The following is a 72,089-nucleotide window of genomic DNA, read 5'->3' as shown; positions in this document are numbered from 1 at the left end:
ACCGATCCCGGATGGAATTGAAGCGTCTCTTGATGTGCTTGGTTCTCTTGTGAAATCTGGATTCCTTTGCCAAGGCAATTGCACCAGTATTGTCACAAAAGATTTTCATTGGACCCGATGCACTAGGTATGACACCTAGATCGGATATGAACTCCTTCATCCAGACTCCTTCATTTGCTGCTTCCGAAGCAGCTATGTATTCCGCTTCACACGTAGATCCCGCCACGACGCTTTGTTTAGAATTGCACCAACTGACAGCTCCACCGTTTAATGTAAACACGTATCCGGTTTGCGATTTAGAATCGTCCGGATCAGTGTCAAAGCTTGCATCAACGTAACCATTTACGATGAGCTCTTTGTCACCTCCATAAACGAGAAACATATCCTTAGTCCTTTTCAGGTATTTCAGGATGCTCTTGACCGTTGTCCAGTGATCCACTCCTGGATTACTTTGGTACCTCCCTGCTAGACTTATAGCAAGGCACACATCAGGTCTGGTACACAGCATTGCATACATGATAGAGCCTATGGCTGAAGCATAGGGAGCATCTTTCATTTTCTCTCTATCTTCTGCAGTGGTCGGGCATTGAGTCTTGCTCAACTTCACACCTTGTAACACAGGCAAGAACCCTTTCTTTGCTTGATCCATTTTGAACTTCTTCAAAACTTTGTCAAGGTATGTGCTTTGTGAAAGTCCAATTAAGTGTCTTGATCTATCTCTATAGATCTTAATGCCCAATATGTAAGCAGCTTCACCGAGGTCTTTCATTGAAAAACTCTTATTCAAGTATCCCTTTATGCTATCCAGAAATTCTATATCATTTCCAATCAGTAATATGTCATCCACATATAATATCAGAAATGCTACAGAGCTCCCACTCACTTTCTTGTAAATACAGGCTTCTCCAAAAGTTTGTACAAAACCAAATGCTTTGATTACACTATCAAAGCGTTTATTCCAACTCTGAGAGGCTTGCACCAGTCCATAAATGGATCGCTGGAGCTTGCACACTTTGTTAGCTCCCTTTGGATCGGCAAAACCTTCCGGTTGTATCATATACAACTCTTCTTCCAGAAATCCATTCAGGAATGCAGTTTTGACATCCATCTGCCAAATTTCATAATCATAAAATGCGGCAATTGCTAACATGATTCGGACAGACTTAAGCATCGCTACGGGTGAGGAGGTCTCATCGTAGTCAATCCCTTGAACTTGTCGAAAACCTTTCACAACAAGTCGAGCTTTGTAGACAGTAACATTACCGTCAGCGTCAGTCTTCTTCTTGAAGATCCATTTATTCTCAATTGCTTGCCGATCAACGGGCAAGTCAACCAAATTCCACACTTTGTTCTCATACATGGATCCCATCTCAGATTTCATGGCTTCTAGCCATTTTGCGGAATCTGGGCTCACCATCGCTTCTTCATAGTTCGTAGGTTCATCATGATCTAGTAGCATGACTTCCAGAACAGGATTACCGTACCACTCTGGTGCGGATCTTACTCTGATTGATCTACGAGGTTCGGTAGTAACTTGATCTGAAGTTTCATGATCATTATCATTAGCTTCCTCACTAATTGGTGTAGGTGTCACAGAAACCGGTTTCTGTGATGTACTACTCTCCAATAAGGGAGCAGGTACAGTTACCTCAGCAAGTTCTACTTTCCTCCCACTCACTTCTTTCGAGAGAAACTCCTTCTCTAAAAAGGATCCATTCTTAGCAACGAATGTCTTGCCTTCGGATCTATGATAGAAGGTGTACCCAACAGTCTCCTTTAGGTATCCTATGAAGACACGTTTCTCTGATTTGGGTTCGAGCTTATCAGGTTGAAGCTTTTTCGCATAAGCATCGCAGCCCCAAACTTTCAGAAACGACAACTTTGGTTTCTTGCCAAACCACAGTTCATAAGGCGTAGTCTCAACGGATTTTGATGGTGCCCTATTTAACGTGAATGCGGCCGTCTCTAAAGCATAACCCCAGAACGATAGCGGTAAATCTACATCATAGATCGCTCCATATCTAGTAAAGTACGATTACGACGTTCAGACACACCATTACGCTGTGGTGTTCCGGGTGGCGTGAGTTGCGAAACTATTCCGCATTGTTTCAAATGTAGACCAAACTCGTAACTCAAATATTCTCCTCCACGATCAGATCGTAGAAACTTTATTTTCTTGTTACGATGATTTTCAACTTCACTCGGAAATTCTTTGAACTTTTCAAATGTTTCAGACTTATGCTTCATTAAGTAGATATACCCATATCTCCTTAAATCATCTGTGAAGGTGAGAAAATAATGATATCCGCCACGAGCCTCAACATTCATCGGACCTCATACATCTGTATGTATGATTTCCAACAAATCTGTTGCTCTCTCCATAGTACCAGAGAACAACGTTTTAGTCATCTTGCCCATGAGGCACGGTTCGCAAGTACCAAGTGATTCATAATCAAGTGGTTCCAAAAGTCCATCAGTATGGAGTTTCTTCATGCGCTTTACACCGATATGACCTAAACGGCAGTGCCACAAATAAGTTGCACTATCATTATCAACTCTGCATCTTTTGGTTTCAACATTATGAATATGTGTATCACTACTATCGAGATTCATCAAAAATAGACCACTCTTCAAGGGTGCATGACCATAAAAGATATTACTCATATAAATAGAACAACCATTATTCTCTGATTTAAATGAATAACCATCTAGCATCAAACAAGATCCAGATATAATGTTCATGCTTAACGCTGGCACCAAATAACAATTATTTAGGTCTAATACTAATCCCGAAGGTAGATGTAGAGGTAGCGTGCCGACCGCGATCACATCGACTTTGGAACCATTTCCCACGCGCATCGTCACCTCATCCTTCGCCAGTGTTCGCTTAATCTGTAGTCCCTGTTTCGAGTTGCAAATATTAGCAACAAAACCAGTATCAAATACCCAGGTGCTACTGCGAGATCTAGTAAGGTACACATCAATAACATGTATATCACATATACCTTTGTTCACCTTGCCATCCTTCTTATCCGCCAAGTACTTGGGGCAGTTTCGCTTGCAGTGACCAGTCTACTTGCAGTAGAAGCACTCAGTTTCAGGCTTAGGTCCAGATTTGGGTTTCTTCTCCTGAGCAGCAACTTGCTTGCTGTTCTTCTTGAAGTTCCCCTTCTTCTTCCCTTTGCCCTTTTTCTTGAAACTAGTGGTCTTGTTGACCATCAACACTTCATGCTCCTTTTTGATTTCTACCTCTGCAGCTTTCAGCATTGCGAAGAGCTCGGGAATAGTCTTATTCATCCCTTGCATATTATAGTTCATCACGAAGCTCTTGTAGCTTGGTGGCAGTGATTGGAGAATTCTGTCAATGACGCTGTCATCTGGAAGATTAACTCCCATTTGAATCAAGTGATTATTATACCCAGATTTTGAGAATATGCTCACTGACAGAACTGTTCTCCTCCATCTTGCAGCTATAGAACTTATTGGTGACTTCATATCTCTCAATCCAAGCATTTGCTTGAAATATTAACTTCAACTCCTGGAACATCTCATATGCTCTATGACGTTCAAAACGTCGTTGAAGTCCCGGTTCTAAGCCGTAAAGCATGGCACACTGAACTATCGAGTAGTCATCAGCTTTGCTCTGCACGACGTTCAGAACATCTGGTGTTGCTCCAGCAGCAGGCCTGGCACCCAGCGGTGCTTCAAGGACGTAATTCTTCTGTGCAGCAATGAGGATAATCCTCAAGTTACGGACCCAGTACGTGTAATTGCTACCATCATCTTTCAACTTTGCTTTCTCAAGGAACGCATTAAAATTCAACGAAACAACAGCACGGGCCATCTATCTACAATCAAACATAAACAAGCAAGATACTATCAGGTACTAAGTTGATGATAAACTTAAGTTTAATTAATCATATTACTTAAGAACTCCCACTTAGAAAGACATCCCTCTAATCCTCTAAGTGATCACGTGATCCAAATCAACTAAACCATAACCGATCATCACGTGAAATGCAGTAGTTTTCAATGGTGAACATCACTATGTTGATCATATCTACTATATGATTCACGCTCGACCTTTCGGTCTCAGTGTTCCGAGGCCATATCTGCATATGCTAGGCTCGTCAAGTTTAATCTGAGTATTCTGCGTGTGCAAAACTGGCTTGCACCCGTTGTAGATGGACGTAGAGCTTATCACACCCGATCATCACGTGGTGTCTGGGCACGATGAACTTTGGCAACGGTGCATACTCAGGGAGAACACATTTATCTTGAAATTTAGTGAGAGATCATCTTATAATGCTACCGTCAATCAAAACAAGATAAGATGCATAAAAGATAAACATCACATGCAATCAATATAAGTGATATGATATGGCCATCATCATCTTGTGCTTGTGATCTCCATCTCTGAAGCACCGTTATCATCACCATCGTCACCGGCGCGACACCTTGATCTCCATCGTAGCATCGTTGTCGTCTCGCCAATCTTATGCTTCTACGACTATCGCTACCGCTTAGTGATAAAGTAAAGCATTATAGGGCGATTGCATTGCGTACAATAAAGCGACAACCATATGGCTCCTACCAGTTGCCGATAACTTGGTTACAAAACATGATCATCTCATACAATAAAATTCAGCATCATGTCTTGACCATATCATATCACAACATGCCCTGCAAAAACAAGTTAGACGTCCTCTACTTTGTTGTTGCAAGTTTTACGTGGCTGCTACGGGCTTTAGCAAGAACCGTTCTTACCTACGCATCAAAACCACAACGATAGTTTGTCAAGTTGGTGCTGTTTTAACCTTCACAAGGACCGGGCGTAGCCACACTCGGTTCAACTAAAGTTGGAGAAACTGACACCCGCCAGCCACCTGTGTGCAAAGCACGTCGGTAGAACCAGTCTCGCGTAAGCGTATGCGTAATGTCGGTCCGGGCCGCTTCATCCAACAATACCACCGAACCAAAGTATGACATGCTGGTAAGCAGTATGACTTATATCGCCCACAACTCACTTGTGTTCTACTCGTGCATATGACATCAACGCATAAAACCAGGCTCGGATGCCACTGTTGGGTTATGTAGTAATTTCAAAAAAATTCCTACGCACACGCAAGATCATGGTGATGCATAGCAACGAGAGGGGAGAGTGTTGTCCACGTACCCTCGTAGACTGAAAGCGGAAGCGTTAGCACAACACGGTTGATGTAGTCGTACGTCTTCACGGCCCGACCGATCAAGCACCGAAACTACGACACCTCCGAGTTCTAGCACATGTTCAGCTCGATGACGATCCCCGGACTCCGATCCAGCAGAATGTCGGGGAAGAGTTCCGTCAGCACGACGGCGTGGTGACGATCTTGATGTTCTACCATCGCAGGGCTTCGCCTAAGCACCGCTACAATATTATCGTGGATTATGGTGGAGGGGGGCACCACACACGGCTAAGAGATCAATGATCAATTGTTGTGTCTATGGGGTGCCCCTGCCCCCATATATAAAGGAGCAAGGGGGAGGAGGTGCGGCCAGGCAAGGGGCACGCCAGGAGGAGTCCTACTCCTACCGGGAGTAGGACTCCCCTCTTTTCCATGTTGGACTAGGACTTGGGGGGAAGGAGAGAGAGAGGGGAAAGGAAAGGGGGGCGCCGCCCCCTCCTTGTCCAATTCGGACTTGGGGGGGGCGCAGCTGCCCCTTGGCCTCCTCTCCTCTTCCTCCACTAGGCCCATTAAGGCCCATTAGGTTACCGGGGGGTTCCGGTAACCTCCCGGTACTCCGGTAAAATGTCAATTTCATCCGGAACACTTCCAATGTCCAAACATAGGCTTCCAATATATCAATATTTATGTCTCGACCATTTGGAGACTCCTCGTCATGTCCGTGATCACATTCGGGACTCCGAACAACCTTCGGTACATCAAAACATATAAACTCATAATGAAACTGTCATCGTAAGTTAAGCGTGCGGACCCTACGGGTTCGAGAACTATGTAGACATGACCGAGACACGTCTCCGGTCAATAACCAATAGCGGAACCTGGATGCTCATATTGGCTCCTACATATTCTACGAAGATCTTTATCGGTCAGACCGCATAACAACATACGTTGTTCCCTTTGTCATTGGTATGTTACTTGCCCGAGATTCGATCGTCGGTATCTTAATACCTAGTTCAATCTCGTTACCGGAAGTCTCTTTACTCGTTCTGTAATACATCATCCCGCAACTAAATCATTAGTTGCAATGCTTACAAGGCTTAAGTGATGTGCATTACCGAGAGGGCACAGAGATACCTCTCCGACAATCGGAGTGACAAATCCTAATCTCGAAATACGCCAACCCAACAAGTACCTTCGAAGACACCTGTAGAGCACCTTTACAATCACCCAGTTATGTTGTGAAGTTTGGTAGCACACAAAGTGTTCCTCCGGTAAACGGGATTTGCATAATCTCATAGTCATAGGAACATGTATAAGTCATGAAGAAAGCAATAGCAACATAATAAACGATCAAGTGCTAAGCTAACGGAATGGGTCAAGTCAATCACATCATTCTCCTAATGATGTGATCCCGTTAATCAAATGACGTTAATCAAATGACAACTCATGTCTATGGATAGGAAACATAACCATCTTTGATCAACGAGCTAGTCAAGTAGAGGCATACTAGTGACACTCTGTTTGTCTATGTATTCACACAAGTATTATGTTTCCGGTTAATACAATTCTAGCATGAATAATAAACATTTATCATGATATAAAGAAATAAATAATAACTTTATTATTGCCTCTAGGGCATATTTCCTTTAGCAACTTGTAGGTTCAATCCGGTGACTTCATCCTTGTTGATGCTAGGTGTTGTACCTTCAGCTTGAGCTTGAGCACCAATGCCGGCATTTGCAGCTTTAGCATCATTCTCTTTTCCGCGACATTTGTCCATGATAGGTGCTTCAAAGGAAAATTTGGATCATTGATAGCTGTGATGGCGTCTCCAACATCACGAAGGAGAGCGGCCATCCAGTTGCACTGCAATCCCTTTAAACACTGTCCAAACTTGCCTACTACATCATCCACCTCCGCTGCAAAAATACCCTTGTGCTTGTCGTACAACATTTGAACTGAGTTGGTACCTACAAGAAGGCAAGTGTCCAACATTTTTAGTGACAAGTATATCCAGATTTTGAAATGTATGGATGTAAAAAAACACAAATGTGGGGGTAGCACATTAGAGGTATGGATGAAGCGAGAAACAGGTAGGTGTGCTACTGTGTCACTATGTATCAAATAAACAGTGTGATTGTAGCAATTTACTGTCATGGATGAAGCATAAAACACAAATGATCTATACCTCTAGGTAGCAAATTATTGATATGGATGTAGCAAAATTATTATATGTTTGAAGCAAAAACAGAATGTAGTTGTAGCACAATAGACATATGGATGCAGCAAAAAAGCCTAGTAGGTATGAACTTAAACCACATATGAAGCAAAAACAGAACATGTTTGTAGCACATCAGAATGAGGGATGCATAAAAAAATACACTTGCAACTGGGTATAGTAAATAATGCGAAGCCAAAGGCACACAGGAAATGAATACAAATAAAAAGATAGTGTAGATGGGGAAAAAGTACCCTTAGATCTTGCATGCTAGGGAATGATTGATGCAGCCAATCGTTGAGCGATGATGATAGGTGTGGTTCAGCTTCAACATTTTGTTGAGCCTCGTTTGATTGAGAGTCCTTTGCTTGAATTTCAGCACCTTGAATTTGGCTTCCTTGGCCACTAGGTGCTTCAGCACTAACTCCCTGACCACTGGATGCTTCAGCACCAACTTCCTGTCCCACGAGTTGTGCTGCATAGGGGGTGTTGCACGAACTCCGGATCTAGGAAAATAAAACATGAGTGGAAGAAATAGGAAGGCTGCCATAACCTAAATGGAAAAGCAAAGATTGCTACATGCAAATTCAGTGAGCAAAAAATAGGGGGTGTTAATACTCCATTGGCAAAGGAAAATACATAGGCGGGATGTAGCAAAATTACTTGGGTGTGTTTCCCGTAGAAAGGTTGGACAAGAGTGAGCTTGTTTTTGTCAACTTTATCCAACCAATTAAAATCCTTTTGACAAACAAAACGTATCCTCGGCACGAAATAATCAATGGCATGATCATTTGGGAGGCCGGCCGGGATATCAATATGATCCATGTATATGATCTGCATAGAAGGGAAAAGGACATTAGCCAACAAAAACATAAATGCAAGCTATAGAAATGTATAAAAGGTTTCATGCAGTAAAGAAAAAAGATGGAGCTATTTCATAATGTTGCGTTGCATACCGCTAACATGGGAAGGCATGAAGCAATCTGAAACTCTGCTGCTTTTTCTGTATTTGCTTGCATCCTCTTCTTGTCTTGAAAGACTCCAACCTCCTTCATCGCTCGTGCCAACAAGTGCTCATCCCAAGAGAATTCATGCACCAAAGACATATCTTCCAAGGAAGCTAGATACTCGAGATTCACCATATTGCCAGTGTTGGGCACAAAACTGTTGCCAACGCAAGGAGTGACCAAGTCCTATTTATCATAACCACGTCCTCATCGCTGCAACTAGTGAGCAACTTGACAACATGGGCGATTGGAGCTCTGTTCCCCTCCTTGTAGATGCTACAAAGATCATGTTCATCACTCTTCTTAAGCAGCTTCACGGGTCTATCACCGGATGGCACGTTGAAAATCCTTTTCACCATGAGCTTGCTGAATGTGATGGATTTATTCTTGTGTTTGAACTCAGAGAGTATGTGATTCGTGTTCATCACAACAAACTCAATGAGCTCATGGGGCACCTTGAAAGGCCGGATGTCCAACAAGTCTCCAAACAGTCCCTCCCTTATGATTCTCTGTTTTTCCGGTGTTACTTGCTTCCCAATCTCAGCCAGCCTTTTTGAGTTAAACCTTTACTTAAAACCACATAGATTGCCTTTCTTCTTATTCTTCTTCTTAGCCTTCTTACTCCCCTCATTCTCACCATCAGTGCCTGCAACATCTACAAAAAGAAAAAAAAACAAGTCAATAAAACCCTAAAACTGCATCATCAGTAGCTAGGAAAAAACATACATGAACACCTAAAAAATCTGTAAAACCTATGAAACATACAAGCACGCATAAAAAAATGTATAGAATAAAACATTGCACTATGAAATTAGCATTTATTACAGTACGTCTGCTATAGAATAAAACCTAGGAGATTTTGCAGCACCAAGAGACCTATTTACAATTTTACATGGCAAACAAGGATGCCTCTATGCGGTGTGTGATTCCTTCAGGATCTCAAACAAGTTAATTTTCAGCGTCATTCCATTTAGCGCTGGAGCTTGAGATACACAAGTAAGAGTTCACAGGTTTCGTGTAACTTCTGCTGCTGCGAACACGCGTTCGGCGCAAGGCCGGTCATAACTCCGTCACTCCGTGTAAACTACTGGTAAATCTGCTGTATAAAATTCATGTTCAAAGATGAATTCATTTCTGTTCGTTCTAGTTTCAGCAATCAAATCTGAATGATCCTCGATTCAGAAGCAGGGGTATTGGGCTGTGGAATTCAAACTTGGTTCATCATACGCAACAAAAATGGTTTGGAATAAATATTGATCTAGTACATTTGCTGGTAAACTCTAGTACTCCTACATGCTTGCAGATGATGATCTTAGACAAAGTGCACGTACATTTGCAAAAGTGCAAAATTGGTCTCAGCCGTATATACAACACAAAAACACAAACATAGCAGTGTGCATCCATCTTCACATGCAGTGACCTGAAGTTTACTTTGTTCTACTTTATCATCTAAAACAAATGTTCCTCAAAGTTTCCCCTCGGAAGCATTCAGTGACCATTTAAACACAACAATACCATTTCCCTGTATCCCATAGTTCGTGGATGAACAAAATCCCAAATCCTAATCCCAATCCCAATCCCATCCCAAATCCCTAGCCAATAGAAGATTCAAATCCACTACCCCGCCCCCTCCCTCTGCCCGCGGGAACACCACCCCGCCCCCTCCCTCGACCCGCGGGAACACCACCCCGTCCCCGTCCGCGCCGGCGCCGGCGCCGGCCCGTGGGAACACAAACGGCTCGCCCGTACCATAACCCGCCCTTACCCTAAAGCCAATGGGGGAGGGGGAGACAACAACGAAAGGGAGAGCACGAGGGGAGAGTTACCATCCGGGGGGCCATAGATCGCCGGAGAATCGAGATCCGCCCTGGGCCGCCGCCGCCGCTCCTGATCTCCAGGCGCCAACAAGCCCGTCGCCCGCCAGTCGCCCTGCCTCCTCGCACCAAAATGACACCCCGTGCGGTTGCAGTATAAACTGGGGAAGGGATAACCTGTGCGCATTTAAAAAAACATGGGTTTGGTAACACGTGGCGCAGACAGCGTCCTTGGATCAAAAGAGATCCAACGCACGGAGCCCCGACCGGCGCCCCGGTCACAAACACTTCCCTTTTTTAACATCAGTACAGACACAAGCGCTCATATACACGCGCATACACTCATCCCTATGAACGGACACACGCATACCGTACCCCTATGAGCACCTCCGAAAGACTGAGCCGGCATATCATCTTGAAATTTATGAAGTCACTATAGGCACCTCATCATCGATGAGAACGTCTCCTCCCATTGAATGCGCATCGCCGGAAATCCTAAAATAAATCCAAGAATAAATGCGAGCAATAGGATTTGAACCCTGCTGGGCTGGGATATCACAGTCCCTCTAATCATTAGTATTGTTCAAATGTCTGCAAACAGAAACAATATCTTGGACAAAAGTGGCAGGTCATGTTATGGTGATTGATCATGCATTGGTTATAACCATCAATTAAGCAAGCACTTTTTTGCCAAAAAAGATAGTGTTTCGCATTGTTCTAAATATCAGCCAGTTAATCGGTATCTTGGTCAGTTAATCGCTATTAGGCGGGTCACCGGATAGCTGATTAATTGATTTAGCGGCTGATTAATTGGAAAAATCACCTATTTATCCCTATTGTAATGCAAGAAACTTTCTACAATAGTATTTTTTGGACAAAATTAATGTTAGTTCTGCATTCCTTATGATCTCTTTTGGGATAGCTTGTACTTTATGCCCACACCTTGCTTTCTTCTGTTCAACTATGTTATATGTTGCACTTTGCACCATGTATGGTTCAACAAATGAGAAGTTTTAGTGAAGTATGCCCAACAGGACCACCCTGGCTACAACCAACGCAGTGAAGCGCGCGAAACACTTTTAGTTGTTGATGACCAACCAAGTAAATAATTTGCATTTGAGAGAGCCTAATTTTTCCAGGCCAACAAAGGCATATCCGTGTCAACAAGGCCAAGAAACTGTGTGTTATATGCCGCAGCCAGGATATTGAATCAGTCTCCTCGTGATTGAGTTGAACCTGCGACAATTATGCCTAAAGGTTGATGAACTCTGTTATGTGGTTGACCGTGAGGTTGCTAGTAATGTCTATTATGAAAATCCATAGTAGTTTTTTTTCTCTAGAATACAAACAAGCATGCATATCATATATTCATAAAAGAAGTAGCCAAGATGGTCGACACAACGCCTTTCGGCAAAGTGCTACACCAAAAGGTTAACACCACATCCACCAAGGCAACAACGACACACAACTCGCCTTGCTCAAACTCAAGCCAAACAATGGCGAAGAAGACAGACACAGAGTACGCAGGCCGCGTCCCAACCAAACGGAACACCTTAGAGCTCGACAAAAACGCCAAAGCAAACTAGATCAACGCACTCTCCACTCATGGCGGGGAGATCGGCAAGTGGAAATCCATGTTGTTGTGTAAGGCCTTCTGGACAGTTTTTTTTTTCTTGTAGGGTCCAGTCTTAGGTTCACCGTGACCAGAGCTACTTGATCTTCAGTCCTCGCCCCACGATCCAAGCTGTGGCCGTCGGCTCTCTGACTCGTGCACAGTCCCACACATTACCCGGCTCTCTGCATTCTGACACACTCCGCAGTACAACACCGTATCGATTTGCCCGGATTTGGTCTCGCCGGATCAGGATTCCGATATCATCGCCCGATGGCCGTAGGCCGCAGCATTGTCGACAATGTCGACCGCAGTGGAGCGCCGGAGTGCCCCGCCGGTCCCTCCCCGGATGCCGCCGCTTTGGCATCCCGTTCTCTTTCCCTTTTGGTCATGTCATGTCATCTGACAAGTCGTCGAGTGAAGTTAGCCAACCGTGCGCGCGCAAGTGCGCTCCTGCTTCGCTTTAGTTTGTGCCTCTACAGTTCACCGTACTGCATGGATAGAAAGCCGTTTTCAGAAGATACAGCAGAGGGAGCCGGAAAGCAAATTCACCAAGGAAACTAGTGCACTGAAAGTACATGCGTGTGAGTTATGGAGATTACGATCACTCGAACACTTGGAGATAAACCGCAGATTCTTCCAAGGAGAAGAGACAACGAGACCACTTACAACACTCTGAAACCGTCTCAACGTGACTGTGATTTCTGTGTGCGCCCAGTATTCAGCTCAAATTTGAACTGAATACCCGAGAGCACGCAGAATTTGTACCCAATCCAACCCAGGGCATTAAGGTTCTTGCTTGTCAACGGCGGCGTCGCTCAAGTCGCTGTGATCTTGTGACCGTATGCAGGGCGCGGGCTCGTCGCGACGGCGAGGTTGCGGCCGCTGCTCTGCTTTCGCCATTGCCAGGAATCGGCCGGCGTGCTGGGCAGCGGCGGCACGGCGGGGCGGCGGCACAGCCCGAACGGCCACCCCTCGCAGTCCCGGAAGCCCTCCCACGTCGCCGGCGGGCCCATGTCCGTCAACGACGCCACGGTCGCCGCCCGGCTCGTGCTGCGCGTGAAGAAGCTCTTCACCGAGAAGAAGGCCTCGCTCTCGGCGTCGCCGTCGTCGCTGCCCGCCTCCGCCTCTCCCTTCTGCCCCCCTTCCACCACGACGAACTTCTCAGGGCTGGACACCTTCTCCAGAACGAGCGGGGTGAAAGACCACACGAAGGCGCTGGACAGAGTCGGCGAGCCCGCGCCGCACCGCGACTCCTTCCTCAGCTGCCGCCTCCTCATCTCGTTGAGTATCACCTGCAGCATCAACGCAAGGCATCTTACTCTGCCGTTACTTATGACCTCAAGTGAATCGAGCAAGAACATGACTGTAGCATGCTCTGCCGCCACCTGTTTCGTGTCGAGCATGTCGTCGTCGTCGTCGCTGTCGTCGTCGGAGCTCCACCGGGCGCCGGGGGTCCTGAGGCAGGGGACATGGCAGTGGGCGTAGGTCTCCCGGATGAGGCAGGAGAGGGACTTGCAGTGGTTAGCGGCCGGGAGCCTGGGGTGGTACTCGTGCGCCAAGCAAGGCATCGCTCCGGCTAACCGCGAGGGATCGGTCGATCTGGTCGAGTTGCCTGTGCAACGCTCATGCGATCGGCGATGGATGCTTGTATCAGTGTATGTATGTGTGTGATCTCTGCTGAGGATGGAGCGAGCTGTGCGTATAAATGGGGGGAGGATCTTGTCGCCGTGGCAGGCGAATGGGTTTTCAGCTGAGGGACGTGGACGCGCATGACAAGCGCCCCGCAACGTAAAAGGAGAGGAGGCTCTCGATTGCGCCGGAGCCCGTAGCTAGCGAGTTTAGGATCCTTTGGGTTCAAGGCTAAGTAAGAAATACTCGAGCTCGACAGTGTACTTGCAATTGACCGGGTTTTTAAATTTTATTTCAGTCATGCTAAACATGGACTTTAGTGTATCCGTGTACGATAATGAAGGACTGAAAGCGCCAAACAGAGCATCGACAACAGCTTGTTGTTTGATCCACAAGGTTTCTTGACCCGGGGTACCAACCAAACCGGTATGCATGTATGCTACGCTTTTGGGGTGGAACGTCGCCGTTGAGATAAACCGGCCGTCTTGACTGACCACACGCGCGTATGTATGTGAGTATGTGGGTTTTCAGTTGCCGCGGCGGCGTCAGATCATGCGTCGACCGGTGGAAGCGGCCAGCACTACTCCGCCTCCATCCTGCCCTCACCGGTGCAGGTGCAGTGCCGTCTTGAAGCAAACGCCAAGACCAACCTCGCACCCACTCGACTCGATGATGCCAAGTGTGCGTGGGCGCCGTGCCGACCAAAGGCCCAAGAACACGGAAGCCGAGAACATTCGCTCTAGCAAAGCTGCGCGATTGAGTTTGAAAATGACAGGGTTATGTGCTATTCTCCCCGGTTCCAAATTACTTGTCGTATGTATGGATGTATCTAGATATATTTTAATTCTAAATATATCCATTTCTATAACGAGTAATTTGGAACGGAGGAAGTAGCTTTGTATGCGCATGTTCCTGGTGCCGCGACCGCGAGCCACACAAGCTCTACGTCTGCCTCCGTCTCCTGTTGTGCAGTGCACACCAACTGCTCAATGAAATGTCCAGCTGAGGTAAAATGAGAAGGAAGAAGACGGTTGCCACCTAGGCGACAACCGGTCAAAACCATACTAAATCAACAGGAAAATCATTTTTGACGTGTAGGTGGCCTAAAACAATTCGGTTTGAGAAGCTAAGGGACTAAGAGCATCTTCAACAGCCGCGCGATATAAGCGTCGCGTTAAAAAAATACAGTTTTTTGCACGCATGCAGCCGCTCCGGGCAATCCATGGAGGCGCGAAAAACGCGTGCGCGTCATAAGTGGTTCAGCGCGCGGGACGAAACGGTATCGCGCGCCGCTTATTTCGTGCGCCCGCTCCCGCGCGCTGCACACTCGAGCGCCCGCGCCGCGACTTCCACCTACCCCTAATCCAGGCATTGGCGACGTCGCCCGCACCACCCCATTTGCTCCGGCGACCCGACGACGCTTCCCCGGCCTATCCCGCGCCGCCGCTGCTTCCTCCGTCTCCCTCTAGTCGTCGCCGCCTCTCGCGCGCGCCATTCCTCCGACGAACGGCACCCGGCCGCCCACTGCCGCTCGGTGCCCACAAGGTGTTCGACAAAACGCTTGCAAGGTATGTATTGCTTCAACTTCACATTTGTTTACATGAATTTGGTGCATGTTGTTTGTAGTTTTTATAGACTAGTTTAAATTCAACATTGTAGATGAGTTCGTCATATGATTCTTTTTTTTGCGGGGTAGTTCGTCATATGATTCTTCTGAAGAATAATTTGATATTGAAGAGGAGGAGGACCTTGCAATAATCCTAGCTATGCACATCAATAAAAAACCGAAGCACGGTGGTTCGGTTATGGGTCGGCAGAAAATTTGGAGGGATAAGATCGATGCCGACAACAAATTGATGAGGCACTATTTTGTGGATAATCATGTGTACCTCGAGTCGTACTTCCGGCGCCGGTTTAGGATGAGCACCGAGCTGTTCAGACGCATTGCAGAGAAACTGGCGAGCCATGATTGGTTTTTTCAGCAAAGGAGAAATGTCGCCGGAGAACTTGGGCATATCACCTTTAAGAAGGTGACAACCACTTTGGGTATGTTGGCATTGAAGGAAATATGCCCTAGAGGCAATAATAAAGTTATTATTTATTTCTTTATATCATGATAAATGTTTATTATTCATGCTAAATTGTATTAATCGGAAACATAATACATGTGTGAATACATAGACAAACAGAGTGTCACTATTATGCCTCTACTTGACTAGCTCGTTAATCAAAGATGGTTATGTTTCCTAACCATAGACATGAGTTGTCATTTGATTAACGGGATCACATCATTAGAAGAATGATATGATTGACTTGACCCATTCCATTAGCTTAGCACTTGATCGTTTAGTTTGTTGCTATTGCTTTCTTCATAACTTATACATGTTTCTATGACTATGAGATTATGCAACTCCCGTTTACCGGAGGAACACTTTGTGTGCTACCAAACATCACAATGTAACTAGGTGATTATAAAGGTGCTCTACAGGTGTCTCCAAAGGTACTTGTTGGGTTGGCGTATTTCGAGATTAGGATTTGTCACTCCGATTGTCGGAGAGGTATCTCTGGGCCCTCTCGGTAATACACATCACTTAAGCCTTGTAAGCAATGCAACTAAATGAGTTAGTTATGGAATGATGTATTATGGAACGAGTAAAGAGACTTGCCGGTAACGAGATTGAACTGGGTATTGAGATACCGACAATCGAATCTCGGGCAAGTAACATACCGATGACAAAGTGAACAACGTATGTTGTTATGCGGTCTGACCGATAAACATCTTCGTAGAATATGTAGGAGCCAATATGGGCATCCAGGTCCCGCTATTGGTTATTGACCAGAGAGGTGTCTCGGTCATGTCTACATAGTTCTCGAACCCGTAGGGTCCGCACGCTTAAACGTTCGTTGACGATATAGTACTATATGAGTTATGTATGTTGGTGACCAAATATTGTTCGGAGTCCGTGATGAGATCACGGACATGACGAGGAACTCCGGAATGATCCGGAGATAAAGTTTGATATATGTGATAATAGTGTTTGGTCACCGGAAGGGTTCCGCAATTCACCGGAAGGGGTTCCGGATGTTTCCCGAAATGTTTGGGTACGAGAACACTTTATTTGGGCCAAAGGGGAAAGCCCACAAGGTTTTTGGAACGCGCAAAAGGAAGTTTTGCGGAGTCCAGGGGCCACATGCCGGGAACCCTGGCGTCTGGCCCTGGAGTCCGAGAAGGACTCTTGCCTTTCGGGTGAAACCGACTTTGTGGAGGCTTTTACTCCAAGTTTCGACCCCGAGGCTCAACATATAAATAGAGGGGTAGGGCTAGCACCCAAGACACATCAAGAAACACCAAGCCGTGTGCCGGCAACCCTGTCCCCTCTAGTTTATCCTTCGTCCTAGTTTTCGTAGTGCTTAGACGAAGCCCTGCGGAGATTGTTCTTCACCAACACCATCACCACGCCGTCGTGCTGCCGGAACTCTTCTACTACTTCGCCCCTCTTGCTGGATCGAGAAGGCGAGGACGTCACCGAGCCGAACGTGTGCAAAACTCGGAGGTGCCATGCTTTCGGTACTTGGATTGGTCAGATCGTGAAGACGCACGACTACATCAACCGCGTTGATATAACGCTTCCGCGAACGGTCTACGAGGGTACGTAGACAACACTCTCCCCTCTCGTTGCTATGCATCACCATGATCTTGCGTGTGCGTAGGAAATTTTAGAAATTACTACGTTCCCCAACAGGCATACGTTATTCCGGCTGATCCAGTTGATGACCACTTGGCCATGGCTGAGAGTCAAGCCATCATGTGTGTCAATTGCTTCGCGTCGAAATTGTGCAAGTGTTTGACTCGGAGTATTTGAGATCTTCCAATGTTGAAGACGCCGCAAGGCTTTTGGAGATGAACAAAGCTCGCGGGTTCCCAGGTATGCTTGGCTCAATAGATTGCATGCATTGGACTTGGAAGAACTTTCCTAAGGCATGGCATGGGCAATTTCACGGCCAAAAAAGGGTTCCACTATAATACTTGAAGCAGTGGCCGGTCAAGAGATTTGAATTTGGCATGATTTTTTTGACTAGATCTTTGAATGACATCAACGTTGTTAATCGGTCACCACTCATGAATAAGATTGCAAATGGTGAATTGCCATCGGTGCAGTCTGTAGCAAATGACCATAGATACAACTATGTCTATTATCTTGTGGATGGCATCTACCCAAAGTGGCAAACATTTGTGTAGCCGTTGAAAAAACCGGAAGGTAAGAAAAAACTAGATTTCCATAATGCTCAGGCGGCGGCTAGGAAAGATGTGGAGAGAGTTTTTGGAATTTTGCAAGCCCATTTTGCTATTGTGAGAGGACCAGCTAGATTTTGTGATCAAAAGATGCTTTGATACATCATGTACGCTTGTCTGATCATGCACAACATGATCATCAAGAATGAGCATGGTCAAGATTTAGACTACTCTCAGTATGAGCTCTTGGGACATCTCGTGCGAGTGCGACGGAGGGTTCCGAGGATGGCCTGATTTGTTGTCTCCTATCATGCCATTCAACGTGCCAAAATGCATGATGATCTTCAGAAGGATCTCAACGAGGAATGGTGGGCATGGAATGGCCGACAAAGAGCATGATGATTTGTTGTTTGATGTTGTATTGTTGAACTATTTGTTGTATTGGAAGATAAACTATTTGTTTGAGTTGTAATAAAATTGAACTATTTATTTGATTTTTTTGTGTTCGATCTTCTTGGTTTTGTTTGGAGTGCATATGTTGTTTGTGTTGGGCGTGCACGCCGTTTTTTGCGGCGCCTGTTGGAGCGACTCGCGCGCACTATATTTTGCAGCGGCCGCTGGAGCTAGCGCTCAGATGCACGTAAAAATTGGCTATTTCGACACTGTAAAGGCGTTTTCTGTGCGCCACGTGTTGTGTGCCTGTTGAAGATGCTCCAAACTTTGCCTATTTTGAAGTTGAGGGCCATTTCTATTACAAAACAATAAAGGTGAGCTACCTGCGACAGACCACATCAATTTGGCGTTCTCGGTCATCCGATGGTTCTATCTGACGCTCCATATCTCTTCATTGTGTCACGGTTCATGTCTGCCAATTTTCACTACATTGGCCGCATGGCCCGCTCGGCTCACCGGGCCACTACTCCACCCAAGCATTCTCTTGTTAATCAAGAAGACTGACCCATGTGCGTAGACAAACCCGGAAAGAGGATACTTCCAGCTCGTACCGTGCTTTCCTGTCTCTCCATCTCTGCCGATGATGATGTGTCGCCCCACGGCGCGCATTGTCAATGTCGCACCTCGTCTTCTGCACTTCTTTTTGACTAGGTGTTGGGGCGCGCCCGTGGTACGCCTCTTGAGGGGGAGCTGGGCGGTGCCTGTTTGTAGTCGACCCTTTAACGCTCTTTCCTATTCTAATTAGCGTTTGGGATGATTGTTTTAATTAACAAACTTAGCAGTAGAAATAAAAATATATATACAGAGAAAGGGCATTATGGATGTAACACCCACGATGCGGCTATATCTCCCACGTGTCGGAGCACGACTTAGAGGCATAACCGCATTGTAGGCAATGTCGCAAGAGGGGTAATCTTTACACATCCCATGTACTAAATAAGAAAGAGGTACAGAGTTGGCTTACAATTGCCACTTCACACAATACATAAATATAGCATTACATCATCCAGATACAATCAAGGTCCGACTACGGAACCAAAATCAAAGAAGACTACCCCTAATACTACAGATCCCCGATCGCCCCGACTGGGCTCCACTACTGATCAACTGGAAACGAAACATCACAACGAACAAGATCTTCATCAAGCTCCTCCTTGAGCTCGGTTGCGTCACCTGCACGGTATCATCGGCACCTGCAACTGGTTTTCGGAAGTAATATGTGAGTCACGGGGACTCAGCAATCTCACACCCTCGCGATCAAGACTATTTAAGCTTATGGGTAGGGAAAAGGTATGAGGTGGAGCTGCAGCAAGCACTAGCATATATGGTGGCTAACATACGCAAATGAGAGCGAGAAGAGAAGGCAAAGACACGGTCGATAAACTATGATCAAGAAGTGATCCTAGAACAACCTACGTTCAAGCATAACACGAGACCATGTTCTCTTCCCGGACTCCGCTGAAAAGAGACCATCACAGCCACACACTCTGTTGATTCATTTTAATTAAGTTAAGTTTTAGGTTTTCTACAACCGGACATTAACAAATTCCCATTCTGCCCATAACCGCGGGCACGGCTTTCGAAAGTTCAAATCCCTATAGGGGTGTCCCAACTTAGCCCATCACAAGCTCTCACGGTCAACGAAGTATATTCCTTCTCCCAGGACGGCCCGATCAGACTCAGAATCCAGGTTACAAGACATCTCGACAATGGTAAAACTAAACCAGCAAAGCTGCCCGAATGTGCCGACAAATCCCGATAGGAGCTGCACATATCTCATTCTCAGGGCACACTCGGATGAGACATCCTACGAGTAAAACCAACCCTCAAGTTGCCCCGAGGTGGCCCCGCAACACTCAGAGGAGCACTGGCCCGGGGGGGTTAAAATAAAGATGACCCTCGGGCTCTGGAAACCCAAGGAAAAAAGGCTAGGTTGTTAGTGCAAATGGTAAAACCAAGGTTGGGCCTTGCTGGAGGAGTTTTATTCAAGGCGAACTGTCAAGGGGTTCCCATTATAACCCAACCACGTAAGGAACGCAAAGTCAAGGAACATAACACCGGTATGATGGAAACTAGGGCGGCAAGAGTGGAACAAAACACCAGGCATAAGGCCGAGCCTTCCACCCTTTACCAAGTATATAGATGCATTAATTAAATAAGAGATATTGTGATATCCCAACAAATATCCATGTTCCAACATGGAACAAACTCTATCTTCACCTGCAACTAACAACGCTATAAGAGGGGCTGAGCAAAGCGGTAACATAGCCAAACAACGGTTTGCTAGGACAAGGTGGGTTAGAGGCTTGGCTTAGCAATATGGGAGGCATGATATAGCAAGTGGTAGGTATCGTAGCAAAGGCATAGCAATAGAGCGAGCAACTATCAAGCAAAGATAGAAGTGATTTCAAGGGTGTGGTCATCTTGCCTGCAAAGGTCTCCGAGTAGACGAAAGCTTGATCCTCGTAAGCGTACTCAACGGGTACCTCGAACACGAACTCGTCTCCTGGCTCTACCCAAGGCAAGAACACAAGCAAAGGAAACAATAATCAACCACGGTGCAATGCGCAGGCAACATGATGCAAAACATGGCATGACATGCGGGAAGTGATATGCAATGCATATGCATGCTCCGGAAAGGAAAGATTGAACCTGGCCTCAACTTGGAAAACCAAGAGTGCCACTGGAAAGATGAGTTGATTTCGGTCGAAATCGATATAAAGATCACCGGAATCGGATGCACGGTTTGCAAATGGCAAGCAAAACAAATATGGCACCGATCTGCGATTAACATCACGAGGCCATCTAAAAGCATCAAGAACAACAAGCTGCTGCACTCTAACATGACAACAAATCACATGGCAGTGATCCACTCAAGATGCTTGACAAAAAATGAACACTGAGCTATGGCTAATTCACACAATAGCAGGTTCAAACAAGCATGGCAAAAGTGCAAAAGATAACAGGTTCACAGACTTAGTGAAAATAACAACATGGCAGGATTTAACATCAGGAAGCAATGTTTAGAGCAAGATAACAACATGCTACAGGAACATATCATGGCAAATCAGAGCATAGCATGAAGCTACTCAAAGCATACAACAAAAGTCCCTTACTGACCATAAGCCAAAAAGGGATCAGAAACTACAATGGCAACCATGTGAACATAGCAAGTTTCGTTAACAGATTCAGACTTAGCAGAAAACTGGAACATGGCAAAACAGATTCACGTAGGCATGTTTACGAGCTCGATGCACTCACCACAAGGCATTGCATGACAAACTAAGCATATATCCAGCAAGTAGACATGGCATAGAAGCTAAACATGGCAAGAACAACCTCATAGCATGCACGTATCAACTACAACAACCTCGGCAAAATTGCTTATCACGTAAACAATATGTCAGGAACATTTTATAGCAAAAGTAGAGCAAGATTGAGTCATGCTAGGGTGCTCCATAATTACAAACAAAGACATGAATGGATAGAGCATAACATTATCTCAAAATCATCCTTAATGAACATGCTCAAAAGAGGCATGGATCACTCTGCAGCAACATGAATACATAGCATAAAAATATTAACAGGACAAAGACTTAGAAGATTTCTAAGTCCCTGAAATCAGCAACATCACGAGAGCTACTTTGCATGCTTGTGCTAGTCACCACAGATATCACAAAAATACATGACATACACCCTTGTAAAGATGGCATGGCATACTAGAAAACACATGAAGGGCTCAAGTTCATAGGAGGCACACATTAATCATGGCAAAAATGACAAATGTCCAATTACTGATAATAATCTGAAACTAACATTACATAGCACTCTTGCAACAACATTTAGGGCAGCAAGATGAACTCAAATGAACATGGTGCAATGGAATGAAATGAAGTGCTCGTCGAGACGAACAATCTGATATGCTACACGCCCAAAACGGAGCCACGGGTGTAAAGTTATGATGCGATGAAGTATGCATGAAAATGTGCGGATCTAGGGACTTAGCAGAATTCCGGAAAAAAAACAGATCGAGTGCGATATAGCTAAGTTGTGCACGGGGCCAGGGATAGGGCTGCTCACCCTGGGCTTCAGCCCACGAAGAGGGAAGAGGCAGGCCGGGGCTGGGCCGATGGAGCCGGGCCGGGGAGGCCGAGGCCCACGCGGCCACGTGCGGTCAACGGGGTGGGGATCGGGTTCTTCCCGATCTGGACGACGAGCGGCGGCGCTCTTGGCGAGGGCGGCGCGGCGCCGGTGGTGGCCGACCCAAGGCAGCGAGGCGCGCCGGTGAGGCAGGCGGGAAGGCGCGCCGGCGGGGAGGCATTCCGGCGCGGCCGCGGCTGCGGGTGGTAACCGGAGCAGGCAGGCGCGGCGAGGTCCGGCATGGCGCAGGCGGCGGGGCATGGCGCCTGCGGCGGCGCGCACAGTCAACGGCGGCGGCCGGCGACGGGAATCGGCGGCGAGGCACGCGGACGCTCGGGCGGATGGCGGCGTGCGGGCGCGGCCCGGTTCGGGCCCGACGGGGGCCGGATCTGGGCCAGCGGGTCAGGCGCGGTGGAGGGGAGCCGGCGGTGGCGACGTGGCGCGCCGTGAGTGGAGGGGAGCGGCGGCGGGGGCGACGTGGCAGCGCGCCCTTGGTCGGAGTGAGGTGGCTGCGGGGCGGCGAACATGTCCGACGGCGCGGCATGAAATGTCCAGCGGCGGCGGGGAAGGTTAGGGTAGGGTTTCGTCCGTGAATTTTTGGAGGAGAGCACATATATATAGGTAGAGGGAGCTAGGAGACTCCAAATTATGCACGGTTTTCGGCCACGCGATCGTGATCGAACGACCGAGATGATGGAGGGGGTTTAGGTGGGTTTTGGGCCACTTAGGAGGGGTGTTGGGCTGCAACACACACGAGGCCTTTACGGTTCCTCGGTTAACCGTTGGAGTATCAAACGAAGTCCAAATGGCACGAAACTTGACAGGCGGTCTACCGGTAGTGAACCAAGGCCGTTGGGCAAGTCTCGGTCCAATCCGAGAACGTTTAACACCTGCACACGAAAAGAGGTAGAAAGGAACACCGGAGGACATAGGAGCGCCGGAATGTAAGACGGACAATGGGGAAAATGCTCGGATGCATGAGACGAACATGTATGCAAATGAGATGCACATGATGACATGATATTAAATGCATGACACGCAAGCAAATGACAAGGCAACAACAGCGAATAACTGGAAGACACCTGGCACATCAGTCTCGGGGCGTTACAACACTCCACCACTATGAGAGGATCTCGTCCCGAGATCTAGAATGGCACCGGAGGGAAAAACAGAATAGAAGGAGAAAAGGTAAAACTAAGTTGCTTCTTTGACAAACGAGTGAAACCAAAGAACCTTGAGAGGTTGACAAATTGAACGAAAGAAAACAACGAAGATGCACAAAGTTAAAAAGACTCCGTTAGAAAAGAGGAACAAAGAACATTGCGAAAAAACCTTGAGGTTGAAGGGCAATATATATATTGAAACTACTCCGGCTAACAAGATAGAGAAGGATTAAGAATGATATAATTTGGACAGCACTCCGACTGAAAATGGAAGGAACTAACAAGAACTTGACAAGATGAGAGGATACTTGATGAAATCAACAACACGCTACCTCCGGAACTATTGAAAGAATGGCACAATGGGTAAGAACGATTTCAGACGGCACTCCGGTTGAGAAGGGAGGCACAAGTTGATAAAATGGGAAGAACTTGAATGTTGGACACGACACTCCGGTTGAATGGATTAGCAAAAGGAAAGAACATGATCTTGGCAAGACGAGATGATAGGACGAAAAGAGAAACATCACAATGCCTCCGAAAGAAAAGAAAGAACGGAATGGAATGAACGGAGGGAAACGAGGTCTTGAGAGAGTATGCTTACAACAAATGCTAGAACGGAGTTGTTGGGTTATCAACAACGAAACGAATAAACTTGTAGTGGGCTTATGGAAAACATCTCAAAACTGAGGTGAAATTCTGGCACTAACGAAAAACAATAGATTGGATTGATATGAGCAAGAAGACGAGAAACTTATTTCACCGGAAGGATAAATGAAGAACTTGGATCATTTATAAGCACCATAGATAGCCACAATCCTTAGGGAAGGCTTTAGGTGAAATATAACCCAAGATAACTCCAATGAAGAGATTGGTGGATTTAAAATACCTCATTCTTAACAACAGGTGAATCATGAAACATGAACTCAGATTATCAAGAATGACATAATACCACCTCCAATGATACGGTAGAAAGAATTGCACTTCAGAATGCGAGATGAAGAATGCTTGAGCTCCTCTGAAAAGAATATCAAAGAACACTTCAATAATGAATTAAATCCTTGATGAACCATCATGTAGAACCTCCATGAATAATTCCGGTAACAAAAGGATAACGAAAAGAAAGAGAAGTTGAAAACACAAGGTGAAGCCTTGCGATGATTTAGATGGAGCTTCGCGACGAGATAAAGTGGAAACTTGGAATACCGGGAGAAAAGATAAAGCATCTCGAACCGAGAATGTGATATGATGAACCACTCCGGAAAGCAGGAATTAAACACTTGGATGAAGCAAGAATAAGAATTACATTATGCTTATCCTTCATCAATTAAATTGATGACAAGCAACGGATTTGGCATACTACTTATTCTCGTAGAAAGATTAAGAGAGATATCGCGCCAACTTGGGAAGGTCTTCAATGAACCACCGGTAGAATTTGAAAAGCACGAATGCATTGATATGATAAACGAATGAAGAGGAATCTTGGAAGAACCACCGTAAGAATTGCAGATGAACGAAGAAAAGAGATGAATCACCGGTAAGAATTTGAAAACGAATAAAGATACTTGGGGAAATTTAGATGCAAGTGAACGAAGAGATTCTGAGATGATTAGAGAATACTTGAATGAAGCACCGATAAGATTGGAGAACGAGAGCTGAACGCTGGAATGAATAAATCTTCTGAAATGATGGGCTCCGAAGGAAAGAAATGAAAAACAACTCATGGAAATGCCCCGGATGGATGAAAAGAATTCTCACAATCAAAACAATTAAGAGAGGATGGCATCAAGCTAGAATCACGAATCCTTGAGAGAACGGATACGATTTGGAGGAAAAACTCTTCTTCGGTCTTCAAATGTTGATAATGATGATGAGAAGCAACACCAAGAATTGTTGAGGCACTCCGGAATGAACAATAGAAAAGGTTGAGACAATGATGAAAAGAATTTGAAAGATCTTGGAGAAAAGCATTTGACTGATGGAAAATTCATTCTTACATCAAACTTTGAAAAGAATTTAGGATAGCTCCGGGAAAATTAGAAGAGTCAGGTAAGATCCTGGACAAAGACCTGTGGGTTAGGGCCCACTCAAGAGAAACACCGTTGAAATGATTACTTGAAAAGGATATAGCACCGGTTGAATTAAATGGCTTGAATAAGTTAAGACCTCGAAATGGGTTGAACGGATCTTGGATGACAAGACGAGCCTTCTGAGATATCTTCAGCACTCCGGAACAATAGAATATCGAGAAGTGGACGATTATGAGGTGCAACGGCATGGAAAACATTTGAAACGAGTTAAGGGATATGATCAACACCAAAAGCTTGAATTGGATCCCCCAGAGAAGAAAATGAGTGAAGAGTGCCGAACTTGAAGCTCCATTAGAATCTTCCTGAGAATCACCGGATAAAACATTGAACGAAAAGAATGAAGAAACTTCACATCAATAAGATGGGTACTTGATTAAGAAATTCGAGTCCTTGAAGAATAAGGGTGGGAGGGCGGGAAAAACAAGACAATTTGGAATGGATGAAGCAAACACCGTTGAGAAGAACTGATAATTGATCTTGCGAATGTTGAAGTGATCGGATCCACTTGAAGAGATACACACCGGTTGTAAAGGATTGACATGACAATCTCGATTATCATGAAGGATTAATATTCACATAGGAGTATGAGAACACTGTTTAGGAAAGGTATGGAATCAACACTTGACTTCGAAGCAACTCGAATACCACAACTGAAAACAAAAACAAAGGATTGGCTTGTAGAATAAGCCGAAACAAACATATGATAGAGATTTCGTCCGAAGTTTTCGTGGTGGGGCCCACACGGGCTCAATCGTACATCACCATCATGTACAAGGCAGTGCACATGACATACGAAGCGTCCCCGAGTCAGCATAGCCAAGGACTCTTTAAGACACAACGAGACCACTGTAAAACCAACCGTGGATAGGCGGACCACTAGACGTCGAACCCCAATCTCATAACATGCATCTGTCGGAAAGATATCCTAAGAGCTACTTGAATTCCCACTTATCAACTCCTGAAATTTTCCCGGTTATGCAATCAGGTGTTGGAGATACAGGGGAAGCATAATATCTCACCCAAAACTAGCAAAACCTACATCCAGATGTATCCATCCTTCAACACATAACCAAGAAACCTTCGGAAATCATTTACCTCAACCTACGAAAAGCATCCGTTATACGAGTTATGGCAATACTCCCGAACTCCTGCCCCAGTACTGGGTGGCGTCCAGGTTATCTCACCAACAACTGCATAAAAGAGATTTTCGATGTCGGCGAAACTCAGGTATTCCAGAACTTCAACGATAAAATTGTGACGACAACACCTCGGAGCTCAACTCCCCTGGACACTGCCACAACCCCTAAATGTCAGGAGGCACCAAGAACAATGTTCTCGTCACAAAACCATCGAAACAATTCCAAGATACCCACGTGATCCCAAATTTTTTTAGTGAAATTTGAGAAGAGAAGAGTCAAAACTTCTACGTCGGGATGCCTCACCAGAGCGACGAAGGGACTGAGGAGTAAAAAGAATCCTACTCTCCGATATATATAATCCTAAAAGACTCAAAACATTTTTTTAGACTCAACAACGCCAGCGATTCGATCAAGCAGGGGGCTCCTAAGTCGGGAAGGCTCTGATTACCAACTTGTAACACCCACGATGCGGCTATATCTCCCACGTGTCGGAGCACGACTTAGAGGCATAACCGCATTGTAGGCAATGTCGCAAGAGGGGTAATCTTTACACATCCCATGTGCTGAATAAGAAAGAGGTACAGAGTTGGCTTACAATCGCCACTTCACACAATACATAAATATAGCATTACATCATCCAGATACAATCAAGGTCCGACTACGGAACCAATATAAAAGAAGACTACCCCTAATGCTACAGATCCCCGATCGCCCCGACTGGGCTCCACTACTGATCAACTGGAAACAAAACATCACAACGAACAAGATCTTCATCAAGCTCCTCCTTGAGCTCGGTTGCGTCACCTGCATGGTATCATCGGCACCTGCAACTGGTTTTTGGAAGTAATCTGTGAGTCACGGGGACTCAACAATCTCACACCCTCGCGATCAAGACTATTTAAACTTATGGGTAGGGAAAAGGTATGAGGTGGAGCTGCAGCAAGCACTAGCATATATGGTGGCTAACATACGCAAATGAGAGCGAGAAGAGAAGGCAAAGGCACGGTCGATAAACTATGATCAAGAAGTGATCCTAGAACAACCTACGTTCAAGCATAACACGAGACCGTGTTCTCTTCCCGGACTCCGCCGAAAAGAGACCATCACAGCCACACACTCTGTTGATTCATTTTAATTAAGTTAAGTTTCAGGTTTTCTACAACCGGACATTAACAAATTCCCATTCTGCCCATAACCGCGGGCACGGCTTTCTAAAGTTCAAATCCCTGCAGGGGTGTCCCAACTTAGCCCATCACAAGCTCTCACGGTCAACGAAGGATATTCCTTCTCCCAGGACGGCCCGATCAGACTCGGAATCCAGGTTACAAGACATCTCAACAATGGTAAAACTAAACCAGCAAAGCTGCCCGAATGTGCCGACAAATCCCGATAGGAGCTGCACATATCTCATTCTCAGGGCACACTCGGATGAGACATCCTACGAGTAAAACCAACCCTCAAGTTGCGCCAAGGTGGCCCCGTAATCTACTCGGTCCGGACCAACACTCAGAGGAGCACTAACCCGGGGGGGGGGGGGGTTAAAATAAAGATGACCCTCGGGCTCCGGAAACCCAAGGGAAAAAGGCTAGGTTGTTAGTGCAAATGGTAAAACCAAGGTTGGGCCTTGCTGGAGGAGTTTTATTCAAGGCGAACTGTCAAGGGGTTCCCATTATAACCCAACCACGTAAGGAACGCAAAGTCAAGGAACATAACACCGGTATGACGGAAACTAGGGCGGCAAGAGTGGAACAAAACACCAGGCATAAGGCCGAGCCTTCCACCCTTTACCAAGTATATAGATGCATTAATTAAATAAGAGATATTGTGATATCCCAACAAATATCCATGTTCCAACATGGAACAAACTCTATCTTCACCTGCAACTAACAACGCTATAAGAGGGGCTGAGCAAAGCGGTAACATAGCCAAACAACGGTTTGCTAGGACAAGGTGGGTTAGAGGCTTGGCTTAGCAATATGGGAGGCATGATATAGCAAGTGGTAGGTATCGTAGCAAAGGCATAGCAATAGAGCGAGCAACTATCAAGCAAAGATAGAAGTGATTTCGAGGATGTGGTCATCTTGCCTGCAAAGGTCTCCGAGTAGACGAAAGCTTGATCCTCGTAAGCGTACTCAACGGGTACCTCGAACACGAACTCGTCTCCCGGCTCTACCCAAGGCAAGAACACAAGCAAAGGAAACAACAATCAACCACGGTGCAATGCGCAAGCGACATGATGCAAAACATGGCATGATATGCGGGAAGTGATATGCAGTGCATATGCATGCTCCGGAAAGGAAAGATTGAACCTGGCCCCAACTTAGAAAACCAAGAGTGCCACTGGAAAGATGAGTTTATTTTGGTCGAAATCAATATAAAGATCACCGAAATCGGATGCACGGTTTGCAAATGGCAAGCAAAACAAATATGGCACCGATCTGCGATTAATAGCACGAGGCCATCTAAAAGCATCAAGAACAACAAGCTACTGTACTCTAACATGACAACAAATCACATGGCAGGGATCCACTCAAGATGCTTGACAAAAGATGAACACTGAGCTACGGCTAATTCACACAATAGCAGGTTCAAACAAGCATGGAAAAAGTGCAAAAGATAATAGGTTCACAGACTTGGTGAAAATAACAACAAGACAGGATTTAACATCAGGAAGCAATGTTTATAGCAAGATAACAGCATGCTACAAGAATATATCATGGCAAAGCAAAGCATGGCATGAAGCTACTCAAAGCATACAACAAAAGTCCCTTACTGACCATAAGCCAAAAAGGGATCAGAAAATACAATGGCAACCATGTGAACATAGCAAGTTTCGTTAACAGATTCAGACTTAGCAGAAAACTGGAACATGGCAAAACAGATTCACGTAGGTATGTTTACGAGCTCGATGCACTCACCACAAGGCATTGCATGACAAACTAAGCATACACCCAGCAAGTAGACATGGCAAGAACAACCTCATAGCATGCACGGATCAACTACAACAACCTCGGCAAAATTGCTTAACACGTAAACAATCTGTTAGGAACATTTTATAGCAAAAGTAGAGCAAGATTGAGTCATGCTAGGGTGCTCCATAATTGCAAACAAATATATGAATGGATAGAGCATAACATTATCTCCAAATCATCCTTAGTGAACATGCTCAAAAGAGGCATGGATCACTCTGCAGCAACATGAATACATAGCATAAAAATATTAACAGGACAAAGACTTAGAAGATTTCTAAGTCCCTGAAATTAGCAACATCACGAGAGCTACTTTGCATGCTTGTGCTAGTCACCACAGAGATCACAAAAATACATGGCATACACCCCTGTAAAGATGGCATGGCATACTACAAAACACATGAAGGGCTCAAGTTCATAGGAGACACACATTAATCAAGGCAAAAATGACAAATGTCCAATTACTGATAAGAATCTGAAACTAACATTACATAGCACTCTTGCAACAGCATTTAGGGCAGCAAGATGAACTCAAATGAACATGGTGCAATGGAATTAAATGAAGTGCTCGTCGAGACGAACAATCTGATATGCTACACGCCCAAAACGGAGACACGGTGTAAAGTTATGATGCGATGAAGTATGCATGAAAATGTGCGGATCCGGGGACTTGGCAGAATTCCAAAAAAAAAACAGATCGAGCGCGATATAGCTAAGTTGTGCACGGGGCAAGGGATAGGGCTGCTCACCCTGGGCTTCGGCCCACGAAGAGGGAAGAGGCAGGCCGGGGCTGGGCCGATGGAGCCGGGCCAGGGAGGCCGAGGCCCACGCGGCCACGCGTGGTCAACGGGGAGGGGGTCGGGCTCCTCCCAATCTGGACGACGAGCGGCGGCGCTTTCCGGCGAGGGCGGCGCGGCGCCGGTGGTGGCCGACCCAAGGCGGCGAGGCGCGCAGGTGAGGCAGGCGGGAAGGCGTGCCGGCGGGGAGGCGTTCCGGCGCGGCCGCGGCTGCGGGCGGCGACCGGAGCAGGCAGGGCGCAGGCGGTGGGGCATGGCGCCTGCGGCGGCGCGCGCAGTCAACGGCGGCGGCCGGCGATGGGAATCGGCGGCGAGGCGCGCGGACGCTCGGGCGGATGGCGGCGCGCGGACGCGGCCCGGTTCGGGCCCGGCGGGGGCCGGATCTGGGCCGGCGGGCCAGGCGCGTTGGCGATGTGGCGCGCCGTGAGTGGAGGGGAGCGGCGGCGGGGGCGACGTGGCAGCGCGCCGTTGGTCGGAGTGAGGTGGCTGCGGGGCAACGGACATGTCCAGCGGCGCGGGATGAAATGTCCGGCGGCGGCGAGGAAGGTTAGGGTAGGGTTTCGTCCGCGAATTTTTGGAGGAGAGCACATATATATAGGTAGAGGGGGCTAGGAGACTCCAAATTGAGCACGGTTTTCGGCCACGCGATCGTGATCGAACGACCGAGATGATGGAGGGGGTTTAGGTGGGTTTGAGGCTACTTAGGAGGGGTGTTGGGCTGCAACACACACGAGGCCTTTACGGTTCCTCGGTTAACCATTGGAGTATCAAACGAAGTCCAAATGGCACGAAACTTGACAGGCGGTCTACCGGTAGTGAACCAAGGCCGCTTGACAAGTCTCGGTCCAATCCAAGAACGTTTAACACCCGCACCCAAAAAGAGGTAGAAAGGAACACCGGAGGACATAGGTGCGCCGGAATGCAAAACTGACAACGGGGAAAATGCTCGGATGCAAGGTTGTCAAAATCGTGATTCTGTTATACGATTCTACGACTTTACGATCCAAACTAACCCCTATGATTCTACGATTTTAGTTCATAGAATCTATATTTCTACGATCCTGATAGTGAAGATTCTACGATTTGCGATCTTACCATCGGAGCTCCGATCCGATTCAAAATCGCGATTCTGACAACCTTGCTCGGATGCATGAGACGAACATGTATGCAAATGAGATGCACATGATGACATAATATGAAATGCATGACACGCAAGCAAATGACAAGGCAACAACAGCGAATAACTGGAAGACACCTGGCACATCGGTCTCGGGGCGTTACAATGGATCTGAACATGAAACATCTGACTGATAATAGTGCACTTTACATAAGCAACAAGATAGATTTAGCGTCTTGAAAAGCTTGTGATAGGGCCAAAAGCAAACCATAGGTTATCACAGGATAGAGCATAATTAAGAGTACTTAGTGCTAGATTATATTGACACAGGGGCTGCAGTGTCTTCGATGGTGCATCTAGAGGCGGTGCACGGTGAAAACCAGGCGGCGCTTTTAAGTGATCCTGAAACAAAATGCACAGACGTCTCCTTCGTGAATGTTGGCATGGCGACGAAACTCAGACTAGTTGGTGGTTATAGTGGCCCTCTTGTCGGAACTAACATTAGAACACCAGTTTCCAAAGCTGAAATACAAAGTTAGTTTCAGAGAAACAACATAGTCTAATATTAATAATATACCATGTAATTACTCATTCGTGTTTTCCATAAGAAAATACATTATCCTGCCAAAACAACCAAGCTGTGGCAGTACAAAAACTACGCAGGAACACATATGCAAGAGGTGATTATCAAAACAAAAGGACTGATAAATTTAGCATCAACAAATGTATAATTCTTTTGTTTTCAAATTCATAGTTTAAAGCAAATAAAGATGGGCCAGAAATCAACATATGTTAAACTGTTGCTGCCAACAGTTCTATAGTTAATCGCTAATCATCAATCTAATCTAATTTCACAGCATACTCTGTAGCACTAAAAGCATACTGCTGAAGTGACAACAAATCCATATCTCCAAAAATGACACCTCTTTGCAAAAATTCTTCCCCGGGATAAGGACGAGCATCAAATAACAAACATAGATCCATGCGGGTAATATAAAATGCATAGGTCCAACATATCTATTAATCCATCTAGCTAGAAGCCTAGAACTGCATATACATGTTCCAAATCAGTGAAATAGCAAGATCCAAAACACAAAATCAGATCCATGACTATGTATGTGTGGGCTCCAGTCACAAATATGTTGGAAAAAATATTAAGCATCGGCTGGAAGCAGTGTAAAAATTCAGAGACGTTCATGGCATTATAGAAAAAGGATAAAAGGCCTTTGCCAAACGAAACAGACATGGCTTGCTGATCCAAACCCGAGTAGCCCCCAAATTCTCTATGTCCTGCTGCATCAAGGTAGAAATGAAGGAGAAGAGACACGAGAGAACAAATCGCTCAATTCATCGGGACTACAAAAAAGATTCTTCAGGAATATATATGTTTAGAAAAGCACATACCACTCTGTCTCCCTCCGAAAGCCGCCACGAGCAGCACCACAATGCACGTCCAGAGCAGCACGGTGGTACCACCCACAGGCTAACCCATGCCGCCGGCCACGCCTTCGCGGCCTTCACGACAGCACCCATCTGATCTGTAGCGCCTCACGGGGAAGATCTGCAGAACAATAAAAGAAACTACATTCTACGACATTAGATTTATGTGTACTTGATGTAGAGAGAAAACTACAATAATACATGGCTCTTCTAATTGGTAAATCTGCTTGGATTATGTAAACATCAACCAGATTGGTGCACAACACTATACCTGTAATATGCACAAGATCATACACCCTAAATGTGCTGGAAAGGAAGTTAACAAAATAATTTGTAATTTACAGCGGCGGAGTTTATGTTTCCACTTTTTGGAACAAAAACCTATAAATCCAAATCTCATAGGGTGCCTCGTTGCATATACACCATACAGTAAGCAAACATGATTGGACAACACGTAGGCATGTATAAATCCCACTTTGCAATGAACAACTGTACGTGCTCCAGGAGTTCCCATGCAACATCAAGAAGCCAAATGGTAGACAGAATTGGAAGTCATGGGTCCCAAGTTAAGTCAAAATGTGGCAAGTTATACCAAGCTTTACCTATTTAGTCTGATGCCCTTGTTTTATCAGGATCATCTTGCTCAGCAGTTGTCAGCCTTGCTCTCAGATGCTTGAAGCTTGAATTCAGTGAAACTGCCAAAGTATTACCCTTGCATAAGTATTATTTATATTCCTTTATTCAACTTTTGTATAATGTTCTCGTAACAGTCGACATTTAAAGATGGGCCTGTACAGATTGGAAATTAAAATCCTAAACTCAGACTAACAATTTTCTTAGAGATCCAGGAGTTCTTAGTAAAGACATATACAACAAAAATGACATGTGCAGGTGATCCACTATGTGCAAGTGCAATCCTGCAACTATTGTGGGCATAAACCAAGTAGAAGAAGGAAATAACCTAACAAATGCAAGAGTCAGAAAACTCCACGGTTTTGGAAAATAGTTTGTCATAGGAGTCAAGAGGTCTTTTAAAAAATAGGAATCAAGAGGTACGACGACAGAACCTGAATTTGCAACTGACGGTTTCGAACAGAGATAATTAGGAAGACCTGTGAAAGTTGAAGCACCTGAAATGAGTTTAGTAGTTAGAACTGATGGCAGGTAGCCAAATTAAAGCCAAGCACTCAATGTCCAACTTATTTACCTGCATTTTTTCACTGATGAAGCCTCAGTTTTTGTAGCAGGACCCGTAGTACCAGGCATGGTGTATGACTGAGAGTGGAATACTAAAAGCACCTGGAACCAGTTTAGTAGTTATAACTTAGAAGTGACATCAAGTAGACAAATAATACAGCAGGCTACGTGAAGCAAATAATGACAACAGGAAACTTAAGAGGTACAACTGGGCATTTCTAAAAGGCTACAATTTCATCGATTAGTTGAGCAGTTAGTGTCTTAGAGATGACAGCAAGTAGACAGGCATTGGTAAAGAACAACGCCCAGCTTGGTTGTTACGTTGTAGTGCTGCTATGAATTACCATGTGACATAACATGTACTACAAGAGATCGACCGTGACATGCATGATGGATTAGAAAAAGATTGAAATTAATGGATGCAGGTAATACACAATTTTATATGTAGACATGTGTTACTAATTTTGAATGAGTTCATACACGTTTTCATCAGCATAAACATTCACTGGGATCTACTAAGGAAATCCATGACACATACTGAACCCCTGTACTCGCCCCAAAAGCCATGGAAATGGATGGTAACAACATGATGCAGATTCACACATACCCATGCTCAGGTCCAACATTCCAAAGGAAATGATCCCCAAAATTCAGAGACAGGGTAACTGAAGCAACGCTGGCAGTGACATAATCTAGGAGGTGTCGAGGTTAGTGATTGATGCACACCTATTTAACTGACCTATTTTGCCAAGTTCACTGAAGAGATCATTGAGCAGGTCGGGCTCATGTTTCTCCCTATCGGCTTTGTGGATCTTCCTCGGAGCTTTCTTCTTGCACTTTCTGATGGTGACAGGCCTATGAATCGAAAGCTATTACATTAGCAACAATGGAACACGGGCACAGCTCTCACGCGCGTCCATTTACTCCCAGCGTACGTTTAGATAATGAAATTGAACAGTAGAATAATCCATTGATTGAAACCCGGCCCCAAACGAAACGAGATGTAGAAGCGCTCCAAGACACCTTACCCATGGCCATGGACGAGCTTCTCGGCGGCGGGGTGCTCGTGCCTGGGGCGGCGTCTCCCCTCACGGCGGGCAGCATGGTCTACCCCGCAGACGTCTGAGGAAACCAAGAAACATCTGTCGTAGCCTATAGACAAGAAGTCAGAAACACGTCCCAAGTCCAAATCCAGAGAGAAAAAGGATGGCAAGAAGCAGACTATGCACCTCAAACGGAAACGGGTTGGAGAAAAATGTTGCTGCCATCGCCGTGCCGCCTCGCGGGTCTGCGCTAAGGGCTGAGCCTTCTCATCGCCGCCGTTTTCGGAGTGGCCGTGGTCTCCGGTGGTGCGTCCATCGGCCACGGCGAGTGAAACGGGCGGAGAAAAGAGGGAGAAGGATGGAAAAGGGGAAAAGGAGTCTTCTGCGATGGCGGTGCGGGCGCGCTAGCCCTCTTCTGGGACGGTAGTGCGGGCCCTGCCCCTGCTGCCTCCGCCACAAGTGGGTTGAGAGAGAGAGAAGGGAGCGTGGGGAGGAGACATGGGTTGGAACGGGGCAGGTGTATCTAGGACCTCTTCCTTCTTCTCTCTTTCTTCTGACTCGAAGGAAACAACAAGTGGTGGGGCAGCAACGAAGCAAACAAAAAGGCAATGCCATCGCCATCCCCTGCTGCCCACGTGGCATAGCCCAGCGTCCGCTCCTTCCCCGCACGTTAATGCTTCTTGATGTACGTCTAGGTCTGTCTAAATATGTCCTTGGTACAACTTCTCAATCCTTGAATCACTTCTCCATGATTCTTGCTGCAGATTCTTCGTATCTTCACGATGTTGCCTTGGCTGATGGTTGCACCCGTCGAAGACTGCCCTCACGCTCTCCGCTTCCTCTCTCTTTTTTCTATGTGCGTCTAAACTCTCTGCGAAATTGTAGGGGTATGCCGCTTCACCCCCTCTATCACGCCTAAGGTCTCGACTATGTTGGTGCCTCTGCCTGTATTCCATCCCCTTGTTCATGCTTCCATCATTTCCTCAAAATGTTTCTTTATCAGAATATTTTGCACACACATAGCCTATAAGCATAACATTTTCGTCTGTTTATTGCAGATTCGCTAAATAACTAGCAAATCACTTCATCACACCCCCTTAATTTGGTACTTTCACATGCCAATTTGTGATATTCCAATGTATATGTCCATCTATTGGCTGGTGTGGGAAACAAAAACACCTTCTCATTTGAGATGGCCTGGTTCGAACGCGAGGGGTTCTTAGACATCATAGCCAGGGAGTGGGCCAAGGGTGTTGGAGGAAGGACGGCGGTCGAGCGCTGACAGAACAAAATTAGGCATTTGAGAAGTTTCTTACGGGGTTGGGCTAAGCACCTCAGTGGGGTGTATAAGATTGAGAAGGATAGGCTCCTCTCTCTTGTACAGGCCTTGGACGTAAAAGTCGAATCCACGATATTGCTGCCCGCCAAGCTCCAGGTTAAAAATGAGGCGGAGAAGAGGCTGAAGGAACTTCTCCGAGAAGAAGAACTGAAGTGGGCTTTGCGTGCCAAGGTCCGCAAAGTAGTCCAAGGGGACACGAACACTCAATTCTTTCACCTCATTGCTAATGGTAAGCACAGAAAGAAGCGGATCTTTCAGCTAGAGCAGGATGAGGGTACTATTTTAGGTCAGGATAATCTCAAAACCTATATTACTGACTACTATAGACAGTTATTTGGACCGCCGGAGGACAATTGTGTGTCCCTCGATGAGTCCAGGATCGAGGACGTGCCTCAATTGTCTACTGCTGATAATGATATCCTGGTTGCCCCATTCTCAGAAAAGGAGGTGTTAGATGCTATTGCACAAATGAAAAATAATAAGGCTCCCGGCCCGGATGGGTTCCCGGCTGAGTTCTATAAAAAGTGCTGGCATATTATTAAGGGGGATTTACTACCGATGTTTCATGATCTATTCTCTGGACAGCTTCATTTATTTCACTTGAATTTTGGAACTATCACTTTGCTCCCGAAGAAAACGAATGCTGTGAGGATTGAGCAGTTCAGACCGATCTGCCTCCTCAATGTTAGTTTCAAAATATTCACCAAGGTCGGGACTAATTGGCTCACACAGATTGCGCAGTCTGTGGTGCAGCAATCCCAAACTGCTTTCATGCCGGACAGGAACATCCTTGAAGGGGTGGTTGTTCTTCATGAAACGCTCCATGAAATCCATTCCAAAAAATTAGATGGAGTAATTTTTAAGGTGGATTTCGAAAAAGCGTACGATAAGGTTAAGTGGCCATTCCTCCAACAGGCACTGCGTATGAAAGGTTTTGATGAAGCCTGGCGCCGACAGGTCGAGTCCTTTACGCAAAAAGAGAGTGTGGGAATTAAAGTGAATGACGACATAGGTCATTACTTCCAGACACATAAAGGCCTAAGACAAGGAGATCCGATGTCCCCTATCCTGTTTAACATTGTGGTGGATATGTTAGCAATTTTGATAGGAAGGGCTAAGGAGAATGGTCAAGTGGGTGGGTTGGTACCTCATCTTGTTGAGGGAGGTGTCTCCATTCTTCAGTACGCCGATGATACAATCATCTTTATGGAGCATGATTTGGCCAAGGCAAGAAATATGAAGCTAGTGTTATGCCTATTTGAACAATTGACCGGGTTAAAGATTAACTTTCATAAGAGCGAGTTGTTCTGCTTTGGTAGAGTCAAAGATGACCAGGAGTCTTACAGGCAATTGTTTGGGTGCGAGTTGGGGAGTTTACCCTTCTCTTACCTTGGTATTCCGATTCACCATCGTAGGCTTACAAACAGAGAATGGAAGTGCATCGAGGATCGATTTGAGAAAAAAACTGAGCTGTTGGAAGGGTAAGCTCATGTCATACGGAGGCCGCTTGATATTGATTAATTCGGTGCTCACGAGTATGCCTATGTTTCTCTTATCTTTCTTTGAGGTCCCAGTTGGTGTTAGGAAAAGACTGGACTTTTATCGATCGCGTTTCTTTTGGCAGGGTGATGAACTTAAAAGAAAATACCGGCTTGCTAAATGGGACATCATCTGTAGACCGAAAGACCAAGGGGGTCTTGGTATCGAAAATCTCGAAGTTAAGAACAGATGCCTTCTTAGTAAGTGGTTGTGGAAGCTGTCTTCCGGGACTGAGGCCATGTGGGCGCAGATCCTACGCAGCAAGTACCTCCAGACTAAAACATTGTCCCAGGTCGCAGTCAGGCCGACTGATTCGCCTTTCTGGAAAGGACTAATGAAAGTCAAACAATCTATGTTCAATAGGACGAGATTTGTTATTGGAAACGGTACAAGTACACGTTTCTGGGAGGATACTTGGCTTGGTGAATCACCTTTGGCCATTCAATATTCGTCTTTATATCGGATTGCTCAATGACACGAGGTGTTTGTGGCAACGGTATTCCAATCTGTTCCCCTTAATATTCAGTTTCGACGGTCGCTAGCGGGCAATCGTTGGGAACAATGGCTCCATCTAGTTAGGATACTGATGGAGGTTCAACTGTCTCACCAACCCGATATATTGCGCTGGAAGTTGACTAGCTCTGGAGTATTTACAGTTAAATCAATGTATATTGATGTTATTAATTCGAATGCTATTCCAACTTCCAAGCATGTTTGGGGTGTCAAAATTCCTTTAAAAATTAAAGTGTTTATGTGGTTTGTCCATAAACAAATTATTTTGACAAAGGACAACTTGATTAAGCGCAATTGGACAGGACCTACTAGGTGTAGTTTCTATGATCGGGATGAGACGATTAAACATCTATTCTTTGATTGCCCGTTGGCCAAAGTTCTTTGGCGGACGATCCATATTGCTTTTAATATTACTCCACCGACTTCGGTCAATGCTTTATTTGGGACATGGCTTAATGGGGTTGAGCCTGCATTAGCAAGACATATTCGGGTTGGAGTTTGCGCTTTGTTATGGACTATCTGGAATTGCAGAAATGATTTGGTTTTTAACAGAACATCACGGATTCATTTTTTGCAGGTTATTTTCCGAGCTACGGCACTGATCCGTTCATGGTCGCTACTCACTCTGATGGAGGCCAGGGAGCATTTGGTTACTGGATCTATCCGTTGGAAGATGGTAGCTCGGGATATCTTCAACCGGTTTGGATGGTGGTCTTGTAATAGGATAGACAATTAGTTTCCCTATCTATTTTTAGCCAGCCTATCTATTTTTAGCCAGCCTCTATGTGAGCTGCATTTATCTTTTGCTTTTGTCTGGCCGGAGACTATGGAACCTTGTTGGCACTTTTTGTTTTTTGATTAATAAGATGGCCGTATGCATCGTTCTGATGTAGAGGCCGGGGAACCCCCCTTTTCGAAAAAAAATTGGCTGGTGTGGGAATATCTGGACCTAAGAATCAGGCTTCCTGCCCATGCAACATGTTCTGATACAACAATGGCTATTGGTTGGAATCAATATTATAGATTTTTATCTCACCATCAGGTTAACTATAGTTTCTTTGACTAATTTTCTAATATTTTATGACGCTTCACACTTCTCATATCCAGTGCTTACCCGTTGTTATCTCTTGTATATATACAGTTTTGCACTTGCCCTCTTTGAGGCACCTAATTGTAATTTTGACGAGTTAACTATAATAATTTTAGTCCTTACAAAGAAAAACTATAATAATTTTAGAAGTCAGTTGCATCACTAAAGTTTGAATGAATTAATTACCATGATTTTAAATAGCAGCTGCACCATTAAACACATCAATTGTTCACTTCACACACGCAAAGGGCATCGAGTGTTGAACCGGCGTAGGTCATGTGGCCATTTGATGTTGGTTGACGACTACTTTGCGCTATTCGAGCCTTATTTCCATTGCAATTTTCGGATGCGGCGACAAAGTGCTTGATCGCCTCTACCATGATACCTGGGTTATGATGATTATTTGACCATAAAGAAGGATGCCATTATAACCACCGGGTCTCTGTTTATTAGAAGTGCACCGCTGCAATGAGGGTGCTTGCGCATGGCACAATCGCAAATTCATGGCATGAGTAGCTCCAGATGCATGAAAGTACATGACTTGAAGCCATTGTCAAATTTGCTACTGCAGCGGTGGAGTTGTTTGGGCCAGAGTACTTGAGAGAAGCAACTCTTGTAGACACGGCAAGGCTCATGGCAATTGCTGAAGCAAGAGGGTTTCCGGGTATGCTAAGATTAGCAGATTGCATACACTGAAAACTAATGAGTATAACATGGGGTACTATCTTTGTTATGGTATCTATCCTCCATGGGTGACTTTCGTCAACACTATCTTCGAACCAAGGGGTAACAAAAGATGTCACTTTGACCAAAAACAAGAATCTGCTAAAAAGGATGCCGAGAAGACATTTGAAGTGTTTCAAGCCCGCTTTACTATTGTTTGCGGACCCGCTAAACTATGTGACACAGAGGCATTCAGGGAGGTGATGATAGCTTGTATGATCATGCACACAATATTTGTGGAGGATGAGGGTGATGGAGTTTGCCATGGTCTGGATTTTCAAAACGTGGCTGATTCTAACTAACTTTCAGAGTAGAATCCAGAGACAACTAAGGATTTTATCCAAATGCATCATCAGATTTGACATTGAGGAACTCATGAGCAGTTGCAGAATGATCTGGTTGATCACCTTTGGGCGTTTCATACGGACAATTAGTACATGCGTCCGGCTAGGACGAATTTAAAGTTGAACTTCACTCAAAAACTTTATGTTTGGATTGTAATATTTTTATTTTTATTGTTTAAAATTTGTGTTGTTTATTTTTGATTGTTTTCAATAGTGCGGATATAAAGAAAATGGGAGCGGGCATTTGGTGCATCCAATTGGACGGTTGCTGCCCCATTCCTATCCGTGAACACGTCTGGACGTGTCCACAGACATTTGATGGTGTCCATTTAATGGGCCACGTTGGAGTTGCCCTAATTGCACATCGTTAAATCACAGAGTTCTCACCATGGTGTTGATATCAAATTCCAACTTCAGAAATAATCAAACCAATAAAAAATTACTTGACACACAAACATCACCTCATCGGATCGGAAAACCAAGATTTGTGATGACACAAACTTTATTCATACGAAACTACGGTCACGAAAATAGTTTTATTCGTACGAGACTAAGATCACTATTAGACACTAATGGAGGCGGCAGAGAGGGAAGCGGCGTCGCAGGGAGTGGTTGTGGACCTCGAGGAGCAGTGTTCACCCCCCTCCCCCCGCGGCGCTCGGCCTCCCGAACCCCGTCCATGGCAGCAGCGGAAGTGGAGGCAAGGATGCAGGTAGAGGAGACGACAAGGGTGCAGACAGAGCAGGACGCAAGGATGGCTACGGAGCAGGCGACATGGATGGTGCCCGGTCAGCGAGTGACCCGTCACGCTCGAACTTGAAATTTATTTTGACATGCCCGGATTGTTAAGCTATGATTTATTTTGCTTTGTGTTGAACCACATTTGAGAGATGTGTGGTTGTCCGACAGGCCAAACGGGAGGCCATCGGCGCTGTTCGTGGCCGTGGACGCTCTTACTGTGCGCCGTCTGCCGTGCGTGCGTTGTCGCCGGCGGGAGGCTTCCGTGCCGGACCAGCTGGCCTCAGCCCGACGCCGACGCGGCCCGACGCACGTCGAGGCTGGCCTGAATCAGCCCAACTCCCAGCACTTTCCACTCTCTAGTCTACTCTAATCTAGAATGAAAAATAAAAAAGAGGACAAAGGGGATGAGCCCCTTTCGGAAAGCAAGAGTCGATTCGGCACTCGGGCATCCCTGCCGTGCCTTCACCCAGCAGCAAAGCAACCAAGGTAAACCAGAGCACCACCGCCCGCCCGCAGCCGCAGCCAGAACCCCCCGCCCCCAAAATTACCACCTTGGAATCCAGCAACCAAGCAGCCGAGCCCCGTCTATGGCGGATCAGGAGGCCGCCGAGCCGGGCCCGCCGTCGTGGCCCCCCTGGACCTCCCTCCTGCTCCGAGCCATGAGCAGGCGCCGCACCTGGGCGGCGCTCTTCCTCGCCGTCTACGCCGCGCTGCTCTCCTCCTCCTGGAGCCTGCTGGCGTCCGTGCGCGCCTGGTACTACGCCGCGGCCGCGGGCTCGGCGGCGCACCCGGCCGCGTGGCCCGCCGCGCTCTACGCATCCGTCATGTACGGCGCCGTCTTCGGCCTGCTCTCCATGGGCGCCGCGCTGGCCGTCGCCGCGCCCGCCATGCTGGTGACCTGGATCACCGTGCTCGTGCTGCTGGCGTTCGCGGGCAAGCCCCGGCGGTCGCTGGTCGCCGAGGCGCGCCGCGCCACGGCCGACATCGCGCGGCTCGCGCTCCGCGTGCTGCTCTGCGAGGGCAACGCCGTCGCCGCCGTCTGCGCCGCCGCCAGCTTTGCCGCCCTCCTCTTCGGCCGCCGCGACGACGCCGGCGCCGACGCCGGGCGGCGGCTGATCTGAAAGCTTTTTCCAGTTCTTTTCACGCCCTTTTATTTGTTTATTTTCTGTTCATTGTAGCTGTGCTGTCCGGATGCAGCCGTTGTGTACCAGCAGTTTGGGGGTTTCATTCTTGGCAATGGAGGTTCTTGTTTCTGTAATGGCGGCGCCGATTAACTATTAACCGGTAGTGATCTTTAAGCTGTAAGCCGGAGCCGGGCTGTGGTCAGGCCTGACGGCGAGGTTGCTGCTGCTGCTGCTCCGCTTGCGCCATTGCCACGAGTCGGCCGGCGTGCTGGGCAGCGGCGGCACAGCCCGAACGGCCACCCCTCGCAGCCCCGTAAGCCCTCCCACGCCGCAGGCGGGTCCATGTCCGTCGACGACGCCACGGTCGCTGCCCTGCTCGTGCTGCGCGTGAAGAAGCTCTTCACCGAGAAGAACGCCTCGCTCTCGTTGTCCCCGTCACTCGCCGCCGACTTCTCTTCCTCCTCCACGGCGACGCACTTCTCACTACTCGAGACCTTCCCGCGAACGCTTCTCGGGTGGAGCGGAGTGAAGGACCACGCGAAGGCGCCCGACAGAGTCGGCGAGCCCACGCCGCAGCTCGACGGCCGCTTCCTCATCTCCCGCTTTCTCATCTCGTTCAGTATCACCTGAATGCAATAATATAGTTACACGGATGTGCCGTGCTCACATGAATGGGTCAAGAACAGAGCACGCTCTGACGCTACCTCTTTCGTGTCGAGCATGGCGCGGTCGTCCTCCTCGCTGTCGTCGTCGCCGGAGCTCCACCCGGCGGCGGGGATGCCGAGGCAGGGGCCATGGCAGAGCGCGTAGGTCTCCCTGACGAGGCAGGAGAGGGACCTGCTGCAGTGGTTAGCGGCGGGGAGCCTGGGATGGTGCTCGTGCGCCAGGCAAGGCATTGCTAACTGCACGCAGAGGATCGATCAAGCTGCTAGTGCAACGCTCACGACACGCGATGTAGTATGTGATCTCGGGTGTGCGTATAAATGGGGGAGCGATCTTGTTGTCGCTGCGACCGGCGCGAATGGGTTTTTCATGAGGTGACGAGGGGTTGAAGTGGACGCGCATGACAAATGACAAGTGCCCCGCAACTTGGACGGAACAGGGGTGGCTCTCGATTGTGGTTGTATTGTATCGTACTAGTGCGTAGAGCTCGTGTGTGATCCTTTGGGTTCAAGGCTACGTAACAGCCGCCTTGTTCTGAGCTGGAAAGTGTACTGGTCCGTGTGCTTCAACCAAACAGGACCTTAGCTTAGGTTCGTGTGGTAACAAATCGATCGGTGTGAAGAGACAGGTTGAGCTGTATACGCAACAAAATACAACGTACACTACGGTCCAAATAAAAAAAAAGATGACAAGTGTGACCGGGTACACGCACATAGTCATGTTACAGGTGAGTGACTTGCCGTTAACGGCGGATTAGGTTTTACTAATAAACATATGCTGATAGATCATCCCTTGGCAACATCATACAAAACGAGACCGTTCTGTGTAAGATGCCGCCCATGCTTAGCAGTATAGACCAGACACGGCAGAAAGAGTAATGCCAAAAATATTGCAGTAATTTATAGCAAAAGACACAACAAATTAGGACCTGCTCTTTGTTGTTGTTTCGTCAGTGCAATTGACAGGAGAAATCATCCAAGTCAAAGAAATGAGCAGCAAGCATTCACCTCAGCTGTCGTACATGTGAACATCAGAACCAGCGACAGGTGAGGGAGCATCAAGTCATAGCCAATAATAAGCAAAATTAACGGAATGAGACGTACAGATAACAACCCACAGCGACTTGAATCGACAAAGGCGGTTAGCTGAGCACAATGGTCAAAAACATCATCATCTCAATACAACCATCAGGAGCTCAGGTACAGAGGAGTGAATATGCCACTGCCAGCAGTACACGCTATGTCGACCATGATCGGAGGTGCTTCAAAAGAGCAGGGTAGAAGGTGTTCAAATCAGTACAACGAATCAAGCTTTATTTATAATCAGCCTTGTTTTAAGAGAGCATGAGCCACAGCCCAGAACAACAGACGTTGGTAAAGAATCAGGTGCCTGCGCTTCTATTTCCCCATCTTCACTCACCGAAATTCCCATTTCACCAAGTTCGCAGGCTGTGATCGAAAAATAATCGCCGCATCTACAGGCGTACAATAGCTCAACGCCATCGCCAGAGCTTTCAACGATCATATCCTCGATTTCGATATCGGTTGCGATGACATCAAGGCTCTGTCTGGACGATTGTAGTTGTTTATCATACTCTGCTCGACATTTGGGGTAGCGTAGGGTTTCCCATGCCTTCTGTACACTGAAAAAGCCATGTTGCTCGCCGGTAGACACAGATGGTTCGAGAGTCGCCTGTGCTTTGTCAGGATGTGTGTTTAAAGCAGCACACTTGTATGCTGCACGTATCTCGTCATATGTAGCATCTTCAGGCACAGATAGAACTTCATACAAGGTCTTCTGGTTGGAGATGCCGCTGCCTTGAAGCATTTGCAGAAGCTGGGCCACTGACCCTATACTGGACAAGTAAAAAAGGGGCCTCAGAGAAACAAATAAACAGAGAAAAACATGCAGTTAACTCTAACCACTTCATCACAAAACAATTGCTAGACAAAGCAGAATAATACTTGCTTTGGGACTGAAAAATGGAACCGGGGGGGCGTTTTTGCCCTCCTGATAGTCTAAAAACTTATTTTGGGACGAAGGGAGTACTACCTACCATCCATGTAACACAGATTTTCATCATCAAGAAAGAAAAGTCACTGCCAAAATGTGGTATATTCCACTAGCGTAAGCAATGTTCAGAAACAACATTTCTATCAAATAACAAGCTTCAGATGAAATTTTGAGCTGCCTTCTATACCAAGCAGTATATATATTTGATATTACGGTTCCTTAAGAATTAGAGGTCACCCCAGGAACTTCCAAAATTCACTCGAGGGAAACCCGCTAGATCAACAGCATAACTAGGAAAAGATGGTGATGGCGCTACCTTGGATTCGGAGGCGAAGCAGGGCGGGCCAGCGGTGTCGGAAGTGAAGCAGGGCGGTAGGCGGCGTTGGAGGAAGGAGGTAGGGGGCGGCGGCGTCGTAGGCGAGGAGGAGGACGGCGTCCGTGTGCTCAGGCGCCGGGGGCGATGTAGGGCGCGGAGGAGGAGGAAGATCGGGGGCGGGGGATTTGGGAGGGAGGGTGGAGCCAATCCACCGGCCGGTGAAGAGAAGGGACTCCGGTGGCAGGAGATTCAGCCGCCGCCGCCGCCGCCGCCGCCGCCCGAGGGAGGAGAGCCAAACCTACCAGGGCTCGGGTATGCCCGGGTCGACGATGAGTCTTTTCTTTCTTTTTTTGGCCGTGAGGCTCCAGGGTGAGGTTGAGAAGGGGAATAGAAAACCAGGTCATACACATGGTAAGCAATCCAAACAATTAAAAAAAAAAGGAACATAGAACGATGTGGAAAATACCAGGATACAGCTGGTTGTAGATTAACCTCATAAACAATTTTCATGGAAAAATTAGCAATTCAGAAAAAAGTCAGTAATCTTTGAAACTTTTTTTGTGAGAAACTCAACTTCAATCGTCATAGTACAAAGAACATTAAAGATAATAAAAATTACAATCAGATTCGTGGACCATCTAGCGATAACTATTTGACATTAATAAAAACTCGTAAAAAATCTAAGCATAAAATAGACTGTCCGGAACGACATAGTTTTTCTAGACAATTCGCGAAGCTTTATTACGCCGTCACCAGCTGAGCTGGGACGAAAAAAAGGTTCCCGGGCCCTATGTGAGAGCTTTATTACGCCCTGCCTATTTTTTTATGGCTTGCTTCAGGCTTCCGCGGGGCCTATGTGAGAACATCACTTCCATCATCCGTCAGTTCTGGTGGAGAAGCAAAGCGGGCAAGAGGAAGCCTAGCGGGGTGGCTTGGGATTATGACTAGGCCAAAACACTTGCGCGGTCTGGGTTTTCGCGATACGGAAATTTTTAATCTTGCTTTGCTTGCCAGACAGGCCTGGAGAGTATTGACCGAGCCTAATTCTCTGAGCGCAAGAATTTTGAAGGTTGCATACTTTCCGGAGTCCACATTATTGGAAGCTGAGCTAGGCGGGAGACCGTCCCAGATTTGGAGGGCAGTGCTTGATGGACGGGATATGCTAAGACAAGGTATTATACATAGGATTGACAATGGACATACAACAGATATCTGGCAGCATAACTGGCTACCGATACAGGGCATGATGAGAGCCATCACGTCGAGGGTTTCGAACCCGCTGATTTTCGTGTCTCAACTAATCTCCACTACGACTGCCACATGGGACGAAGCACTAATCCGACCAGTTTTCCTCCCAATAGTCGTTGAGGCAGTCTTGAGCATTCCCCTTTGCACTAGAAATATCAATGATTTTTGGGCATGGAGCAGGGAGAAGAGGGGTGGCTTTTCGGTAAGGTCAGCTTACAGGATGATCATAAACATTAAACTTTTGAGAGAATCTTGGATTGATGAAGTGGAGGGATCTTCAGGATCTGAACAAGAGAGGAACTCGTGGTCATCATTATGGAAGGTAAAGTTACCACCCAAGGTCAAATTCTTTTTGTAGAGACTTGTAGGAAGCTCTATTCCAACAGCCGACGTGCTTGAGCAAAGACATATGGCGGACTCGGTGGCTTGCATGCTTTGTGGAGCTCTGGACTCTTGGAGACACACGATGATCGACTGCGCCATGGCCCGCTGCGTATGGGTGCTCCCGGAAGAAGAGCTGGTCTAGAAAATGTGTCAACATGTCAACGATGATCCACGTGATTGGTTGTTTGCACTCAATGAAGCTCTTAATCCGGACCGGTTCACTCGGATGGCCATCACTCTATGGGTAGTCTGGGATGCGAAGAGAAAAGTTGTCTATGAGGACATTGTGAAGCCCCCGATTCAATCGTACACTAATCATACACGCAAATGTGTATGATTAAGATCAAGGACTCACGGGAAGATATCACAACACAACTCTAGACACAAATTAAAATAATACAAGCCAGGGGCCTCGCTGGCTCAAATACATAGCTCGATACACAAGAGTCAGCGGAAACAAAAATATCTGAGTACATACATAAATTAAACAAGACTGCCTTAAGAAGGAAAGTACAAAAACAACAACGATCGAAGAGGCAAGGTCTCCTACCCGGGACCTCCTAACTACTCCTGGGCGTCAGCGGTCTCCATGCAGTTGGAAATATGCCCTAGAGGCAATAATAGAGTTGTTATTTATATTTCCTTATATCATGATAAATGTTTATTATTCATGCTAGAATTGTATTAACCGGAAACTTGATACATGTGTGGATACATAGACAAAACAAGGTGTCCCTAGTATGCCTCTACTTGACTAGCTCATTAATCAAAGATGGTTAAGTTTCCTGACCATAGACATGTGTTGTCATTTGAAGAACGGGATCACATCATTAGGAGAATGATGTGATGGACAAGACCCATCCGTTAGCTTAGCATAATGATCGTTAAGTTTTATTGCTATTGCTTTCTTCATGACTTATACATATTCCTCTAACTATGAGATTATGCAACTCCTGAATACCGGAGGAACACCTTGTGTGCTATCAAACGTCACAACATAACTGGGTGATTATAAAGATGCTCTACAGGTATCTCCGAAGGTGTTTGTTGGGTTGGCATAGATCGTGTTGGGGAACATAGTAATTTCAAAAATTTCCTACGCACACGCAAAATCATGGTGATGCATAGCAACGAGAGGGGAGAGTATGTCTACGTACCCTCGTAGACCGAAAGCAAAAGTGTTAGCACAACGCGGTTGATGTAGTCGTACATCTTCACGATCCGACCGATCCAAATACCGAACGCACGGCACCTCCGAGTTCTGCACATGTTCATCTCGATGACGTCCTCGCCTTCTTGATCCAGCAAGAGGGGCGAAGTAGTAGACGAGTTCTGGCAGCACGACGGCATGGTGATGGTGTTGGTGAAGAACAATCTTCGCAGGGCTTCGCCTAAGCACTACGAAAACTATGACGGAGGATAAACTAGAGGGGACAGGGTTGCCAGCACACGGCTTGGTGTTTCTTGATGTGTCTTGGGTGCTAGCCCTACCCCTCTATTTATATGTTGAGCCTTGGGGTCGAAACTTGGAGTAAAAGCCTCCACAAAGTCGGTTTCACCCGAAAGGCAAGAGTCCTTCTTGGACTCCAGGGCCAGACGCCAGGATTCCCGGCGTCTGGACCCAGACGCCAGGGACCTTGGCATCTGGCCCATGGACTCTGCAAAACTTCCTTTTGCGCTTTCCAAAAACCTTGTGGGCTTTCCCCTTTGGCCTAAATAAAGTGTTCTCGTACCCAAACATTTCGGAAAACATCTAGAACCCCTTCCGGTGAATTCTGGAACCCTTCCGGAGACCAAACACTATTATACCATATATCAAACTTTATCTCCGGACCATTCCGGAGTTCCTCGTCATGTCCGTGATCCTATCTGGAACTCCGAACAACATTCGGTTACCAACATACATAACTCATAAATACTATATCGTCAACGAACGTTAAGCGTGCGGACCCTACGGGTTCGAGAACTATGTAGACATGACCGAGACACTTCTCTGGTTAATAACCAATAGCGGAACCCGGATGCCCATATTGACTCCTACATATTCTACGAAGATCTTTATCGGTCAAACCGCATAACAACATACATTGTTCCCTTTGTCATCGGTATGTTACTTGCCCGAGATTCGATCGTCGGTATCTCAATACCTAGTTCAATCTTGTTACCAGCAAGTCTCTTTACTCGTTCCATAATACATCATCCCACAACTAACTCATTAGTTACAATGCTTGCAAGGCTTATAGTGATGTGCATTACCGAGTGGGCCCAGAGATACCTCTCCGACAATCGGAGTGACAAATCCTAATCTCAAAATACGCCAACTCAACAAGTACCTTCGGAGACACCTATAGAGCTCCTTTATAATCACCCAGTTACGTTGTGACGTTTGGTAGCACGCAAAGTGTTCCTCCGGTAAACGGGAGTTGCATAATCTCATAGTCATAGGAACATGTATAAGTCATGAAGAAAGCAATAGCAACATACTAAACGATCAAGTGCTAAGCTAACAGAATGGGTCAAGTTAATCACATCATTCTCTAATGACGTGATCCCGTTAATCAAATGACAACTCATGTCTATGGCTAGGAAACTTAACCATCTTTGATTCAACGAGCTAGTCAAGTAGAGGCATACTAGTGACACTCTGTTTGTCTATGTATTCACACATGTATTATGTTTCCGATTAATACAATTCTAGCATGAATAATAAACATTTATCATGAAATAAGGAAATAAATAATAACTTTATTATTGCCTCTAGGGCATATTTCCTTCAGTCTCCCACTTGCACTAGAGTCAATAATCTAGATCACATCGCCATGTGATTTAACATCAATAGTTCACATCACCATGTGATTAACACCCATAGTTCGCATCATCATGTGACCAACACCCAAAGGGTTTACTAGAGTCAATAATCTAGTTCACATCGCTATGTGATTAACACCCAAAGAGTACTAAGGTGTGATCATGTTTTGCTTGTGAGAGAAGTTTAGTCAACGGGTCTGCCACATTCAGATCCGTATGTATTTTGCAAATCTCTATGTCAACAATTCTCTACACGGAGCTACTCTAGCTAATTGCTCCCACTTTCAATATGTATCCAGATTGAGACTTAGAGTCATCTAGATCAGTGTCAAAACTTCCATTGACGTAACCCTTTACGATGAACCTTTTGTCACCTCCATAATCGAGAAACATATCCTTATTTCACTAAGGATAATTTTGACCGTTGTCCAGTGATCTATTCCTAGATCAATATTGTACTCCCTTGCTAAACACAGTGTAGGGTATACAATAGATCTGGTACACAGCATGTTGTACTTTATAGAACCTATGGCTGAGGCACAGGGAATGATTTTCATTCTCTTTCTATCTTCTGCCGTGGTTGGGCTTTGAGTCTTACTCAATTTCACACCTTGCAACATAGGCAAGAACTCTTTCTTTGACTGTTTCATTTTGAACTAATTCAAAATCTTGTCAAAGTACATACCCATTAAAAATCTTTATCAAGCGTCTTGATCTATCTTTATAGATCTTGATGCTCAACATGTAAGCAGCTTCACCGAGGTCTTTCTTTGAAGAACCCCTTTCAAATACTCCTTTATGCTTTCCAGAAAATTCTACATCATTTTTGATCAACAATATGTCATTTACATATATTTATCAGAAAGGCTGTAGTGCTCCCACTCACTTTCTTGTAAATACAGGCTTCACCGCAAGTCTGTATAAAACTATATGCTTTAATCAACTCATCAAAGCGTATATTCCAACTCCGAGATGCTTGCACCAGTCCACAGATGGATCGCTGGAGCTTGCACATTTTGTTAGCACCTTTAGGATTGACAAAAACCTTCTGGTTGCATCATATACAACTCTTTTTTTAATAAATCCATTAAGGATTGCAGTTTTGTTATCCATTCGCCAGATTTCATAAAATGCGGCAATTGCTAACATGATTCGGACATACTTTAAGCATCGATACGAGTGAGAAAATCTCATCGTAGTCAACACCTTGAACTTTGTCAAAACCTTTTTCCGACAAGTCTAACTTTGTAGATAGTAACACTACTATCAACGTCCGTCTTCCTCTTGAAGATCCATTTATTTTCTATGGCTTGCCGATGATCGGGCAAGTCAACCAAAGTCCACACTTTGTTCTCATACATGGATCCCATCTCAGATTTCATGGCCTCAAACCATTTTGCGGAATCTGGGCTCATCATCGCTTCCTCATAGTTCGTAGGTTCATCATGGTCAAGTAACATGACCTCCAGAATAGGATTACCGTACCACTCTGGTGTGGATCTTACTCTGGTTGACCTACAAGGTTCGGTAGTAACTTGATCTGAAGTTACATGATCAGCATCATTAGCTTCCTCACTAATTGGCGTAGGAGTCACAAGAACAAATTTCTGTGATGAACTACTTTCTAATAAGGGAGCAGGTATAGTTACCTCATCAAGTTCTACTTTCCTCCCACTCACTTGTTTCGAGAGAAACTTCCTCTCTAGAAAGGATCCACTCTTTAGCAATAAAGATATTGCCTTTCGGATCTGTGATAGAAGGTGTACCCAACAGTTTCTTTTGGGTATCCTATGAAGACACACTTTTCCGATTTAGGTTTGTGCTTATCAGGCTGAAACTTTTTCACATAAGCATCACAACCCCAAATTTTAAGAAACGACAGCTTAGGTTTCTTGCTAAACCACAGTTCATACGGTGTCGTCTCAACGGATTTATATGGTGTCCTTTTTAATGTGAATGCAGTTGTCTCTAATGCATAACCCCAAAACGATAGTGGTAAATCGGTAAGAGACATCATAGATTGCACTATATCAAATAAAGTATGGTTATGACGTTCAGACACACCATTATGCTGTGGTGTTCTAGGTGGCATGAGTTTGTGAAACTGTTCCACATTGTTTTAATTGAAGACCAAACTCGTAACTCAAATATTCGTCTCAGCGATCAGATCATAGAAACTTTATTTTCTTGTTACGATGATTTTCCACTTCACTCTGAAATTCTTTGAACTTTTCAAATATTTCAGACTTATGTTTCTTCAAGTAGATATACCCATATCTGCTCAAATCATCTGTGAAGGTCAGAAAATAATGACACCCGCCGCGAGCCTCAACACTCATCGGACCTCATACATCAGTATGTATTATATCCAATAAGTCAGTTGATCGCTCCATTGTTCTGGAGAACAGAGTCTTAGTCATCTTCGCCCATGAGGCATGGTTCGCAAGCATCAACTCATTCATAATCAAGTGATTCCAAAAGCCCATCATCATGGATTTTCTTCATGCGCTTTACACCAATATGACCTAAACGACAGTGCCACAAACAAGTTGCACTATCATTATTAATTTAGCATATTTTGGCTTCAATATTATGAATATGTGTATCACTATGATTGAGATCCAACAAACTATTTTCATTGGGTGTATGACCATCAAAGGTTTTATTCATGTAAACAGAACAACAATTATTCTCTGACTTTAAATGAATAACCGTATTGCAATAAACATGATAAAATCATATTCATGCTCAACACAAACACCAAATAACATTTATTTAGGTTCAACACTAATCCCGAAAGTATAGGGAGTGTGCGATGATGATCATATCAATCTTGGAACCACTTCCAACACACATAGTCACTTCTCCCTTAGCTAGTCTTTGTTCATTCTGCAACTCCTGTTTCGGGTTACTAATCATAGCAACTGAACCAGTATCAAATACTGAGGGTTGCTATAAACACTAGTAAAGTACACATCAATAACATGTATATCAAATATACCTTTGTTCATTTTGCCATCCTTCTTATCCGCCAAATACTTGGGGCAGTTCCACTTCCAGTGACTAGTCCTTTTGCAGTAGAAGCACTTAGTCTCATGTTTAGGTCCAGACTTGGGCTTCTTCACTTGAGCAGCAACTTGCTTGCCGTTCTTCTTGAAGTTCCCCTTCTTCCCTTTGCCCTTTTCTTGAAACTAGTGGTCTTGTTAACCATCAATACTTGATGCTTTTCTTGATTTCTACCTTCGCCGATTTTAGCATCACGAAGAGCTTGGGAATTGTTTTCGTTATCCCTTGCATATTATAGTTCATCACGAAGTTCTAGTAACTTGGTGATAGTAACTAGAGAACTTTTTCAATTACTATCTCATCTGGAAGATTAACTCCCACTTGATTCAGGCAATTGTAGTACCGAGACAATCTGAGCACATGCTCACTGGTTGAGCTATTCTCCTCCATTTGTAGGCAAAGTACTGTCAAAGGTCTCATACCTCTTGACACGGGCATGAGTATAAAATACCAATTTCAACTCATGGAACATCTTATATGCTCCATGGCGTTCAAAACGTCTTTGAAGTCCCGGTTCTAAGTCGTAAAGCATGGTGCACTAAACTATCAAGTAGTCATCATACTGAGCTTGTCAAACATTCATAATGTCTGCATCTGCTCCTGTAATAGGTCTGTCACCTAGCGTTGCATCAAGGACATAATTCTTCTGTGCAGCAATGAGGAAAGTCCTCAGATCACGGACCAAGTCCGCATCATTGCTACTATCATCTTTCAACATAGTTTTTCTCTAGGAACATATCAAAAAAACGGGGAGCTACATCGCGAGCTATTGATCTACAACATATATATGCTAATACTACCAGGACTAAGTTCATGATAAATTAAAGTTCAATTAATCAAATTATTAAAGAACACCCACTTAGATAGACATCCCTCTAATCATCTAAGTGATCACATGATTCATAACAACTAAACCATGTCCGATCATCACGTGAGATGGAGTAGTTTTCAATGGTGAACATCAATATGTTGATCATATCTTCTATATGATTCACGCTCGACCTTTCGGTCTCTAGTGTTCCGAGGCCATATCTGCATATGCTAGGCTCGTCAAGTTTAACCTGACTATTCTGCGTGTCCAAAACTGGCTTGCACCCGTTGTAGATGAACGTAGAGCTTATCACACCGATCATCACGTGGTGTCTCGGCATGACGAACTTTGGCAACGGTGCATACTCAGGGAGAACACTTTTACCTTGAAATTTAGTGAGAGATCATCTTATAATGCTACCGTCGATCTAAGCAAAATAAGATGCAAAAAAGATAAACATCACATGCAATCAATATAAGTGATATGATATGGCCATCATCATCTTCTGCTTGTGATCTCCATCTCTGAAGCACCGTCATGATCACCAGCGTCACCGGCGCGACACCTTGATCTCCATCTTAGCATCCTTGTCGTCTCGCCAACTTTTGCTTCTACGACTATCGCTACTGCTTAGTGATAAAGTAAAGCATTACAGAGCGATTGCATTGCATACAATAAAGTGACAACCATACGGCTCCTGCCAGTTGCCGATAACTCGGTTACAAAACATGATCATCTCATACAATAAAATATAGCATCATGTCTTGACCATATCACATCACAACATGCCCTGTAAAAACAAGTTGGACGTCCTCTACTTTGTTGTTGCAAGTTTTACGTGGCTGCTACGGGCTGAGCAAGAACTGTTCTTACATACGCATCAAAACCACAACGATAGTTTGTCAAGTTAGTGATGTTTTAACCTTCTCAAGGACCGGGCGTAGCCACACTCGGTTCAACTAAAGTTGGAGAAACTGACACCCGCCAGCCACCAGTGTGCGAAGCATGTCGGTAGAACCAGTCTCGCGTAAGCGTACGCGTAATGTCGGTCCGGGCCGCTTCATCCAACAATACCGCCGAACGAAAGTATGACATGCTAGTAAGCAGTATGACTTGTATCGCGCACAACTCACTTGTGTTCTACTCGTGCATATAACATCTATGCATAAAACCAGGCTCGGATGCCACTATTAGGGAATGTAGTAATTTCAAAAATTTCCTACGCACACGCAAGATCATGGTGATGCATAGCAATGAGAGGGGAGAGTATGTCTACGTACCCTCGTAGACCGAAAGCGGAAGCGTTAGCACAACGCGATTGATGTAGTCGTACGTCTTCACGATCCGAACGATCCAAGTACCGAACGCACGGCACCTCCGAGTTCTGCACACGTTCAGCTCGATGACGTCCTCGCCTTCTTGATCCAGCAAGAGGGGCGAAGTAGTAGATGAGTTCCGGCAGCACGACGGCGTGGTGACGGTGTTGGTGAAGAACAATCTTCGCAGGGCTTCGCCTAAGCACTACGAAAACTATGACGGAGGATAAACTAGAGGGGATGGGGTTACCGGCACACGGCCTGGTGTTTCTTGATGTGTCTTGGGTGCTAGCCCTACCCCTCTATTTATATGTTGAGCCTTGGGGTCGAAACTTGGAGTAAAAGCCTCCACAAAGTCGGTTTCACCCGAAAGGCAAGAGTCCTTCTCGGACTCCAGGGCCAGACGCCCGGGACCCTGGCGTCTGGCCCATGGACTCCGCAAAACTTCCTTTTGAGCTTTCCAAAAACCTTTTGGGCTTTCCCCTTTGGCCCAAATAAAGTGTTCTCGTACCCAAACATTTCGGGAAACATCCGGAACCCCTTCCGGTGAATTCCGGAACCCTTCCGGAGACCAAACACTATTATACCATATATCAAACTTTATCTCCGGACCATTCCGGAGTTCCTCGTCATGTCCGTGATCTTAATCGGAACTCCGAACAACATTCGGTTACCAACATACATAACTCATAAATACTATATCGTCAACGAACATTAAGCGTGCGGACCCTACGAGTTCAAGAACTATGTAGACATGACCGAGACACTTCTCTGGTCAATAACCAATAGCGGAACCTGGATGCCCATATTGGCTCCTACATATTCTACGAAGATCTTTATCGGACGAACCGCATAACAACATACGTTGTTCCCTTTGTCATCGGTATGTTACTTGCCCGAGATTCGATAGTCGGTATCTCAATACCTAGTTCATTCTCGTTACCGGCAAGTCTCTTTACTCGTTCCGTAATACATCATCCCGCAACTAACTCATTAGTTATAATGCGTGCAAGGCTTATAGTGATGTGCATTACCGAGTGGGCCCAGAGATACCTTTCCGACAATTAGAGTGACAAATCCTAATCTTGAAATACGCCAACTCAACAAGTACCTTCGGAGACACCTGTAGAGCACCTTTATAATCACCCAGTTACGTTGTGATGTTTGGTAGCACACAAAGTGTTCCTCCGGTAAACGGGAGTTGCATAATCTCATAGTCATAGGAACATGTATAAGTCATGAAGAAAGCAATAGCAACATACTAAGCAATCAAGTGCTAAGCTAACGGAATGGGTCAAGTTAATCACATCATTCTCTAATGATGTGATCCCATTAATCAAATGAAAACTCATGTCTATGGTTAGGAAACTTAACCAACTTTGATTCAACGAGCTAGTCAAGTAGAGGCATACTAGTGACACTCCGTTTGTGTATGTATTCACACATGTATTATGTTTCCGGTTAATACAATTCTAGCATGCATAATAAACATTTATCATGAAACAAGGAAATAAATAATAACTTTATTACTGCCTCTAGGGCATATTTCCTTCAGATCGAGATTAGGATTTGTCACTCCGAGTATCGAAGAGGTATCTCTGGGCCCTCTCAGTAATGTACATCATAATAAGCCTTGCAAGAAATGTGACTGATGAGTTAGTTACGGGATGATGCATTATGGAGTGAGTAAAGAGACTTGCCGGCACGAGATTTAACTAGGTATGAAGATACTGACGATCGAATCTTGGGCAAGTAACATACCGATGATAAAGGGAATAACATATGTTATCATTACGGTTTGACCGATAAAGATATTCGTAGAACATGTAGGAACCAATATGAGCATCCAGGTTTCGTTGTTGGTTATTGATCGGAGAGGTGTCTCGATCATGTCTACGTAGTTCTCGAACCCTTAGGGTCTGCACGCTTAACGTTCGATGACGATTTTGTATTATATGAGTTATGTGATTTGGTGACCGGATGTTGTTCTGAGTCCCGGATGAGATCGCGGACATAACAAGGAGTCTCGAAATGGTCGAGAGGTAAAAATTCATATATAGGACGATAGTATTCGGACACCGGAAGTGTTCTAGAGGTACTGGGTACGTACACTACAAAAAAAGACACATCCGTGACATTTTGGGCCGAACGAATTTTTTCCTGTCATACTTATGACACTTCATATGACGATAATTGTGACAAAACCCGGTATCATTATAGATGTGGTGGGGTCCTACTTCTACAACAAAAAATCTTGACAGAAAATGGGCTTTTCGTCCTGGGTGGGGCGGAGACGCAGCTGCATGACATTCTTTGGGCCGTCCATGATGGAAAAAACCATGGTAGAAGTGATGGGTGGGTGGGGCCGAGCGATGCGTGTTTCTCTCGTACACGTACGCGCGTGGGTGCGAGGCGTTGGGCTCTAACTGAACCCGAGCGATGCGTTGGGCTCTAACTGAACCTGAGCGATTGCACTGCAGGCTACGCGTTATACTGAACCCGAGCGATCGATCGATCCCTTGCTGTTAACAGAACCCGAGTGATTCCTTCGCTAATGCTGTTAACTGAAGCCGATCGATGCTGCCTCTGAATGAACAGTGAGCATTGTTAGGGGGTTTGGATGAACAGTTCCCGGTGGGGGTCGGATGAACAGGAACCCGTGGTAGTAGAGGCCGTTGACGCTGGATGAATAGTACCCCGATCGATCGAGCCGGTGGATGAACAGGACCCCGTGGAGGGCTGAATGAACAGGACCCTGTGGAGGGCTGGTTGAACAGTAGCCGGTGGAGGGCTGGTTGAATAGTAGCCGGTAGAGGGCTGGTTGAACAGTAGCCCATGGAGGGGTGGTTGAACAGGACCCCGTGGAGAGGGCTGGTTGAACAGTAGCCGGTGGAGGAGCGCATGGTGGAGGCTGGATGAACAGGAGCCCGTGGATGAACAGTCGCAGGTGAAGGCTGGAGGAGGTCGACGGTGGATGAACAATAGCCCGTGGAGGCTGGAGGAGGTCGACGGTGGAGATGAACAATATCCCGTGGAGTCCCGTTTTGCGGTACACCACACCCCTCCCGATGGACAGGACCCCCGTTTCGACCATAGCGCTCCAACACAAGTCTGTTTCCTCCGTTTTGCGGTACGCCACACCCCTCCCGATCAATAGGACCTCGTTTCGATCATAGGAGGTCCGTTTACTCCGTTTTGCGGTACGCCAGACCCCTCCCGATGAACAGGATCCCGTTTCCACCGTGGCCGATCGACCACAAGGTCGTTTCCTCCGTTCTGCGGTACGCCAGGCCTCGTTTCCATCGCTTGTTCCGTCCAAGCCGGTTGGCTCCTGATGAATAGCACGCATTCCGTTGCCTCTCGATGAACACGACGCATTCCATTGCCTCCCCATGAACACGACGACGACGCAATTTCTCCGTTTCGACCCAGCCACAGCCATGTACACGAGCGCTGGCCGTACATATGTGCGAGTAGGTGTTCGAGACCCCGCCCGTATGTACGTACGTGGCTGTATTAATTTCTTGCACCCTGGCCGCTGTACGTACGTGTACATGCTACGTGCGCGCATCTACTACCACACATGCGCGCCTCTACTACCACACGTGCGCGCCTCTACATCGACCAGTATGTACGTACACGTCCGCGACCAGAATGACAACACTACGTACGCTTTGACCGGGTGGGTCCCGACTGTCAGACACTTCCTTGCGTGCGAAGATGTAGCTGGTGGGTCCTAGCAGTCAGGGGGAGAAAACATTATTTTTCAGGGTAAAAAGGATGCAGTTGCATGCATGCATCCATGGGCGTGGCGCGTCCCCACTGTCAGCCTCTCATATACAGTCTTCCGATCTCGGTTGTTGACCATGTTGACCACACCGTGCCGAGCGCACCAAGGCCGATGGACGACGACGAGGCCCCAGACTGGAACGACCCGTAGATGGGGAAGATGCGGCAGTGGAGTCGCAGATGGAGAGGAGCGGGAAACTTGACTGGTTCGGATGGGCGGCAACACTGCCGCGGTGCCGCCCACGGGAGACAGGAGCAAGAACAGAGGTTGAAGAAGGAGCACGGTTGTTGGATTAACATCCAACGGTCTAGTTGCTAGAATCATTTGTTGATTAAGTTGACAAAGCCCTGCGTACACGTCCGCTTAGTAGGCCCACAAGTCAGCCATCAAATCTGACGGGTCCTAGCTGTCAACGAGAAGAATAATTTTTTCGCATAACAAGGAGGCACTTCCTTTCGTGTGAAGATACAACCGGTGGGTCCCAGCTGTCAGGGGGAGGAAACATTTTTTCACCTTAATAAGGAGGAACTTTCCTTGCATGCGACCATGGACCTCGTGGGTTCCAGCCGTCAGGCTCTCCACGTACAGTCCTGTTCCGATGACTCTCGTTTGTTGACCACGCCGCATCAAGCACAGCGAGGCGGTGGGCGACGGTGAGGCCCCGGACGGGAACGACCCGGAGATGGGAAGACGCGGCAGTGGAGTCGCAGATTGAGACGAGGAGAAGGGTTATAACTGGTTCTGGTGCAGCGTGGGGCTGCAGTCGGTGGAGAATAACAGGAGGTGTGGAGGGGTGGAGGGATAGCCTGGCTGGCGGTGGGGTAGCACTTCGCAGCGATGCGTGCTAAGCAGAGCCGCTAGCCGCCGGAGGCCGGACCAGCGGTCCCGACGACGCTGGAGGAAGAAGACGAGAGATTGAAGGTGCATGCTGGCCGTTGGATATAAATCCAATGGCTGTGGATGTCATAATCATTTGTTGACCAAGTTGACAACGCCCTACATAGGCTTTGACCTATCGGCCCACATGTCAGCCTGCAAAAATGTGGCATATATTTTATCCATGTTTTGTCAATTTGCTGGGCTGGGTGAACAAATAATTCCGTGTCAATGCGGCCCATTTATATTTTCTAAGAAATCCCAGCCCATTTGCACTTTTTTGAAATACACGAATTTGTTGGGCTCGTTCTATATATAATGTTAGGTTAGAAGGAGCAATTAATATAAAAAAATAAACCAGAGCGACACATTTTATATATATAATTAACAAATTAGCGAGTTATTGCTCAAAATAAAAATGAGCGCGTTATTATTACATTGGTCCTTAAATTCTTCGCAAGCTTTTGTACGCAATCACCAGGATTTCCTTGCCTGTGAGTCAAAAACAACCAGGATTTTCCTTCCCAATTTCTGTTAAACATTTACTTTTATAAGTTAATAACATGTGGGATGTTTTTATAATGTATATATAAGTCTCTATAAAATATACGATAATAGTAATAATATAAATATATATAATGTGGTTAGAAGGGAATACATAAATTGGAGACAACATTATTATTCTTATTTATAGATAAATAGAACAGAGATATGCGTTTTATTAAGAGAAATACATTGGGGTGCCGATCTTTAAGAAAAAGCCCATAGGCCGGTATGGACCTCAAAAAATAAGTTGAAAAACCACTGTCTCCGTATGTCATGGGCTACGCATGTTAAAAAACAAAACCTAGGCCTAGCTAATACTTGTTCGCCCTCTGGAAAAAAAATGATACCAGCTAGATCCCCGAATGAACTGGATTAAAGAGGGGGCCGGCGGCGCGACTAAAGAAGCACATCAGGAGTGATTTTTTTCTTTAGTGGATGGCTCTCGATAGCGTTTTTTACTTGCCTATGCACCATACAACTTGTATTTTTAGCCTCCCAGTCTGTGGTGGACCAGCAGCCCAGTTGTTGGGCGGGCCAACCTACAGAAACCAGCACTCGATTTTTCATCAAGCCCCCAAAACAACGCAGTACTATATTTGTTTTGAGGCCAAAAACATTACGGCGGGAGTTGAGCGGGGGAGGGGAAGACGGAGCAAAAAGATTAAAAAGAGCTAATGCACTGTTGCTACCCTAACAAAGCAGGTGCATTTCTTCTCAGGAAGAAGGTGTGTCGTTGACACCCACACGTCGCAAATCCCATAGTAGGCATAATAACAAGTTCACACACGAGTACAATAGAAAAGGTACACATTCGTATCAAACTCAAGTTCATAGGACACATACATATTCATAGCCAACATTCACAATCAACAACTCAAAAAATTCATATATACACAAGTTCATCATGTCTATGCATCCAAATGATTGATAGATCACGCGACAATATTCATAGATAATTCATAAAAAGATTCAGATATACACATGTTTAGTATGTTTATGCATCCAAATGATTGAGATCACATCCAATATCATCCATGGACGAACTTTAATTACCTAGGGTACAGACTGGTAAATGTTGTTCAGTCGGAGGTACTTCTTGCTAAAATTAATGCTTGCACGAGTAAACTTTCAAGTACATAAGAGGCAGCACGGACAATCTGAACTTTGCTTGTAGGTTTATCATCAAATAGTGGCCTCATGCCGAGGGAGGTTTGAGCAACTTGGCCACTACTTTCATCCAACTAGCTTACTGGCTCATCTTGGTCCTGTAGCTCGCCAAAATTCTACTTGCAGACAAGAAAGGAGGCGGTTGAGAAAATGAACCACCCAAATTTTTTGTGTAGTTCAACTGAAATGGAGCATCCCTGGTGTGCAGACTGATTAAGTGCCAGATGAATATACGCGTCAACCAACTTGTCTGGAATCTTTAGACTCCATACCATACAGTTCGCTACCATATGCGCCGATAACCGGCACAAGTTGGGATCAAAGACTGGACTGCGTTTTTCTGAGCTATGCGCCAAGCAATATTTTTGGCGTTCACTCTCCTAATACTTGGAGTTTGACAACTGATTGACGCCGGTTGATACTCTAATGAATATAGGCACTTCTTCTTGTCAACATCGATGCTTGTCTGAGTGAACTTTGGAGTACATAGCAGCAGCATAAGTACCTGTCCATCTGATCTTTTTGTGCAGTTCTACCGAAATCACCCAATGTAATGATTTGCCTGCGAGTTCAGGCTCCAAGTTACTCCTTTATGAAATCGGAAAACAGTAGCACAATACCAAATTACCAATACATATGACAAGTACAATAATCAGGATAAAGACCAGTACCAACCTGTGTGAGGTTGCATATCAATTACTATTTCCTTTGACTGGAAGCCAAGATAAGCCAAGCGATTGACAGCAAAGGAAGGAAGCAAGCCCAGATTAGCGACTGACAGGAAAGGAAGGAAGCTGTCGAGGCAATGAAGCACCCAAAGTTTTTGTGCAGTTTCACCAAAATCGAGCATCCCTGTTGGCACATATATTGAGAGAGTGAGATTACTGTAATAGTGGCACTAGTTGATGAAACATACACTAACAAATAGAAGCACCCTCATTATCTTAATGGGTAAAGTTAGCAACATAGTAGTCTTGCTTAAAGAGAGGTATTAGTTTATTTAATCAATGCCAATTAGCTCAACACTCAAAGCATTTCCATGTATCATAGGTTGCAAAACTTTAACGTGCAAAGATAAAGGAGTTTCTCACGACAGTAGCACAATTCAAATAGAGATGACAGCAAACTAATATGGATGAAGGCCTTAGGCCGGTACCAACCTGAGCAAAAAAGCTTATTCATGTAGTCCCAGAAGAGATGATAAAGCACTCGCTCGAATCACTCGATAGTATATATTTTTGTGCACTTCAAATGTATGGTTGAAATCACTCTTGTTTACCAGTGCTGAGATTATATCGAAAGATTATCAAGAACTTCCAACAGAGTTAAAGCACTGGCTGGGATACAGTTCATTGTATTGTCTTGTGTAGTTCCACTAAAATGTATGATTGGCATAACATGATCCCTGTTTGCACAAGTAGGAACAAGGTGAAACCTTCATTAGCTTAGTGAGAAAGGATAGAAAGACATTAGCATATTACTCTAACAGTACCATCAAATTCATCATGGACATGCGGTTTGACCGATAAAGATCTTCGTAGAATATGCAGGAGCCAATATGAGCACCCAGGTTCCGCTATTGGTTATTGGCCGGAGATGTGTCTTGGTCATGTCTACATAGTTCTCGAACCCATAGGGTCCGCACGCTTAACATTCAATGACGATTTGTATTATGAGTTATGTGATTTGATGTACCGAAGGTTATTCGTAGTCCCGTGTGAGATCACGGACATGACGAGGAGTCTCTAAATGGTCGAGACATAAAGATCAATATATTGGAAGGATATATTCGGACATCGGAAAGGTTCCGAGTGATTTGGGTATTTTTCGGAGTACCGGAGAGTTACAGGAATTCGCCGGGGAAGTAATGGGCCTTAATGGGCCATACGGGAAAGGAGAGAAGGGCCTCAAGGGGTGGCTGCGCGCCCCCCTCTTTCCTTCTCTCCCACTTCCCCTTCCTTCTTCTCCTACTCCAACTAGGGAAGGGGGGAAACCTACTCCTACTAGGAGTAGGAATCCCCCTTGGGGCGCGCCATAGAGAGGGTCGGCCCTCCCCTCCTCCACTCCTTTATATACGGGGGAAGGGGCACCCCATAGAGACACAAGTTGATCTTTAGCCGTGTGCGGTGCCCCCTCCACAGTTTTCCACCTTGGTCATATTGTTGTAGTGCTTAGGCGAAGCCATGCGTCGGTAATTTCATCATCACCGTCAACACGCCGTCGTGCTGACACAACTCACCGTCGGCCTCAACTCGATCAAGAGTACGAGGGACGTCACCGAGCTGAACATGTGCAGATCGCGGAGGTGCCATGCATTCGGTACTTGATCGGTTGGATCGCGAAGACGTTTGACTACATCAACCGCGTTACTTAACGCTTCCGCTTTCGGTCTACGATGGTACGTAGACATACTCTCCCCCTCTCGTTGCTATGCATCTCCTAGATAGATCTTGCGTGATCGTAGGAATTTTTTTTGAAATACTGCATTCCCCAACAGTGGCTTCAGAGCCAGGTCTATGCGTAGATTTATATGCACGAGTAGAACACAAAGGAGTTGTGGGCGTGGGTATATACATATTGCTTGCCGTCACTAGTTGATTCTTGATTCGGCGGTATTGTTGGATGAAGCGGCTCAGACCGACATTACGCGTACGCTTACGCGAGACTGGTTCTACCAACGTGCTTCGCACACAAGTGGCTGGTGGGTGTCAGTTTCTCCAACTTTAGTTGAATCGGATTCAATGAACAGGGTTCTTTCTGAAGATCAAAAAGCAATCACCATACCGCATTGTGGTTTTTGATGCGTAGGTAAGAACGGTTCTTGCAAAGCCCGTAGCAGCCACGTAAAACTTGCAACAACAAAGTAGAGGATGTCTAACTTGTTTTTGCAGGGCATGTTGTGATGTGATATGGTCAAGACGTGATGAGATATAATTTGTTGTATGATATGATCATGTTTTATTGAAGTTATTGGCAATTGGCAGGAGCCTTATAGTTGTCTCTTTATTGCATAAGATGCAAGCACCATATAATTGCTTTACTTTATCACTATACGATAGCAATAGTTGCAAAAGCAATAGTTGGCGAGGCGACCATGTGACGACACATTGATAGAGATCAAGATGATGGAGATCATGGTGTCATGTCGGTGACGATGCAGATCATGACGGTACTTTGGAGATGGAGATCAAAGGCACAAGATGATGATGGCCATATCATGTCACATATTTTGATTGCATATGATGCTGATCTTTTATGCATCTTATTTTGCTTAGTACGTCAGTAGCATTATAAGATGATCCCTCACTAAATTTCAAGGTATAATTGTTCTACCTGAGTATGCACCGTTGTGACAGTTCTTCGTGCTGAGACACCACGTGATGATCGGTGTGATAAGCTCTACGTTCACATACAATGGGTGCAAGCTAGTTTTGCACACGCAGAATACTCGAGTTAAACTTGAAGAGCCTAGCATATGCAGATATGGCCTCGGAACACTGGAGACCAAAAGGTCGAGCGTGAATCATATAGAAGATATGATCAACATAGAGATGTTCACCATTGAAAACTACTCCATCTCACGTGATGATCGGACATGGTTTAGTTGATATGGATCATGTGATCACTTAGATGATTAGAGGGATGTCTATTTAAGTGGGAGTTCTTAAGTAATATGATTAATTGAACTTTAATTTATCATGAACTTAGTCCTGATAGTAATTGCATATCTATGTTGTAGATCAATAGCTTGCGTTGTAGCTTCCCGTTTAATTTTGATATGTTCCTAGAGAAAAAGAAGATGAAAGATGATAGTAGCAATGACGCGGACTTGGTCCGTGATCTGAGGATTATCCTCATTGCTGCACAGAAGAATTATGTCCTTGATGCACCGCTAGGTGACGGACCTATTGCAGGAGCAGAGGCAGACGTTATGAACGTTTGACAAGCTTGGTATGATGACTACATGGTAGTTTAGTGCGCCATGATTTACGGCTTAGAACCGGGACTTCAAAAACGTTTTGAATGCCATGGAACATATAAGATGTTCTAAGAGTTGAATTGGTATTTCATACTCATGCCCGTGTCGAGAGGTATGAGACCTCTGACAGTACATTGCCTACAAGATGGAGGAGAATAACTCAACCAGTGAGTATGTGCTCAGATTGTCTAGTTACTACAATTGCTTGAATCAAGTGGGAGTTAATCTTCCAGATAAGATAGTAATTGATAAAGTTCTCTAGTCACTGTCACCAAGTTACTAGAACTTAGTGATGAACTATAATATGCAAGGGATGATGAAAACGATTCCCGAGCTCTTCGTGATTGACGAAGGTAGAAATCAAGAAATGCATCAAATGTTGATGGTTGACAAAACCACTAGTTTCAAGTAAAAGGGCAAGGGAATGAAAGGGATCTTCAAGAAGAATGGCAAGAAAGTTGCCACTCCCATGAAGAATCCCAAAGATAGACCCAAGCCTGAAACTGAGTGCTTCTACTGCAAAGGAAATGGTCACTGGAAGTGGAACTGCCTTAGATGCTTGGCGGATAAGAAGGATGGCAAAGTGGATAAAGGTATATTTGATATACATGTTATTGATGTGTACTTTACTAGTGTTTATAGCAACCCATCAGTGTTTTATACTGGTTCTGCTGCTAAGAATAGTAACTCGAAACAGGAGTTGCAAAATAAACAGAGACTAGTTAAGGACGAGGTGATGACGAGAGTTGGAAGTGATTCCAAGGTTGATAAGATCACCATCGCACACTCCCTTTACCTTCGGGATTAGTGTTGAACCTAAAATAAATGTTATTTGGTGTTTGCTATTAGCATAAATATGATTGGATCATGTTTATTGCAATACGGTTATTCATTTAAGTCAAAGAATAATTGTTGTTCTATTTACATGAATAAAACCTTCTATGGTCATACACTCAATATAAATGGTTTATTGAATCTCGATCGTAGTAATACACATATTCATAATATTGAAGCCAAAAGATGCAAAGTTAATAATGATAGTGCAACTTATATGTGGCACTGCCGTTTAGGTCATATTGGTGTAAAGCGCATGAAGAAACTCCATGCTGATGGACTTTTGGAATCACTTCATGCTTGCGAACTATGCCTCATGGGCAAGATGACTAAGACTCTATTCTCCGTAACAATGGAGCAAGCAACTGACTTATTGGAAATAATACATACTGATGTATGCGATCCGATAAGTGTTGAGGCTCGCGGCGGGTATCGTTATTTTCTGACCTTCACAGATGATTTGAGCAGATATGGGTATATCTACTTAATGAAACATAAGTCTGAAACATTTGAAAAGTTCAAAGAATTTCAGAGTGAAGTGGAAAATCATCGTAACAAGAAGATAAAGTTTCTACGATCAGATCGTGGAGGCGAATATTTGAGTTACGAGTTTGGTCTTCATTTGAAACAATGTGGAATAGTTTCGCAACTCACACCACCTAGAACACCAGAGCATAATGGTGTGTCCGAACGTTATAATCGTACTTTATTGGATATGTTGTGATCTATGATGTCTCTGACCGATTTACCACTATCGTTTTGGGGTTATGCATTAGAGACAGCTGCATTCACGTTAAATTGGGCACCATCTAAATCCGTGGCGATGACACCGTATGAACTATGGTTTGGCAAGAGGCCAAAGCTGTCGTTTCTTAAAGTTTGGGGTTGCGATGCTTATGTGAAAAAGTTTCAAACTGATAAGTTCGAACCCAAATCGGAGTAGCGCGTCTTCATATGATACCCAAAAGAAACTTTTGGGTACACCATCTATCTTAGATCCGAAGGCAAGATATTTTGTTGCTAAGAATGGATCGTTTCTAGAGAAGGAGTTTCTCTCGAAAGAAGTGAGTGGGAGGAAAGTAGAACTTGATGAAGTAATTGTACCTTCTTCTGAATTGGAAAGTAGTTCATCACAGAAATCAGTTCCAGTGATTCCTACACCAATTAGTGAGGAAGCTAATGATGATGATCATGAAACTTCAGATCAAGTTACTACCGAACGTCGTAGGTCAACTAGAATACGGTCCGCACCAGAGTGGTATAGTAATCCTGTTCTGGAAGTCATGTTACTAGACCATGACGAACCTATGAACTATGAGGAAGTGATGATGAGCCCAGATTACGCAAAATGGCTTGAGGCCATGAAATCTGATATGGATCCATGTATGAGAACAAAGTATGGACTTTGATTGACTTGCCCGATGATCGGTGAGTCATTGAGAATAAATGGATCTTCAAGAGGAAGACGGACGCTGATAGTAGTGTTACTATCTACAAAGCTCAAACTGTCGCAAAAATGTTTTCAACAAGTTCAAGGTGTTGACTACGATGAGATTTTCTCACTCGTATCGTTGCTTAAAAGTCTGTTCGAATCATGTTAGCACTTCCTGCATTTTATGAAATCTGGCAAATGGATGTCAAAACTGCATTCCTTAATGGATTTCTTAAAGATGAGTTGTATATGATGCAACCAGAATGTTTTGTCGATCCTAAAGGTGCTAACAAAGTGAGCAAGCTCCAGCGATCCATCTATGGACTGGTGCAAGCATCTCAGAGTTGGAATATATGCTTTGATAAAGTGATCAAAGCATATGGTTTTATTCAGACTTGCGGTGAAGCCTATATTTACAAGAAAGTGAGTGGGATCACTACAACATTTCTGATAAGTATATGTGAATGACACATTGTTGATCGAAAATAATGTAGAATTTTCTGGAAAGCATAAAGGAATGTTTGAAAGGAGTTTTTCAAAGAAAGACCTCGGTGAAGCTACTTACATATTGAGCATCAAGATCTATAGAGATAGATCAAGATGCTTGGTATATTTTCAATGAGTACATACCTTGACAAGATTTTGAACTAGTTCAAAATGGAACAGTCAAAGAAGGAGTTCTTGCCTGTGTTGCAAGGTGTGAAGTTGAGGAAAGACTCAAAACCCGACCGTGGCAGAAAATTGAAAGAGAATGAAAAGTCATTCCCTATGCCTCAGTCATAGGTTCTACAAAGTATGCTACGTCGTGTACCAGACCTATTGTGTACCTCACCATAAGTTTGGCAAGAGGGTACAATAGTGACTGTCGGTGTCAAAACCGGCGAATCTCGGGTAGGGGGTCCCGAACTGTGCGTCTAGGCCGGATGGTAACAGAAGACAAGGGACACGAAGTTTTACCCAGGTTCGGGCCCTCTCGATGGAGGTAAAACCCTACGTCCTGCTTGATTAATATTGATGATATGGGTAGTACAAGGGTAGATCTACCACGAGATCGAGGAGGCTAAACCCTAGAAGCTAGCCTATGGTATGATTGTTGATGTGTATGTTGTCCTATGGACTAAAACCCTCTGGTTTATATAGACACAGGATAGGGTTAGGGTTACATAGAGTCGGTTACAATGGTAGGAGATCTAAATATCCGCATCGCCAAGCTTGCCTTCCACGCCAAGGAAAGTCCCTCCCGGACACGGGACGAAGTCTTCAATCTTGTATCTTCATAGTCCAGGAGTCCGGCTGAAGGTATAGTCCGGCTATCCGAACACCCCCTAATCCAGGACTCCCTCAGTAGCCCCTGAACCAGGCTTCAATGACGACGAGTCCGACGCGTAGATTGTCTTCGACATTGCAAGGCGGGTTCCTCCTCCATGTAATTCGTAGAAGATTTTGAACACAAAGGTAGTGTCCGGCTCTGCAAAATAAGTTTCCACATATTGCCATAGAGAGAATAATATTTACACAAATCTAATCTGCTGACGTATTCCGTAGTGTGACACACCATGGCCAAGCCTTTATCCAAGTCGTTTCATTATCCCACCTCAGCGCGTCATGTGAGGCAGTTTCCTTGGCATGTCTTGTTAAAGCAGAGATCGTGTCCCCTTATTCCGGGATTCTCATCAATACGGGCCTGGGTAACCCAACCGCCTCTAGGACTCCTAGATTATAGGCAAGTCCAAGCGGACACGGAGAGGACGCTTGAGATTCACCCTCTTTATAAAGGGGACAAGGCTTTTATTTTTCCCTCCCGTGCTCAATCGAATCCTTCCCACACCTCAAGCTCAAACGCCCGAAGTTCAGGTCAGGTGCTCCGAACCTCCAGTCATGTCCGGATCTAGCCTTAAAGGCCGATGGGTGCCTTCCTCCATCACGGAACAAGACATCAAAAAGTTGAGGGAGGCCAGATATCTGACCGCCGAAATTTCGCATCGGCTGCCTCCCCGAGGGCAGGCCGTCCCTACCCCCGAACCCAACGAGAACGTCGTGTTCGTCTCCCACTTCCTCCGAGGTCTAGGCCTTGCTCTGGATCCTTTCGTCAGGGGTTTGATGTTTTATTACGGGCTAGACTTCCATGATCTAGCTCCGGACTCCTTTCTTCATATCACGACATTTATTATCGTATGCGAGGCCTTCCTCCGGGTTGCTTATGGCTCAAGACCTTTGAAGTGAAGCCAAAGATGATCGAGGGGCAGCATGCGGCGTGTGGAGGTGCCTCAATACGCAAGATGACGGGAGCTCCGTGGCCCAAAGGTTCCATCCCAGAGGTGTATGAATTGTGGCAACATGAGCGGTTCTACATCATGGCTCCTAGAAGCGCCAAGTGGGCAGCCGCCCCTGTTTTCCGCTCGGGCCCTCCACCACAACTGATGTCATGGATCAGCAGGGGTCTGAGCTGGGGTCCAGCCAAGGACGTGCCTATACTGCAAATCCGCATTCGAGATCTCTTCAATGGAGATTTCAGTTTGGTTGCGATCATACAAGTTATGCTGGTTCGTCAAGTCCAGCCTTGCAAACGCTGGCCCCTTCGCCTATGGGAGTTCAATCCCAAGGGACCGCGTGTCATTCAAGATTTTCTCGGCCTGACGCACGAGGATATGTACAAGTCATTCTTTGGACCTCAGGTGGAGTGTCCGGAAATCACCGAGGACGTGGGCCTGAGTAGTAACCGCGCCGCCGAACAGGTAAGGCATCTTCCGGCCGAACATACTATCTCTCCTTTGTTACGAAGTTATTTCTGAGAGTTCGCTTTTTTACCAGGACTGGCTAACAAAGGCGAAGTTGATTCGGTGTTCGGCCCCCCTCCCTGAGGGCTTGGAAAATCCGGTATTGGAAAAGATGCTCCAGACCGCACCTTGCCCGGAGCCCTTAAAGGAAGATACTGTGGAGGGCAATGCGGGCGGACGCGGGCCCCCAACGCTGCCCATTCTAGCCGAGGGAGCGAGCGTCTCCATGAAGGAAGACGACCAGAAGAGGAAAAGGACTGCACCCGGGGATTCGGAAGCCGAAACTTCCAAATGGGAGAAGAAGTCTCCCACAGAGGGTCCTACCTTGGGGGGCGCCGTTGCCGCACAAAGTCCGCGGGGGGATCAATTCTCCCGCGAGTCGTAAGTGACCCGAAATACTTTAATAGTACAGATATGCCGTTTTTTCTTCTGAGAAGATAACCACCGCATATATTTTTGTAGTTCGGGCCTTAGCCCCTCTCAAATGAGCTCATCTTCGGGGGGTCTTCTTCCAGAGATGATGGAGAGCGAAATGCCTCCTCCGGACTCCTCCGCTCCGGAAGCGGGCGACCCTGAAGTGTCATCGCGGAGGGCCTCTCCGAGTCCGGTGAGGCCAGAAGATAATCCCATTGACCCCCGAAGCTCCCGGTGTCCGGCTCCCGAAGAGAGCAGACAAAAGAGTCCGGCATCGTCTAGTGTGCGATCAGACGTTTTGAGGGAGTTGGTGGGGCAAGCGGCCATCTCAGATGAACACCGTGTGCTGATGAATATGGTGACGGAGAGAATATCGTCCACCGAAAGCGGATTGCATGAAGCTTTTATGAGTCTACTGACAGGCTTTGAGGTATGTAAAAAAAATGTATGATAGTCCTGCACATGCTAGGTGTGCCCTGTGTAGATAGTAGCCCCTGAGACTCTGGTTGTCGTCAGAAACGACGACAAACAGAGGATCATATTCTCCGGTAATAACCATACTGCCTCTATGTGCAGGTGATGGAAGCTCCGGTGGCTAGTCGGACTAGCGAATTTGCCCATTTAGAACGGCAGTTGGATGCGGCAGACGCCGACATCGAGCTTGTTAACAAAAGGCTTGACGAGGCACAGGGTAAGTGTCATTATCTGGTAAACGTCACATAGGAAGAGCAGCATGATGCCAGTATCTTTAATATGTTGTGACTGCACATGGAGCTTCCACTGTTGAAGCCTTGCGGGCAGAACTTGCCCGAGCCAAGGAACAAGCGAGGTTGGGTAATGCGGCTGCTTTGAAGGCGGCCGAAGAGTTGCAAGCCGAGAAGGCCGCACATGGCGAGAGCCGAGACAAGATGGCCAAGATGGCCATAGAATTAAAAGCCGCTGCCGACCGTTGCTGGGTTCTTGAAAAGGAAAACCAGGCGAAGGCATCGGACCTTGAGAAGGCTAC

General features: G+C 45.7%; 3 protein-coding genes, 1 long non-coding RNA gene and 2 pseudogenes across 10 annotated transcripts; 1 reads left to right on the top strand and 5 right to left on the bottom strand.

Annotated features, from left to right (window-relative positions):
• LOC147971838 (uncharacterized) overlaps positions 1–9,456 on the bottom strand; it is a 13,397-nt pseudogene extending 3,941 nt beyond the window's left edge.
• Positions 9,457–12,351: 2,895 nt separating this feature from the next.
• Positions 12,352–13,520, bottom strand: LOC125556169 (uncharacterized). The gene is made up of 2 exons (XM_048718949.2): positions 13,208–13,520; positions 12,352–13,114 (listed from the first exon to the last, which is right to left on the bottom strand). The coding sequence occupies exons 1-2, from the start codon at positions 13,388–13,390 to the stop codon at positions 12,638–12,640; spliced, it is 660 nt and encodes a 219-aa protein (XP_048574906.1). The 5' UTR covers positions 13,391–13,520; the 3' UTR covers positions 12,352–12,637.
• An 18,139-nt stretch (positions 13,521–31,659) lies between these two features.
• LOC125556168 (uncharacterized) lies at positions 31,660–35,748 on the bottom strand. Of its 6 annotated transcripts, none has more exons than XR_015604865.1 (8): positions 35,417–35,748; positions 35,216–35,339; positions 34,927–35,042; positions 34,198–34,289; positions 34,058–34,120; positions 32,955–33,685; positions 32,795–32,843; positions 31,660–32,072 (listed from the first exon to the last, which is right to left on the bottom strand). It is a non-coding gene; the product is annotated as an uncharacterized LOC125556168 (long non-coding RNA). The 6 variants fall into 6 exon arrangements; XR_007305028.2 differs by lacking the exon at positions 31,660–32,072 and having other exon boundaries at positions 32,517–32,843; positions 32,955–33,131; positions 33,593–33,685; XR_015604864.1 differs by lacking the exon at positions 32,795–32,843.
• Positions 35,749–41,572: 5,824 nt separating this feature from the next.
• On the top strand, positions 41,573–42,777 carry LOC125509571 (uncharacterized). Its single transcript, XM_048674562.2, has one exon. The coding sequence runs from the start codon at positions 41,924–41,926 to the stop codon at positions 42,638–42,640; it is 717 nt and encodes a 238-aa protein (XP_048530519.1). The 5' UTR covers positions 41,573–41,923; the 3' UTR covers positions 42,641–42,777.
• A 9-nt stretch (positions 42,778–42,786) lies between these two features.
• Positions 42,787–44,450, bottom strand: LOC125509572 (uncharacterized; annotated as a pseudogene). Its single transcript, XR_015604860.1, has 2 exons — positions 43,348–44,450; positions 42,787–43,269 (listed from the first exon to the last, which is right to left on the bottom strand). The product of XR_015604860.1 is annotated as an uncharacterized LOC125509572 (transcript).
• A 148-nt stretch (positions 44,451–44,598) lies between these two features.
• On the bottom strand, positions 44,599–45,999 carry LOC125509573 (uncharacterized). The gene is made up of 2 exons (XM_048674563.2): positions 45,636–45,999; positions 44,599–45,161 (listed from the first exon to the last, which is right to left on the bottom strand). The coding sequence occupies exon 2, from the start codon at positions 45,131–45,133 to the stop codon at positions 44,612–44,614; it is 522 nt and encodes a 173-aa protein (XP_048530520.1). The 5' UTR covers positions 45,134–45,161; positions 45,636–45,999; the 3' UTR covers positions 44,599–44,611.
• Between the last annotated feature and the right edge of the window lie 26,090 nt (positions 46,000–72,089).

Source organism: Triticum urartu, chromosome 5A, assembly GCF_056163025.1.
Source record: "Triticum urartu cultivar PI428250 chromosome 5A, HENAU_Tu73, whole genome shotgun sequence".
In the NCBI taxonomy this organism is placed as follows: Eukaryota; Viridiplantae; Streptophyta; class Magnoliopsida; order Poales; family Poaceae; genus Triticum; species Triticum urartu.
Note: the sequence above shows the minus strand (reverse complement) of the source record. Positions and strands in the feature narration are given on the sequence as shown.

Bases quoted from the DNA above. Each gene is read 5' to 3' on its own strand.
- LOC125556169 (XM_048718949.2), bottom strand. From the start codon at position 13,390: ATGCCTTGCTTGGCGCACGAGTACCACCCCAGGCTCCCGGCCGCTAAC. The intron at 13,115-13,207 runs GTGGCGGCAGAG...TTGATGCTGCAG, and splicing joins ACATGCTCGACACGAAACAG to GTGATACTCAACGAGATGAG.
- LOC125509573 (XM_048674563.2), bottom strand. From the start codon at position 45,133: ATGCTTCAAGGCAGCGGCATCTCCAACCAGAAGACCTTGTATGAAGTT.
- LOC125509571 (XM_048674562.2), top strand. From the start codon at position 41,924: ATGAGCCCCTTTCGGAAAGCAAGAGTCGATTCGGCACTCGGGCATCCC.